This window comes from Aethalodelphis obliquidens, unplaced genomic scaffold (genome assembly GCF_003676395.1).
Source record: "Aethalodelphis obliquidens isolate GAN/ISIS:26980383/991018 unplaced genomic scaffold, ASM367639v1 scaffold25, whole genome shotgun sequence".
Taxonomy (NCBI): Eukaryota; Metazoa; Chordata; class Mammalia; order Artiodactyla; family Delphinidae; genus Aethalodelphis; species Aethalodelphis obliquidens.
In genome coordinates this window covers 23,992,458-24,064,546 of record NW_020837969.1, presented here as the reverse complement: position 1 = coordinate 24,064,546, position 72,089 = coordinate 23,992,458, and the positions used below count along the sequence as shown (strand labels likewise).

The following is a 72,089-nucleotide window of genomic DNA, read 5'->3' as shown; positions in this document are numbered from 1 at the left end:
CTGTTGCTTTGAGGAAAATGGACTGCATTTGTTCCTAATGATAAAACTGTAGCTTTCCAGCAAAAACTGGAATTGTGGAAAATGTGTCCATCATAATGACCTTGACCTTAAAGACTTTTCTGATGAGGTCAGTGTTGATATTCATGAATGTGACTTTTTCATATTTTATAATGAAACGTACATTTTGAAGATCCAAATAACTCAGTAAATCAATATTTTCAACAAATGACCAAGACATAATGTTACAAAATCATGTATGGGTAAAAGGTCTATTCAAAGTGTAATATAGACTAATGGATTTTAATATAACAGAGTATTAAAAGTCCATTGATATGGTTTTAGAGTCCATTTTGCAATTAATCTTTAAGAAATTCTCACTTGTCGAATTTTGAAACAGTGTCAAGGCAGAATATCCACAGCTGTCTGAAACGACTGTTAAAGTTCTCCTTTCTTTCTGCCTCCAGGTTGTGTACAGCTGGATTCTCTCCATATACTTCAATCAAAAGAACATATGGCAACAGATTGAATATATATGCGACAATCCAGTTGTCTCCTATTAAGTCAAACATCTAGAAGATTTGCAAAAATAAAATGATGGGGCTCTACTCGCTAGTTTATTTTCCTGGAAAGTATAGGTTTTTTTACCATAAAGTAAATGTTATTTATATTAGCAGATAGTGCACTTATTATTTTTAAATACAGTAATAAGAAAATATTTTTCAATTATCAGTTTTAATTTAATACAGTAAATATTGATAGACATAACCCATGTAAACAGAAACTCCTCAATCTTTTTTTTTAAATAAATTTATTTATTTATTTGTTTTTATTTTTTGCTGTGTTGGGTCTTTGTTGCTGCACGCAGGCTTTCTCTAGTTGCAGCGAGCAGGGGCTACTCTTTGTTGCAGTGCACGAGCTTCTCATTGCAGTGGCTTCTCTTATTGCAGAGCATGGGCTCTAGGCATGCGGGCTTCAGTAGTTGTGGCACGTGGGCTCAGTAGTTGTGGCACACAGGCTCAGTAGTTGTAGCTCGCGGGGTCTAGAGCGCAGGCTCAGTAGTTGTGGCACGTGGGCTTCGTTGCTCCACGGCATGTGGGATCTTCCCGGACCAGGGATCTAACCTGTGTCCCCTGCATTGGTGGGCGGATTCTTAACCACTGTGTCACTAGGGAAGCCCCCTCAATCATTTTTAAGAGCAAAAAGTCCTGATCAAAAATACTGAGTTCCCAGGGAAAACTCCATAAAAGAAAAAAAAAAGTGAGCAATTTCATTGACCAATGCAGAAACTAAAAGACAGAAATCAAATCAATTTTTACTATATCTCTATAATACTTAATCTAGATTAGGTTCTTTCGGTTTCAAACAACCATCTCAAGGAAAGACCACATCAGCATGACTACCAGCCATTTCAGTTCCAACAACCATCATCAACTAAAAACATCCCTGTGGATTCACTGGTTCAAATATCTGAGAGATCAAGACCATTTGTCTCAGCTGACAATTATCGTCTCTGTGAAGATTCCTCCATCTAAAATCCTGACATGGGTCACTAGTCAGCCTATGGATACCCAGAGTGGTTCAATCAGTGACCACTCTAGAAGAGCAAGCCTCCTGACACTGCTTTGGAGAGCAGAGAACTTTGAGTGAGGCCAGTTAAAGCCAGAAAGAAACAGCAAGTGTAACAGGAAAATGGAGTGACATGTCCAATAACTCTATTCCACAGCCTAACGCACCAGAGACATGACAAGTTATTGTGACATCGACCAGCCTCACAGAATTAATCCTAGGACCGAGAATAGAATCTGAGTCTCCACTTGCATTCCAGAACCCTTGCAGTTAACTCACGTTTTGGCATCTTTCTCAGTGTTTGATGCGTGAGAGGTCATCCCTCTATGACGACTTCCCACCCCAGCATCCACCAGCCCCGCCATATGCTGACCCTAAACCAATCACCTTCCTCTGCTTTGAATTACACTACTCCTCATAGTTCTGTAGAAATAAGCCAGTCATTTGCATCCTCTCTCTGCCATAACTAGGAGGAGAATAAAGAAATACAGGGAATCTCAATTCACCAAAACTGGAAGATGCTGAGGTTGTATAGAATCTTCCTTGCAGCTCCTTTCTTTCGGAAGCCTTTTGATCTGCACTCTACTTCTCCCTCCTTCTCTGCTGTCTTCTTACAAATAACCTGGACTTTCCATCAGGGATGTTGAAGAGAAGACACATGGATCTACTGATAAATCAATACTGGCTTTGTTGTACAGCAGAAACTAACACACCATTGTAAAGCAATTATACTCCAATAAAGATGTTTTAAAAAACAAAAATCAATATTGGCAAAAAAAAAATGTGTTGGTTAGCAAGACTGTTTCCCTTTTTCTGGAAAAAAAATCTTATTGTTTCCAAGAGCTTTAGAGGCACAATTGACTGTCGGCACAGAGAAAGCTACAGTCAAAGCAAAACTTTTCAACCGTTCTGTAACTGACATGTCACAGTGGTAGGGAAGAGAGTACTGGAGTCTTTGACCTTTAAGGGTCCGCTTCCCTTTCATTCACTCCTTTCTGGACATAAAATTGTTTCAATTTGATGCTAAGGCTTACCAAGGCACAAGCAGAAAAAATAAAATAAAGGTCTTTTGAGGACTTAAAAAAATGACACCAAAGCTTTCCAATTGCACTTCAGAGTAACCCGTTAACCCTGTTGCAACAAGTCCCTCGTTCTTCCTTCTCTCTCTGTAGCATACTCCTCTGTGTCAAGTGTACATCCGTCCTCAACTTTTGCAGAATTGCCCAGGTGAAGGGCATCTTGTCCCCTGATCAGCACGTAGCCCACTGCCTGGCATGTGGTAGATACAATGCCTGTGTGTAGAAGTTAAGGATTCAATGTATCACTCATTCTGATTAACCCAGATCTCACTTTCATAAAAGAAACATTGAAGCTGCAAGTGAGACAAAATTATAAAGAAGAGAAGGTGAAGGCTTACTCAGGAAGTTTTGTGTGTGTGTGTTTGTGTAAACCAGTCTCAAAAATGACATAAAACTATTGATTTTTTTTTTTTTTTTTTGGCGGTACACGGGCCTCTCACCGTTGTGGCCTCCCCCGTTGCGGAGCACAGGCTCCGGACGCACAGGCTCCGGACGCACAGGCTCAGCGGCCATGGCTCACGGGCCCAGCCGCTCCGCAGCATGTGGGATCTTCCCGGACCGGGGCACGAACCCGCGTCCCCTGCATCGGCAGGCAGACTCTCAACCACTGAGCCACCAGGGAAGCCCAAAACTATTAATTTTTAATTAAAAAAATTAATCAGCATTGCTCCTTGAGCAGGCTACATTTTTGCAGATATCCTATTTCCTCAGCTAGAACATCAACTTCTCTAAGGCAAGAACTGTTTCAAAGCACATAAAAACCATAGGTCCCAGATTCTCTAGGGTTGTCCAAATTTCATATAACCACATTTCTTTTTCTGTAAAGTCAATATACTTAATACATAACCAAGTGTTATTTAATTTTTATCTTTCCTGGACTTTTAGTTTAACCGAGAAAAAATTTTGAAGTATCCTTCAGATTGTTCATCTATCCCTTTATACCCTTTTTCTCTTCCAGAGTAACTAGCACAGAGACCTGCATAAAAAAGAAGTTCACTATGTTGTTTACTGATTACTTAATTAATCACTTAACCAATTAGTGGATGAGTTTGTAATAAAGTGACTTCCCTAAAAACCCTTTCCTGTCATGGGAAACATAGAAATTCAAATTTTCTTTCATTTTAAAATATCTTTAAGGAAGATAATACTGTGAAGACTATTCAAGATAACACAGTAAAAATTATCAGAGCCAAGAAGAAAAGCTCTAAATTGAGAACTTGAAAGAATTTATGTGCCATCCTATCCACCTGCCATAAAAAAAAAAAAACCCTTAGAACTATTTTCCTATACCTAATAAAAAGTTTATTCCCCAAGGGCCCAAAGTGGAAGGAAGTGGAACAAAAGGTGATTATAAAATTTTGGCCGAAGGATTCTTACCATTTTTTGCAAAATGATAGCAGAGAAGAAGGAAGGAGGGAGGGAGGGAAAATATGGGAGACTTATGCTCTAAAATGGTATTTAATATTCCTCCATGCAATAATTCCCAAATTTCCACCAAAATACCTATGAAGACACAGAAAATGATAAAACTTCTGAATATAAAATAATGAGGCTGACAATCAATCTACTGCCAACTACGGGAGGATTTTCACTGTCCAGGAAGGTGATGGTGTTAAAGCTGACCCTGCAGCCTCCATGGCTCCCTTCCTGGTCAGCGGAAGCCACTCTAAGAGCTGCATTGTCCAACACTGTAGCCGTTAGTTACATGTGATATTTAAATTTAAAGTTACTAAAATTAAATGAAATTTAAAATCAAATTCCTTAGTACTCGATAGCCACAGTGGCTGGTGGCTGCCATACTGAACAGCTCAGCTATAGAGCATCCCCATCATCACCTAAGGTGTATTGGCCAGGTATACTTTTAATCCATAATCTGGCTGGGCTCTGCCTCTTTAACGTGATCACTCCCTTTTATCAACTCACTAGGCAAAATTTTTTCTTGGATCTCATTCTTGGTCTCCACCGATTCCCTGGAACCAGACACGTCAGATCTTCCCCCCCACTCCTTGATCTAGCCCTTTGTAGGAAACTGGCTCCGATTTCCCTGTGTTCATGTCCTGCCCATTCCCACACAGAGCCCAGAATGTCCCTGCCACCGCCATCTGCCCATTACCTCCTGCCTGGAGGATGGTTAGACAACAGTTCATAGAGGACTTGGAGTTTGAGACTTCCACTGGATCCTGCCTCAGTGGCCTGCTCTGCCCAAGTACCTGCCCCTGTACTGTCAAGAAACACGTCCTTAAAACTTTGAGGTGGAGTTTCCCATCCACACCGGAAGAATGCAATCCTAGAGCAGAAGCTCCCAGAAACTTCCTATTAAGAGTGAAAATTAGAGGGGGACATCCTCAATGGTTAAGACTCTGTGCTTCCACTGCAGGGGGCACAGATTCGATCCCTGGTTGGGGAACTGAGATCCCACATGCTGCGTGGTGCAGCAAAAAAAAAAAAAGTGGACCTCTAGAACCCCATAAGCCAATAACGGGTATTAAAAACTCTGAGGGAAAAACATCTGAGAAAAAAAATACAAAGTATATAGATGCAAAGGGCTCATCACATATTAAGAAAAATTAATGAGAAAAAGACCCACATACAGATATTTCATAATTATTGGTTAACAGGAAGAAATAGGTCAAGGATCCAGATTTTTAGAAAAAAGGTTATCTGAAAAGAAATAAAAATCAAATTGGCCTCAGACTTTTATGAAATAAATACCAGATTTCACCAGAGCCATGTCAACATAATTTTGGCAGGAAAATGTTTTAATCTAAGAAATTTTTCCCTACATTTATTATTCATGGGTAAAGAAAAGGAAAAGACATAAAATAAACTGCCTATGTTACTGTTTTAAAATAAGTTTAAATAATTAATGGTTATAAATCTTGTTTGGAAGTGAACATTGTCAATAATGTATATATTTGTTTATATATACAGTATAAATATATACATTATATTTTATATAAACACCCTATATATTATATGTATTTATACATTTTATTTATTATATCAAAAATGTAAAGAAAATAGTGATAAAAATAAACTAGACCAAATCTTATGTTATAAAAATAAATTCTACCTTTGCCTCGAGAAAATAAAAGTAGTATAATCTTGTCTTGAGTCTCAAAAGATAAAATTTTATAGTTTATTGACAAATTTAAAAATACACAGCAGAGAATCCTTTTTAAAATTTAAATGGGTTGTTATGTAAATACGAGTCACAAATCAAAAATAAAGAAGTACTACCTTAATATTTAAAGGGGTAAAGAAAATTAAGAAAAAAAATTCAGTCTCATTCTAAACCAAGGAAACATACATTTTTAAATACTACTTTTCATTTATCAAATCGCCAATTTAAAAATAATAATTACCCTTCCATGTGAGGGTGTGGCTTGCTCATAAATTGTATCTAATAGATATGCACTGGTACAACTTTTCTGGAAAGCAATTTGGAAATTCATATTAAGAATCTTAAAATGTTCATACACTTTGACTGATAATTCAATTCTACCTCTAGGATTCTATTCCACGGAAATGATCTCAAATACTGACAAAGACTGACTCTCAGAGATGTAAATCCCAAACAAAAAAGAGAAAAAAGAAAAGAAACATTTCTAACAGAACAAGAGAATAATTAATACAATACAGCACATCCATAAATGAAATACTGTGTTTCACATCTATTAAAAATGTAGTTTTTCAATAATTTAAAAAGAAATGAGGAATTTCTCACCATACGATGTAAGTAAAAAACAAGCAGGATATAAAAAGCAGGATACATACAAAATATGTATACATTTTAAAAATATTATAATGGTTATCTCTAGAAATGAATTTTATAGTTGATTTGATTTTAAACATTTCTGTATTGCTCATATGTTCTACAATGTGTCCATATTGCTTTTAAAATCAGGAAAAATGTAAATACTTTTTACCTGATGTAAAACTAAAATTATGGATTCAGCATCCAAATGGCTGCAGCCTGACTGCACCCATGTGAAATTCATTACCCCAACGTGACAGCTAATTTTTCATCAAGCCCACTTGTGAATAAGCCTTCACGACTTCCTCCACTGTGTTCCACACAATTTAGCACTTGATTGTATGCTGTCTTTTGTGCTGTTTGGGGTTCCTTACTATTAATGCGTATGTGTTAGTGTTCTGAATTGGTAAACATTTACAAAGCACTAGTTCTGTTCCAGGCTCTGTGTTGTGCTGCTATGTTAGTTTGTTTTTTATTTAGGTAGCACAACAACGTTAAATATTCTTAATATTAGCCAATTTCTAAAGATGTCAAAACGTTAAGTGACAAACTCAGAGTGGCAGAACTGAAATTTAATCATGGGTCTCCTGTTTCCAGCACTACATGGTTGTTCCACTAAACAGCTTTTGCAGTACAAGAGAATATGTGTTACATCTTTTACTTTTCCTTCTCACCTAAGCTGACCAGAACACTTAGCGCATACTTGTGGGTTATTTAATTTCCTAACAGAGGTTACCAGATGGAAGGAGTGCCACGATCCTCAACTTTCCCATCTGTGGATAACCCTGAGCAGTGCTTATCTAATTCGGGGTCTGTGCTGGTTTGCTTACACACCTGTTCAGAGGTTGATCCTGAACATTTGCCTGTGTGCTGAATGCTATGGAAGATGCAGATGTAAGCATGGAAGGATAGAGAAAAGCACAAGTCAGGCGTGACTTTATCAGGGAACCTTAGAAGCAGGGGTGTATAAGACTAGGCATACAGTCCTCCAAATTGTCAGCATCCCGAGGAGAGGTTATGTGGAGGGCAGGACATGACATGGGTTGGGCTACAGGAGGGGTGCCCTGTCCCCCCTAAAACCCCACCATCTTTTATAAGACAAGCAAGAAGGCAGCCTTGCAAATGTAGAAGTGATCTGAGCTCACATGCCAGTCATTCGTGGAAATTGCATGTCTGTGCTCAGGTCACCTGGAGGCCTTGAGAGGAGATGAGATTTTGTGCAGCCACACCCGCATGAAGGTAGGAGGTGGGGTCGTTGGTGCCGTCTAGAGCTTTGCCAGGCTTTGCCTAACCAAGTCCCTAGCACCACCTAGAGGATAATGTTCTCGCTGCAGAAGATGTAAGACCATGTTTTAGGTGATGTGGAATAATTCACTTTACCTTTCTGCTCTTCCACTGTAAAATGAGAAGGTTACACCAGCTAAAAGCCTTCAGTGGCCCCCCAGACTAGATTAACTGGGTGCCCCTCCTATGTGCTTCTACACACAAACCCCTATCACAGCTCCATGAGTATCTGTATTTGTCTAACTCTTCTTTCAAGAACACAACTCTTCCTTCAACTTGCTCTATTTTTTTCACCAATGTATCCTCAGCACCCAATGCAGGCAAATAATAGAGAGTCAATAAATATTCATTCATTAGAAACGAACATGTAAATGAATGGATCCCTTCCAGCTCTTATATTCACATGTCAATCAAATACTACGGTATAACAAAGTTTCTGGGGGCTGCAGGCAGCCTCTGAGGCAATTTAATAAAATAACACTTGGGCAGCTATGTCCCTGATCCTGTTTACCTGCCTGCAACTTCCCTGCCCCTCCAAGTTCTCCTCAGCTGAAGGCTCATCCACCCCCAGGGTCTGGAGAAACCAAATTTGAACATGGTATCAAATATACTGGTCTACCTACTTTGCACCCTAGTCCTTATAGCTTCTGATCATATCCTGTGTCAGTAGCCCCAGGCAGGGGCTGGAGAGAGGGCTTGGTTAGGACTCAGAAGCTGTATGCTAACCAGAACCAAGGTGGGCTCATATCACAGTTGGGTGGGGCAGAGAAGGCTGTCTCTGATCATACAGAGAGTAGAGACCTCAAGTAACAACAGTCACTTCAATAGGGCATGAAATAAAGACAGATGCCAAAACCCAGAGACCAGGGATAAAGCAGATGTCAGCAGGGTCTGGCAGAGAGGCACGGCACTTGTACCAAGGAACTCTCTCCCTACAGACTGTGAGGCTTCTCTATGTGTGTGATGCCAAACTGCAACGGAAAAAAGATAAAGGGAGACTTTTTTGTAGTAAAGAAACAAACAGCCCTGATAAGAAATTTGACTATTAAACTGACTGAAGACCTTTAAGGCTAAGTTTGGTTTTTTTTTCTACTAGTAGTAAAAATAAGGGTTCTGGTGACTTTTTCCCACCATCCCCAATTGTAGACAAATGAGGGATACTAGCTTTAGTGCACATCTGAGATACAATGTAAAAAATTGAACTCTGCCATATATCCATGGCGTCCAATTCTCTCTACCTCCTGTACTATTTATTGTTCTCTGTATTAGCTCCAAATATATCCTTCACTTCCAATCAGGAGTGATTTCTATTTCACAACTGTGAATTATTGAGATTGGAAAGATGAGGCCATAAAACTAGTAACAACGAAGACCTTGAATATCAGATTCATCATAAAATTGGAAGTCTTCCCCCTCTCAAAAAGAATTTTGGCATCTTTCTTGTAACTGACATGCCTAATTCAAAGCCATGTTATTATTCCCATTTTTCTCTGCTAAAACTAGGAAAAGTTTTCCTGAAGCATCTTTTCTTACTTTCCTTCTTACTCTGTGCCCTTGTTTTACATGTTTTAGATGCAGTGGTTTAAAGACTGATTATAATTTTGGAAATCTCAAGCATTTTAATAAATTTTAGAGGAAGAAGATTTTCAACAGCTCAGCCCACATTGCTCAAAGCTTGTAACATAGAAACTTATCAACTGGCTTAACCTTAGGCCACAATGTACAACTGCCTTGGCAGGAAACTAGAATTTCCTTTTGACAAGGAATGGATTAAAGTTTCCTTTCTAGGAAGCATGCTCACAATGGCACTCTGTTCAGAGTCAGGCCAGTGCAGGTGTGACCTGGCAGGATTTGGGAGGCATAATAATAGAAGATATTGTTATAATTGGAGTCATTTCATTCAGATTGTACAGGATGAGTTTCTAATCTACTCAAGCAATAAAGATTGAATAAACTGCATAAAATATTCTCAGGAGGCCCTAATTCCTATGAAAAATATTGTACGTTTGAAGCTCATAAGTTATCCCACTGTTAATTTTCTTCATCCTGCTGTCTCAAGTTTAGTCCTACCTTGGGGCTTGCATTCCTTCTCAACTAGACCTAATTTTATGCTCTGACAATTCCCCCAGAAACGTACACATGCATTTCAAGTTGTGCTGCCTAAATACTTCCCTTGACAAAGCATCAGCTTTTATTCTAACACAAGTTTCTTCCTTTTTGTAGCATTTGCCCCTGGGAAAATTTGTGTGAAACAATCTCGGAGAAAGCAAGATAGATACTTTAGGCTGTGAAGCATCTAAACAAAAATGAGAGTGTCTTGAGAATATATGAAGGCGTTAGCAGAAAGCTAGAAACTCTGACTCAGGCTAGTCTTGGCTAAGTCTACAGAACAAGAGTCAGCAAACTACCGTCCGTGGGCTAAATTTGGTCTGCTGCCTGTTTTTGTAAATAAAGTTTTATTGGAACACAGTTACTCTCATTTGTTTTCATTTTCAGGCTGTCGATGGCTGCTTTTGCAACTACAATGGCAGCGATGAGTAAGTGACCATACTGCAAAGTGACCAGCCCTGCAAAGTCTTAAATATTTAGTATCTGGCCTTCGATAGAAAAAGTTTGCCAACCTCTGATCTAGAATCTGGATAGTGGACACACCACACACTGCCCATACCCCTCCCTCCTGACATCACTAATCAACCAAGGCCTTTTTTCCCACTGAAATTGATGTGACCTCAGAAATCCTTCTCAATATAGGCAGACACCAATATTCACCCCAAGTTGCCACCGTTGGCTTGGAATAAATAATCTCTTAGGATCATGCAGGGCAACAGAAAGGAAATCTCATTCCTCATAAACTACATAACCTGCAAATTAAATTCAGGTTGTTCTCTAACAGTCCATTCTTTCTAGATTTCTGTAAAGTTAGATATACTATCTACATATGTCTGGGTTTATAAACTAGATCACTGGGCCGGTAGAAATCACAAGGGATCATTTAGTTTTCCCCTTCTGTCTTTGAGATTCCCTAGAACTTGCTAACCATACTGAGCTATTTCCAAGAATGGCTAAGAATTTTTCCAATCATTAGGGAAGGAAAAAAGTCACCTTCCATAGCAACCTTAGATTGTCTAATGAATCTCTCTATTTATATTTGCTCTTTTTTTTTTAACTTCAAACCAATTTCATCTTTCTCTGTCATTGTAGAAAGGTCATCATGCTCAATACTCTTCCTCTTAATCAACTGCCTTGCCACAAAGCTTTTTTGTTTTTTAAGAATCAGGCTTACAAGAAAGTTTTCACACTGGTGCTTCCTAGCCATGAAAAGAGAATATAATTGCATTTTCCCTTAGCCACCCTCCCTTCCCTAAGCATATGCCCAGAGAAGCTACAGGGGAGCAATAATGTGTCACCAGGTCTTAAAATGAAGAATCTTCAGCAGCTACTTTACTCTTCTCTAACTAAATGAGAAAGCACTTAACAAAAGCACTTAAAAGTGCCATGGAATCCCATGATACAGGCAGAATTATTTATCCTCCACTTAAGGACCACATAATGAGATATTATTAATAAATGAAAATTGATCTTCCTTGGAAACTACAAAGCTCAAATCTCTTTCCTACCAATGATAAGGTCTCTTTCTCTCTCCAGCCCACAAAGAGAAAGCAATTTCACTTCAGATGGCCCCAAGACATCAATCAAAGGTTTTATGGCTCTGCTGCTGGGTTCTCTTGTGATGCACTTGGCCGGTATCAAATTATAAGCACCGAATCAGTTAAGTGTTGAAGGTTATTAAAAGGTCCTCACAGTTCCTAGCATATCTGAAGTAATCACTTGGGGATAGATGTTGCTTTGTGAAATTTATTTTCACAGAAGCAATGTTGATGATAGTTATTAGCACAAGTTATTCTTATTTTTTCATATTCTTTATGTCTTTACTCTTTAATTGGCACTTCCAAACTTCAGCTTCAGAATGCAAGATGTACTCCCAAGGTGTAGGAAACGGCTAATGCTCTGACACTTTGAGATGTTTAAGCTGAAAGCAGAATGGAAATTAGGACTTTTTTGAAAGTTCCAAAATACCTCTTTCCAAGGCATCTCCGAAACACATTGTCACCGAACAGTCACCCTTCCATTGTTAAGATCTCAACTTGAAAATATTTTTTATTTTCCTTAGGAGGAGGGAAGGGACTTCCCTGTTGGCGTGGTGGTTAAGAATCCACCTGCCAATGCAGGGGACATGGGTTTGATCCTTGGTCCGGGAAGATCTCACATGCCGCAGAGCAACTAAGCCCACGCGCCACAACTACTGAGCCTGCGCTCTAGAGCCCGAGTGCCACAACTACTGAGCCCACATGTCACAACTACTGAAGCTCATGCGCCTAGAGCCCGTGCTGCACACAAGAGAAGCCACCGCAATGAGAAGCCCATGCACCGCAACGAAGAGTAGCCCCTGCTCACTGCAACTAGAGAAAGCCCACACGCAGCAACGAAGACCCAACACAGCCAAAAATAAATAAAAATAAATAATAAAAAAAAGAGGAGGGGAACAGAAAAGACAAGAAATCCCTCCACAGCCATGCAAATATGCTCTTAAAATAGCTGTGTGCCTTGTTACATTTTAACAAATGACCCGAACACTAGACATCCTGCACCTAAAATCCTGCCATGATTACGAGACAGTGGTGTCCCAAGGAGTGCAAAGAGTCGAGCATCGTTAACTTGGGGAATCAGAGACATGAAAGCACGGACACTCAGATCTCACAGTGAACTTGACGGATTGTTCAGCATGAAGGTTAAATGACTTGCTGAAGGTCACAGAAGAGGATTCAAAGCAGCAACCTCATGAGACTATTCTAGGCACTTGTCTTCACTCTCTGGCACTTTCTATAAAGCGTCAATTCTATCTCCAGCTTCTGGTAACTAATGACCACAGCAGCCACCAGCACTGAAGGTGAATTCTACACCACAGCAAATCGCTCTTCTTCTACATTTGACCAGAGAAGGTAAACTCCTCTGGGCCCTTCTAAATGGCTCTAGATCGTCAGATGAGAAGACATCCTCATTATTTCCAAGCTTTCTTCCTAGAAGTGTAAACTACACACTCTTTAAATCTTTAAAAATTGGGCTTTCATGTTTAATCAAAGTTTATTAAAATCTGAGGTGCTTCATCCATTACTTGCTGCAGGCTGTCCACAGATTCTTCTTTTCACATTTTGAATCATTTTTGCCCTATTGTGAAGAGAGGTGCTGATTGGTAAAGTTCCAAAGATTGTGTTGGCCAGATATACAGGAAACAAATGCATTTTAAGGAAAAATGGCCTGAGGAAAGAAGACAGTGATAGTCCTGGTAGAAAAGGAAACAAGCATTGAAAACTCCTCTCTTTGTCCTGCATCATTTCTCTCTCTTATAACAATCAAATAAAAACAGAGCAAAAAAAGTCTCCCCCTGCCAACTACAGCCATATTTCTTTGCAAAAGTCTTCAAGAGTTGTCTCTCCTTGCTATTTCACTGCCTCTAATTCCTTGCTCCCATTTCTCTTCAACCTACATCTTATGGGCTTTCATCACCCATCACACCAATGGAAGTGCTCTTATTTATGAAGGTTACCAGAACCCCCCACTGTTCAATCCAAAGGCCAGTTCTCGGTCCTCTAGGTACTTGACTTCTCACCAGTTTTTAACACAACTGAGTTCTCCCACCACCTTGGCGCACTCCCTTCACTTGGCTACCAGACCCCACATTCCCTTGGGTTCTGTCCCACCACCTTGGTGCACTCCCTTCACTTGGCTACCAGACTCCACATTCCCTTGGGTTCTGTCCCACCACCTTAGCACACTCTCTTCACTTGGCTACCAGACCCCACAGTCCCCTGGGTTCTGTCCCACCACCTTGGCTCCTCCATCTCCATCTTTTGCTAGTGGCCCTTTGTCACCCTGACCTCCCAATCCTGGAGTGCCCCAGGAACTCCATCACCTATCTTCTATCCTTAATCATTCCCTGGGCCCAGACTCCCAACTTTAAATGCAACCACTATATCAAGTCTCACATGGATCTCTCCAGCCCACACTTCTCTCTTCAGTACCATGTAAATTTCCAATGGGCAGCACAAGTTTAAAATATCCAGAATCAAAGTCTTGATCTTCCCCCATCCTCCAAACTTGCTCTGCCTGCCGTCCACCGTTCCCGTCAAAGGCAACATTCTGGCGCTGGTCAGACCCAAAACCTTGAAGTCGTGCTTGACTTGGATCTTTCTCTTAAATCCTACATCCAGGCTGTCAGAAAACACTGTCCACCTTCACTCCTTCCACTGTTAGCCCCCGTCAGTAGCATCTCCTTGGCGACACAACAGCATCCTAATTGGTCTCCTTGCTCTCTTGCTCCCTAGTCTGTTCTTACCATAGGCACCCATTTAACTTAGAGCAAAAGCGCATGTTATGGTTGATGGCCAGGAAAGCTCTAATAACCTGCCTTGCACCCACTCTCAACCCTCCCTCCACTCCCTGCCCTTCACTCTCAGGATTCACCTCCTATCACTTCTGCCTGTGCTCACTCCACTCCAGACACTCTGGCCTCTTTGCTGTCCCTCAGTGCTCCAAGCACACTCTGCTCCAGGGCCTTTGCACAGACCATTCCCTCTGTCTAGAACTCTCTTTCCAGATTATCAGCCTGGCACACTTCCTTGCCGCCTTTAATTTCTGCTCAGATGTCCCCTTTCTTTTTTTCTTTTTCCTTTATTGATTAACAATGTTGTGTTACTTTCAGGTGCACAGCAAAGTGATTCGGTTATACATATGCATGTATCTGTTCTTTTTCAAATTCTTTTCCTATTTAGGTTATTACAGAATATTGAGCAGAGTTCCCCTGTGCTGTACAGTAGGTCTTTGTTGGTTAACCATTTTAAATATAGCAGTGTGTCCATGTCAATCCCAAACTCCATAACTATCCCTCTCCCCGACCCTTACCCTCCCCCCGCCCCCCAGTAAACATAAGTTAAGTCAGACATCTCCTTTCTATGGAGGCCTATCCTGAAAACCGTCTTGAAGATTACAACCACCTCCTGTCAACAATCCAGTGTCCCTTATCTTGCTCTAGTTCTTTTCTCTACAATACACATCAATGTCCAATATTCCATTAAATTCACTTATTCATTATGTTTATTGTTCATTGCCAGACTTCCCCCATCAGAATGCAAGCTCCGTGAAGACAAGGATCTTTGTTATTTTTGTTCACTCAGGTATCACAAACACCCAGAGGAGACTTGGCATATAATTGGTGCTCAATAGGTGTGTTGAAAACTGAATGAATGATGAATTGGAAGAAGAGCCAGAATATAGAATCTGTGAATGGCAGAAATCCCATAGTATAAAATAAAAAGAAAAACCAGCCTATGTCCAAATCTGACTATAAATCATGCATTATGACGTTTTTCTCCTTTTCCAAACATCACCGTGACCTCCTTGCACTGTCCCCTTCAAAATAACTAAACGTTAACAGTGTTCCTCTTGAGCAGGTAGGTGACAACATACACCTTTGCTCTCTGGAACTAATGAATCTCTCTGGGAGGGAGAGGATTTCCTCTATTCCAGACCCTTAGAGCAAAGAAGATGAGGCCCTCCAGTGAACCTGAACTCTCTGAGTAAGCAAATACAGAAAGATTATTTCTTCTCATAGCTAAGTCAGAACTGTTTTTTTGCCCTTGACAATAAGATTTAAGTGGCTGCCATGGTGTCAGATTTTGTGTCAAAACTTCAAGTGTTGGGGGAACAGTGAACTGATTATTCACATATAGAAAATGACAAATGGTAGCACAAGAAACTAGTTTCCTGGAATAATAATATAACGGGGTGCATGAAAGGCCACAGGCATGAAATCAATACACTAAGCCAAATAATCCTCTTAACCCGAGTCTCTCTCTCTATTGTTAAAAATCAGATAGTTTGAGATGTGCAATTATAAACTTGGTGACTTTTAAACAATGGGAACAGATCAATTTCCTCTTTTTGTCTCCACTGAATGGACAAGCATGACTCATTCAGTTGAGATAAGGGCAAAAATTTGGAAATTGACCCAAATCGTGTCTGAAGCAGCACTTACTCTCAGAAAGGAAGCAAACCCACTTGAGACTTCCAAAATTGCATTTTAGGGACTTCCCTGGTGGCGCAGTGTTTAAGAATCCGCCTGCCAATACAGGGGACACGAGTTCTAGCCCTATTCCGGGAAGAGCCCACATGCCGTGGAGCAACTAAGCCTGTGTGCCACAACTACTGAGCCCGCGTGCCACAACTACTGAAGCCTGTGCACCTAGAGCCCGTGCTCCACAACAAGAGAAGCCACCTCAATGAGAAGCCTGTACACGGCAACGAGGAGTAGCCCCTGCTCGCCGCAACTAGAGAAAAGCCCGCGTGCAGCAACAAAGACCCAACACACCAAAAATTAAATAAATAATAAATGAATAAATAAATAAAAACTAATTGTATTAACAAAAAATTGCATTTTACTTACCAGCCTGTCGTGCTAAGCAGTGGATGAGAAAGAGGAAGATGGCTGATGAAGAAGATGGGGAGGAGGATGGTGTGCAAGAGTGAAAAAAAATTAACTTATTTATGAAGAGAAAGCTGAAGTCTCCCATTTTTGCTTTTTCCTGAGTTCTAACTATAGGTATAAAATATCTCATGAGATTAGCATTTTTCATATGTCTGTATTTACTGTTCTGTTAAATAGGTAGGTCTTTAACAGATAGGTCTTTTGTCCATTTTTCTATCAGACCATTTATCTTTTCTTCCTGAGCCATAATGTCTATGTATTACGGATTTTAACAAATAGTTAAGTGTGCAGGAAATATCATCTTACAATTTATTACTTGTATTATAACCTCTATTAGGTATCCTGATGCACAGAGATTCTCTGTTTTAACATTGTTACTTTTATATAAGTTAGCTTTAATGTTTAGCACTTTTCTCTATTGCTTTTAAAAAATCCTTTCCGACTTTGAGATCATAGGATACTCTCCCTGTATTTTCTTCTAAACATTTTAAAGATCTGTCTTTCACATTATGTCTTTGATCTATCTAGGATTGATCTTTGTGTATGTTTGGTGGTATGTATAGAGCCACAATGATTTTCCCTCATGGGTAACTCTCCCAGCACCATTTGCTAAACAGTTCATCTTTGCTAAATGATATGCAGCGTCAGCTCTGCTATAAATCGGGTTTCCAAACACACTTAGATCTGTTTCTGGACCTTGTATTAAACTCCATCAGTCTGTTGTATACCCTGTGAAAATACCACACGATTTTAATCAGTATAGCTTTATATTAATTCCTACTCTCTGCTAGACAAATCCCACCACCACCACCTGATTTATCCTCATGAGGGGCATTTCGACTATTCTTCACTCTCTGCATCTTCATACACACTTTAGAGTGAGCTTCTGAAATTCCACAGAAATCCCTATTTTGATTTAATTGATTTGAATCCATAGATCAGTTTTGGAAGAACTGACATCTTTATGATATTGACTCTTCCTATCCATGAACATAATATATCTTTCCATTTATTCAGATCTTCTGTAAGTCTTCCAACAACTTGCGTATTTTTTGGTAGAAGTCTGATACGACACGTTCTTGCTGCTATTGTAAATGGTATCATTAACTTTGACTTTTCTAACTTTTAGTACTTTGTGTAAAAATGCAGCCCACTTTTTAAAATATTGATCTTTGACTTAGATGAGCTTATATTTCTCAGCCTTCCTTGCAGTTACTGTAGCCATATGTTTGAACTCTGGAAAATGAAATAAGGATGGAAGGGAAACAAGCCACTTTTAGGCTACCCCATATAAACTTCCCATGTGACTGTTCGTGCTTCCTTCCCCTGTCCACTGGCTAGATTTTGATACTCAGGGTGATCTTGGAAATTAGGTGCTGAGACTATCGTTGTCCTGGGTCCCTGAATGACCACACTGTAAAGAGCCCCCATGTGCCATACACACCTTCTTTACCAATTAGGAACACCTGTATTAGGCTACTGAAAGAAAAAATAAACTTATTTTGAGCCACTGAAATATCAAAGTTTGTAACAATTATGTTGTCCAAATCATCTGCTTATCTTAACACTTACAGAGAGAGGAGTGTTAAAATTTCACTATGATTGTAGACTTTTCAATTTATGTTTATAATGTGCAAATTTTTGTTTTATATATTTCAAGACTATGTTATTAGGAGCATTCAGGCTTAGAATGTTGCATTTCCCTGATGATTTGAAACTTCCATTCATTGTGATCCTCTTTGTCTCTAGAAATGCTTTATGCCCTAGAAATCTACTTTAATATAGACATTAATATAGTTATGCCAGTGCTGGGGGGTGGAGAGGGGGAAAAAAGTATTTGAGTGACTTTATCTTTTTCTATCTTTGACCTTCAACCTGACTCTCATGATTAAAAAAATCACTAAATAGAATAGGAAATAAGCCCCTTTGTCAGGAGAAGCAGAAAACCACTGAAACAGACCTGCAATGACTATAGATATTAGAATTATAAAATCACTGTGCTTAGCATGTTCACGGAAATAAAAGACTGTATGGACGTATGATATGGGGAACAATGCCATCAAACTTGCCCAGGTAGATTAGAAAAAAGCAAAACTTAGAGACATGAAAAATGTAATAATTGAAATTAGAAACTCAAATACTAGACTGTACAGTACAGAAAGAATTGGTAAACTGGAAGGTTTCCCTCTGTGGAATTTCTTGGAGGCATACGCTGGTATGGTACTCCTTCAAGAGGACTTCCGTTTACTTCTAATAAATACATGAAACGCTAACAAGCTAAGACCACGTTAAACTAGATTTCCAACCTGGAGCTCTGGGGACCACACAGATAATGTAAATGCTCGCCCCAAGCTCCCATGAGATATTTGTCTTTTGCTCACTTGCTTAGAGCCAAAGCTAAAACAGACAGACATACCCACTATCTCCTTCTGTGGGGTGAGTGTTGTTTTTCAAGCTTTACCAACTAAAGCGATCGCTTTTGGAAACTCAACTTTATTGTATGTGAGTTGCAGCAGGTGGGAGGAGAGGATATGCAATCAGACCTCATCCTCTGGTCCTAAGCTTTATCTTTTGTTTCCCACAAATATGACCATGAAATACCCATTCTAGATCCCCAAGAATGAACAGATAATCTAGGACAAATGCAGGCTTCAATGCTGGCTTAGCCCTTTGAGTCTGTCCTTCTCCCAATTTCTTGCCTCAGATTAATTCCTTTACTTTCCTGAAAGCACAAACATGAGATAATTTTTTTTCACTTTTATCTATCATAAATTTGTATCAGTAGAGTATACTATGAATGTCTGGTTTGCTCCCATAAATACTGTTAACTGATACACCAGCAAAGATTCAAATTCCCAGGAGAAAGTCTGCAACCTGGGACCTGTTTTGTGTGGCACACCCACCCCTCAGAGCAATGTGAGGTTTGTTTGTTTGTTTTTTTTTGCAGTACACAGGCCTCTCACTGTTGTGGCCTCTCCCGCTGCGGAGCACAGGCTCCGGACGCGCAGGCTCAGCGGCCATGGCTCACGGGCCCAGCCGCTCCGCGGCATGTGGGATCTTCCCGGACCGGGGCACGAACCTGTGTCCCCTGCATCGGCAGGCAGACTCTCAACCACTGCGCCACCAGGGAAGCACAATGTGAGGTTTTTTAATTAACAAATCCACCATATCCAATAAGGAAGGAGTAAATATTCAAAACGATTGTCAGCTGGAAAGAGGGAAAAGGGAACTGGAGGCTGTTTAGTCAAAAACTAGACAAAAGGCACTTTCTTGGCTACAATTTATGTTCATCAGTATTACTTAACAAAAAGAACACATTTTTGAGTCAGACAGACCTAGTATAAAATCCTGGTTCTAACACTGTCTGTGGAACTGCATTAGTTTTCTATTGCTGCCATAACAAATTGTCACAAACATAGTAGCTTAAAACAATACAAATTTGTTACCTTATAGTTCTGTAAGTCAGAGACCTAACACAGATCTCACTGGGCTAAAATCAAAGTGTCTGCAGGGCTGCATTCATTTCTGGAGGCCACAGAGGAGAATGGCTTCCTGCCATTTCCAGTCTCTAGATGCCACCACATCCATTGGCTCCTGGCCCCCTTTCTCCATTTTCAAAGCCAGCAATGTCACATCTCTGACCCTTCTTCTGTCATCACATCTCTTCCTAACCACAGCCAGAAAAGTTCTTTGCACATAAAGACCCATATGATTCGATTGGGACCACCTGGACAATCCAAGTTCATCTCTCAGTTTAAAGTCCTTAACCTTAACCACTTCTGCAAAGTGCCTTTTGCCATGTAAGGTAACATATTCACAGGTTCTGGGAATTAGAACATGGACATCTTGGCAGGGTGGGGTGGGGGGTGTGGCCTACCACAGTAACCATAGCAAAGTTAAATAAACTTTTCTGGGTCTCAATTTTCTCATCTGTAAAATGGGAGTGATTATACCAGTGTCTAATAGTCCCTGGCAAATAACAGAAATTTCATAAACTCATTAAATGGAAGAATAAATATGTACATTATGAGGTTATTGGGAGGATTAAATTAGATGATGTAAGTAAAATATCTAGTACAGTGCTTAGAACATAGACTTACCCCCAAATCAGCTACTCCTATTATCCACAGGGCACCATTCTAGATGCTTTAAAGAACTAATCCAAGCCCATGAAGCTGTAGAATCTGGATGACATAAACATCAGCTCTCCCTAGATAAAGGCTGCAGTACTGAAGACAAGATGTTCTTTTTTAAAGCACCCAACTCTGTGTTGAACTCCTCAACTAAACTACTGCTATGCATGAGTGAATATATTAGCATTGAATTCACATGGCAAAACTACTAACTGCTGGGCAGTTCTCTCTAGTTCACCATCTGCCTAATGTTAATTCCTTTGGACCTGAAGGTCCATGCTCCAGACTGCGTACTCTTTTTCTTTTTTCTTTTCCGTTTTTTGTTTTTTTTTTTTTTTTGAGTTAAGCAACTGCCACAATTAGATAAAAAGACATCCTGGTAGGTTTCACTGTGACACCCTTCCAAACCTCTTAGCTACCATTATGTTTCTCCGAACTTAAGAAATCACAGTATTAACCAGAAATGTGCTCTCTGTGGTCAAAATGAGAGCTTACTCCAAATGAGCTCCCCAAAACTAGCTATCTCCACAAATGTGGATTTATGCTATGCCTCTATTTCAGAAAGAAAAAGCATTAGTTCCTTGGCACTGTCATGTTAATACAGATGTGTGGGTCACCATTCACATAGCATGACTGTTATCACTTGCCAATTTATGTAGTTCTAAGCATCCAAATATTCAATACATTTCCGAGTACACTCTATGGGCCAGAAACTGTTTTCAGTACCAACCAAGAGAAGTCTTTGCCCTAATAAACAAAACAAAACAAAACTGACCATCTAGTTGAATACCTAAATGAAAAAATTTTAATTGATAATATAAATCAGACTGTAAAAAATCCTTAAGCAACATATTTTAAGATTAGAGAGAATTTGTTCATATTTAACTAGTTTCTAAAGATCTCCACCATAGTCATTTTGTACTCTAGCTCCAAGGGCTAACATATTCCAGTACTCTGAATATATGTAACCAAATAGCCTGGGAGTTTCAAGACTTATGAGTCAAACACATGGAGAGATATAATACTTAAAGTTTATAAGCAAATAATAAAGGTATAATTATGTTAAGCAATTACTAAATTAAACTAATATAATTATCTAGTAGAATAAATTGCAAGAAATAATTTTAGCTCTGTTTTTATTCAACTTAATCATTTAAAGGTATCATATATAAAAATCATAGCTCTAAAAAAAATCATAGCTCTGATATTTGATTACTTGTTCCCTCATACACTCTCCCCATGGCCTCATAATAAAATGGTGAAATTCCAAGAATCAAATGTACTCTGACATTCTGAATTTTTTTCAATCTAGGTAAGGTAACAATAGCCCAGTCTGTTGGTCAGGATAGGCTAGTTTATGTTATTGTAAAAAAATAACCCCCAAATCACATGGCTCAGCATGACAGATGTTTATTTTGACACAGCCCCATCGTCCTCACTGAGGGACGCAGGCTGGTGGTGCTTCCACCATCTGGGACACCGCCAGTCAGTGGAGCATGGAGAAAGGCACTTGGAAAATCCCATCTTGGTTCTAACAGGCTTCTGCCTAGAAAAGACCCTCATCACTTCTGCTCTATTTCTCTTGGCCAAATCAAATCATGTATTTATGTGTAACTTAAGTGCCTGGAATGTGCTTGGAAGGAGAGAAGAATTATTGATGAATATCCTTAATGATTAGGATACAAAAGTCATTTTCCAGTTAAAATTAGCTTCCATATAAAGTAATGTACACTACCTCTGATACTGGTTCTTTTTTACTTTCAAATATTGACATCTTTCAGAACCTTAAGTTAAGATGCTCCTCTCTAACATATGAAGGATTTACTTCCTAAACTGCTAACCTCTAGAATGACTCTGTGCCTATTCAGACACCATAATTTATATGTGCAGCATAATGTCTTACACATAAATACAGACTTGCTGTTCGAATAAAATAAAATTCCAACAGTGTTTCCATTTGGTCATAAAGCTCCTATTATATTTAAGAAAAGCATTCATTGACAGGTTGACAGATAATTATATTTTACTCCCTAATAGTATCAGCTAAAAATTCAAAGGACTTGTAGAGCAAGGGCATAGCCCTGTTGGAAACCAGAATTCAAACTGAGCCAAAATGGACTTCCTGATATCACGGGGTGAGTCTGCAACACAGCCTACCAATCACTAAGCATTAGGATGATTTTTACATTTTCTCTCCTAAAGAGAAGGTCAAAGCATTATCCTCAGGATGAAAATTAAATTCCACCTTGGAAAAGTTTGTTTTTAAAATGATACAGAAATAATTAACTTGTAGATGATAACAGCATAACTCGAATCAAACCATGGGGTCTAGGATCACATGAAGAAAGTGATCCTCCCTAGGTACTTTTATGGAAGTATTGAATGATCAAGAATATCACATGGAATGTTTGAAGGAGTCTGAAGTCTATTCTGGATTCAACCTTCCTAGTGATGCACTCTTCTATTTTCATTTCTTATTGATTCTATTTCTTTTACTATTAACGGTATTTTATGGAGGCTTCCTTCAGGTATACACTAGCAAGGCATAACCTTGCTGTGGAAAACCCAAACTGTAAATGAAGGGCAATGGACAACAGAGGAATACTGCATCCTGACCAAAACTTAGTATTGATGGAGCACATTTACAAACACTGATAAAATATTTATTACTTTGCTTATAAAGTTCAGGACTTTTTTTTTTTTTCGGGGGAGGGAGGTTGTACTTTCGGGAAATTTTAAATGAGACTCGGAAACATCTGGGAATTTTCAGCACTGCAGACAAAACAATAAATTCACTCTAAATCAGAAAGCAAGTAGGGTAAGGGCAATAGAGAAGCCTGCCAGGAAAGGTGGGAGTTGGGGTGAAGAAGAATGTCCCAACAGAGCAAATAGCACCTGCAAAGCAGCAGAGATAAAAGGATGAGTGAGCATTACATGTGCAAGCGTCTGAAAGACGTTTAGGGAGGTGAAATTCTGGAGAAGTAGGAGAGAGGCAGTGTTGAGACTAGACCTTGCACAGCTTTTTAAGCTCTTGTCAAGAATTTAGACTTAACTCAAAGGGCAAAGAAAAACCTCTGAAGGATGTTAAGCAGACACATGGCATGATTATGTTCATGGTTATGCTGTTGCTTAATATAAAGACAGCATAAATTTAACATAGTCATACCCTGCTATATCCATTTTAGTTACAAGAGACGAACTTTATCCGGAGTTCCATTTGAAATCCAACCTCAAATTAAGAGGCATTTTTTCCTCATCTCCTGGGTATCGAAGTTCACACTGTCCAACCAGGAGAGGCAAGCCATGATGCAGTTAACTTTATTTACACAACGTGCTGTGTTATTTTCAACGTTCCTTTTGGAGCATTTGGTTTTGTTTTGTTTTGTTTTAATTAATTTTTATTGGAGTACAGTTGCTTTACCTTTTGGAGTATTTTTGTTTAGCTAGTTTCAGCAGCAGTTTATGACAGTGATCATTTCATTTATTGTTCCCTCCGTGATGTCAGTTTGTTTAGTGGATGTGATATGTTTGCATTGTTTTTATTTCCTTGGTGTTTACTGTTTTACTGGGATTTTTAATTAAGTTTAATTACTAAACACTGAATATCATATATGCAGGTTCCAGTAGTGAGCATATTCTTAAATGTAAAAAAAAAAACCCATAATAGTTATAAGAGAAATTAACAAGAGCAGGTACACAGCTTCATTATAGAGCAATTAATGCAGAGAAAATTGCCTACTACTGGATGTTAAGATAACGAATGTTTTCCTAATGTTAACTATTGGAGCAATCATTAATTATTGAAATAACTGAGTTTATTTAATAGGATTTGTCATTTTAGTTTAAAACGGATGCCCATTTGGGGTTGCAGTGATGCATGGAAATGCCTTTCATTTTTAAATAATGATAATTATATCTTTATTTTGAAGAATACACAGACTGCTTTGGAGAAATTTTATCAGGGGAAAAGACAGATGGTAAGAGTAGATGTCCATTCTGGCACAACATTGTAAATCAACTATACTCCAATAAAAAATTTTTTAAATATATACAAAAGACAAAAAAAAAAAAGAGTAGATATCCCTTTGCCAACATTTGTCAACAGCAACAGAACTGACAAGTTAAACCAGATCGTTCTTTGTTGTGAGGGCTGTCCTGTGCATTGTAAGATGTTTGGATCACCCCAAGTCTCTACCTACTCAATGCCAGTAGCACCCTGTGCCCATCTGTGACAATCACAATTGTCTTCAGATTACCAAATGCCCCTGCTTCCTGAGAACACTGCCCTGAACCCATTAGGGGACCAACTGAGCAGCTGCATTAGGTGGCCTGGACTGAGAGGTGACAGCAGGAATGGAGTAGAAGAGGCTGAGCAGACGTATTTGGGAGGGAAAAGCATCCGGATTGGTGACAGACAAGTTATGGGAGATATTAGAGCAGAAAGGAAGTAAGGTTGACGTTCATGCTTGTACAGTGATCAACTGTGTGGCGCCCTCTATGGAGTTAAACTAGGACTGAGGGGGGCGCTGAGGAGGAAATCATGAATTTAATATTTTGGAGGTGCCAAAGATGCATCAAAATAAAGAATTTTGTTAAAAACAAAAAATTTAGGATGATCATTTTATTATTCTTAATTTTTTTGTTTGTCTGTTTTTGCGGTACGCGGGCCCCTCTCACTGTTGTGGCCTCTCCCATTGCGGAGCACAGGCTCCGGACGCGCAGGCTCAGCGGCCATGGCTCACGGGCCTAGCCGCTCCGCAGCATGTGGGAGCTTCCCGGACCGGGGCACGAACCCGTGTCCCCTGCATCGGCAGGCGGACTCTCAACCACTGCGCCACCAGGGAAGCCCCCTCTTCTTAGTTACTTTTATATGCTGTTCCTCATTCTAGGAATTTTAAGGGAAAGAGAAACCAGTGGAGTGTAAAAAAAGAAAGGGAAATAAAGTTTCTTATTTAGATTATTTTACTCATTTTTATTTTTAAAAATTTTTATTGAGGCATAATTGACATACTAGCTTCAGATGTACAACATAATCATTTGATATTTGTATATGTCGTGAAATGACCACCACAATATGTCTACTTAACATCTGGGATTATCATTTCAATGTTGAATTTTACTGGCATAATTCATAGAATATTTGCTCTTACTCAGATCCTACATCTAGTTCTCCTTCTCTATCAACCTCGTAACTGTGGGCGTCACTGACAGTTTTATTTTCAGCTCTTTTCTCTATGTACTATCATCCAGCTTTAGACTTCAAATATCATTTACGATGTGACGCGATTTTTTATGAATTCCCTCAAGTAACTAGTTTTACAGGCGGCATGCACACACACACACACCCTTCTCAGCACACCTAGAAACATAAAATACAGAATATTTTTCTTTAAAATTATAAAAAATTTAGTCATATTATGTGAATAGACTCCATTTAGACATCTGTTCTGCAAAACCCAATTACGTAATTTATGACAATCTTTTATTCCTTTCCCACAGCAAAACAAAAGGCTCTTGCGGGCCCTTGCTTCTACGTTCAACTTTCAAGCATTTTCTTAAACACCGGTGCGTGCAATGAATCTCATAACTGGCCAGAAACTCCTTTTCATCTCTACTTCATTCAAACTGGAATCTCTCCTCTCTATCAGTGCTGGCTCCATCCTCCTACCTGCTGTGATCTCCTCACTCAGTTTTTCAGAAAGCCCCTGAACAGGCAGAACTATGATTTTTCTAGTCTGCCTTCCACAGACAGCATCCATGCTGCAGGAGCTACTGTGAAGAGTGGGAAAACAATCTTTCTGTCTTTTTTATTCTTTTCACCATTGCTTCTATCTATGTGTTGGGTGGGCAGTTCTCATTCCCAATGACCAGTCTTCCAATTCTCTTTTACAAGACAATCCTAAATTATTGTCTCGTCACACGGGAGATGACTCTGAAATCCGTATCTCTAGGCTTCACCTCTGTCCTGCATCCCAGCCCTAAACTTTCGAATGCTGGACACGTGCCTGAGCCTCACACCACCAGACTTCTCCCCACCCCCTTAGTTTCCATCCTCGCAACAAATGGCATCACTTAACTCAGCTGCTTTGGCCCCGAACGGTCCACGGTTCACTCACCCACCCCATCTCACCCAACCCCTCCATTAGCAAGTCCAGCTAGCTCCACGTTCAAAACATTATCTAGATTTTGACCACTTTTGACCACGGTCATCACCACCTCCCGAACCCAAGCCACCATCACCACCTACAGGAGCTTCCTCGCTGGCCTCACCACTTCCACTCCCACCTCCACTGAGGCCACTCTCCTCCCAGCAATCAGAGGGATGTGTTCTAAAGGCAAATCAGAGCATATCTTTTCCTCGCTAATCGCTCCTCCTGTGTGCTCAGAATGAAAGCAAAGTCCTCATGTTACAAAACCCCTGCTACCCCAACTGGCACGCATCCTCTACCTTCCCATCCCTCAGAGACACTGACTTGAACAGGCATTGCTCATTCCTGCCCCGCAGCCTTTCCGCCCGCTTTTCCCTCTGCCTGGAGTTCTCTTACTCTGGGTGCTCTTATGACTGGCTTCTTCCCATCACTCAGGTCTGTTTTCCTGACCATTCTAACAGCTCCCTTACCCCAGTCACTCTCTTTCCATTGACTTCTTTTATTTTCCATTTGGTGCTTATTAGAATCTGAATATTTTCCTGCTTGGTTTCTGTCAGTGTTCCCCTACCAGAAAGCAGGCTCCATGAGAGCTAGGGCTTCATCTGTCTTTTTTTTAACCTCTGTATTCCCAGCACCTTGAATAAGGTAAGACACTCATTTACTCATTAAACAAATCAATATGCCACAGACAGCCAGACTCAACCATTTCAAATTCGTCTCATTTTTTTTCTTTCATCAAAATCGTTCATCCCCCTAAGGTCGGTTTTAGTTAAATGGCATAACCATCTACTTTGTGGCTAAAAATATGAGAGTCGTCTTTACTCCTTTCTCTCAATTCATACTCAATTATTTCTCAAGGCCTTTCCATTCTACCCTTAAAACATCTGAAGTCTACCCCTTCCCTTCCCTTCTCAAGGTCCAAAACATTTAAAGTGGCTTCCTAATGGGTCCTTCTCTACCTGCCACTACTGAGTCCCTAAGCTACTCAACAAAGTTACCTTTCATAAAATATGGATCTTGTTTCTTCTTTAAAAAGGTTCCACTTACCCACAGGAAAAAAACTGTTAAATTCCATAATATGGCTTCTGAAACTATTCCCAATCTGGTCCATTACCTTCTTTTGCAGCTGTGCTTCTATCTAGCTTTTCAGCTTCATTTCTATGGACTGACATGCACTGTGTGCTTCTTTAGACTGAACCTTCTGCCATCCCTTGAAAACATCATACTCTTTAAAATAGCTATGTATTTGTTCAAGCTGTTTCTATGGACTGGGATTCCCCTTCTCCTTTTCACACCGTGAAATCCATTTATCTTTTTCAAATCCAATTCAAACGCCATAGCCTCTGTGGAATTCCCTTATCCTATCTGTCAGAAGTTAATTCCTTCCCCTGTGCTCCTAGAGCCCTGACATGGGCACTTCTATCACAGGGTCTTACACCATCTGACCTAAATTAAGGCTACATTGTGTGTGTCATCCCAGTAAATTACGAGCATCTTAAGGGGTGGAGACTGACTTGTTCACTCGTTCACCTTCATAAGTGTCCCATGAAACCAAGCAAATTCTCTGGATAGACAGGCCCTCTATAGATGTTTGTCGAAGTAAACTCAACCTCTGAAGAAGCAGGGAAGCCTCTGGGACCATCTCAACCAGGGACTGACAGGCACAGTCATTTGCTGAAGAGCACTAATAGCTTCCCTGTCTTGTGCTGGGCTCCTCTGCTTCAGTCCCTTCGTCGATCTTCACATCCCACTCTGACATTCCATCATCTCCCCACCACTTCCAACCTCATTACAGTATTCTAGCATTCTAATTATATTGGTACTCTTTCATATAAGGTACCTCAAATTCTTTTTCAAAGAACACTTGGCAGTAGAGATTTATTTCATTTGAAATCGCTGGTTAACGGGGCTCACGCATCACTTCAACTGCCAAGCAGAAAGCAAATGGTGAAGGCCAGAGTTTGAGCTATTAGCTACTTACGGATACAGACTGGGTCTTTAAAGGTTCAAGCAGTAACAGCCAGACATCGTGTGTCTACTGATGTATGCACTCGGAAGCACACAGAACCACCTATGTGATATTATTGTCCCAAAAGTTGAACTAGAATCTAATCAAACCTCTAGAAAAACTCCCATTACAGAAAATACAAGGAAGAACAGAACAAGTTAAATAACATCACAAAGAGAAGAAAAAACCAAAATGGAGTAAATTCTACAATAAAACTGATCTAGATTTTGTAACAAGTCAATGGGAAAAGGTGGAAAAAAGATTTTTTTAAGAGTAAAGAAGTTAGAAACCAGTGTCAAAGAAAGAGAAAAAATAGAGCTTTTAGAAGGACCCACCTATCATGAAATAGGTCTAAGCAGCTATGGAAAACAAAGAACATTTCCATAACCCCTTGAGTCAGAGACCCTGCTTTCCTGAGCTGTGGCCTCAACGAGAGAAAAGTAATATGATCACTAAGTTTTTCCTGACTCTTCCACTCATCTTTGGTAAATCTGCCAAAGTTTCTGTACTTTGGTTTAATTTTCTGCAAAACTGAGAAAGTAGCTAGTGGAGTATGGGGGAAAGCAGGCTTTTCAGTGCACTCAACTGACTGAATGTCTTTCTTCAAAACAGGTGACACCCCGAGCATCAGACTCTGTTAGAGCAAATGAACTAGTGGCCAAATTCACTGTTAAGCAACCAAAAACAGCTTTCCTGACTTGCCTCACTGAGTTATAGTGTGTGACTGAGAAGTTTAAAAAGGAAATAAAAATAGTCAGTGCAAAAGACCCCCCAAAAGGCTCTCCATTAATTGACCTTCCTATTTAAAAATGTAGTATATCTTCCTTACCATTGCCAGCTTCTTGGGTCCTATTGATGTCACAGTCTACCTGTCCCTGACTTAATTTTCCCATGACCTACCTGGATGCCAATGCATTATGGTTATAGGAGAGCAACCAAGTTCTTAAAAGAAAAAAAAAGAGGGGGTGGCGGCATTGCTCTTGCCTCCCCTATGCCTTCATGCTTCCATCCTCAGGTAATGCTGAAAGAAGGGGAAGTTCAAATATCTGCCCTGTGCTTTCAAGTGGGAAGTAAGTGCAGAAAAAATAAATTTAAGCTAAAGTCACTGAATGACATGAGGCTATTTAAAGCTGTTACTTACTTTTAGGTGTTGCTGTGATGCATGTAACCATATAAGCTTGCGAGAAGCTGTGATGTGATAGAAAGAGTAGTAACCCCAGGGTCTTGCCACTAGAGAGAGCTGTGGTGAGCAACCTCTCTGATTCACAGCTAAAAGGGAAATCATGCAGCCTATCTCACCTGGAAATGGGGTAGTGGACATGACGGCACTTTGTGATGACTCTAAAATACTCTCTAAACGTTAAGAGCTGTAACTACAAGGTTTGTTGCACCCCTGAATATTAATGGCTATCATAAAGTTGTGTTAGAAAAACAGACTATTTTGTACTGACCATGTACTAGGTAGAAAGTCAAATCCCTACAAGTCTAGCAATCGAAATTCTTAAACGTGCAGGACATTTCTGGTGTATGGATTCAATAAATTTGTCAACTACAATTACACTTAAATAAAATAACCTATCATATTGGTAAGCAGTATGTGCTTGCTTCCCTTTTGGGGTCCCCATGGATCGTTAATTCTCTGAAAGATAAAAGATATATACCTAATTTCCTTAAGCAGATGAAAAAATATCAAACCCTGTAAGTATGCCAACACTCGCACTCAACAATAAATTAGGACCTTACTGTTTTTTATTCTAACAGCACCTGTTGCTAAATGTTATCAAAGACCAAGTCGAAGTCATGTTATCTAGTAAATAGGAAAACCCACTCTTTTCTTATTCTACCATTTGCAATTGCATTCTCCTCTGACATAATAGTAATAATATGACCTGGCATATGTTATGCACATACTATGTATCAGACATTATTCTAAGTTTTCCACACATATTAACTCATTTGTATTGTATACATTAACTATAAACAGTTTTCACTCTATTTTAATTAACTTGGAAAGATTTTCTCTTTATCACCTTATATTTTGTTTTATCCACAGTTTTGCCAATTCTGAGGTTGAGTGAAAGATGTTCTCATCTACTATCAAAAAGGGGTTCCCACCCCAGTACAATGAAATGACATATATTTAAACGGACTCCAAAAGACTATAACTTTATCTCAAGTTTTATATAAAAATAAAAAGAGTAATTTATCCTCACCACAGTATGCAAGTCAGTGGAGCTAAAATTACTATATAATTACTGAATCCAAATTTCTGAAGTAGAAATGATAAAAAGTGGGTATCTTTCTTTATATAAATGACAAAAATATATTCTACTTCTCATTAATAGAACATATTAGTTATAGTTTTCTTCCAGAAAGTTAAGAATCTGTAAGGAATTCTCTATACCTTAAATTCCAAAAAAGATAATTTCCATCAGATTTAATTTTGTAATACATATCTCTACTGAGATTAGTCAGAGATTCAGAGAAATTAAAAAGGGGTGGGCAAATACGAATGGTTTGAAATAGCCACCAAAGCCAGGAAATAAATTCTGTACCTAATGAAAAGCAAATAATTTCAAGATGCAAACTTGAAAATTGCCATCAGTGCATTTAAGAACTTGACACACCTGCATGCTTGTGACTTATCCCCTGCTCACTGCTCACCTGGCTTCTGACTATCACAGTCGATGGGGTGGGTGGGAACCTGCCTCAGCCCCCTGCCCTCCCCTCCCAGCCCAAAGGCTGCTATAAACAGAGAGCTGTATATCTTTCTCCAAAAGCTAAGTGATCACTTTAAAAAGGCACAATGCACGTGGTAAACACTGTGCTTAGCAGGTTACAGATAATTATCCCAATTCTTTCAAGGCCACCTATGAAACAGTTACTCTCTGTATCAGTGAGGAAACTGAGGCTTTGATGGGTCAAGTACCTTCCTGAAGGTCACACAGTAAAGGGCAAAGAACAAAATCAAATCTAAGTCTGTCCCATCCCAGAGCCCACTTTCTTAACCTCAACACCGAATTGCCTATATATGACAGGCTCCAATAGAGAAAATTATAAATCGGGTATTGACTGCCTGATTCAGGTAACTTATGCATCTTATTTTATAGAATAATGTATCTCACATGATAGAGAATTACCTATCTTTTGAGATAATTACTCAAAAGTATAAATCTCTGAGAATCTCTGTTGATTTTGAAGTGTGTGTCAAGGATAACGTTTATTCCAAGTATAAGCTTTGATTACTCTTATAAGCAGTAGTATCATTGCTTATGTATTAAATCATTCAGTGATCATTTAAATTCACGAACAATATCCAGTTCTAATTAACGACTCTAAGGAACTGTGTAAGAGTCTTATTTGTGCTGTTTTCCCCATGCTATTTTTAAAAAGATTATCCGAATGTAGTGATTTTAAGTATCATACTGGAATTTAGGAAACTAAAGAGGTAGACCTCTTCAGCTCCATTACTAAATTTTTCCTAAAACATTATTTCAGTTTAAGTGCTCTGCACATTGAGAAATGTAATTGGCAGAATAAATGGACCGTGTGTGTGTGTGTGTGTGTGTGTGTGTGTGTGTGTGTGTTTAAAGTGAATTGTAAATAACACCCTTTTCATTATAAATTTAAGAACCTATATGACTAATCATTTCTGACATAAAAATAAATTTGCCTAAGTAATTGTTCAATGAAAAAAAGGTACTTATTTACACACTTCACTATTTGCATAGCTATTCATCATATACTTTTAAGTTTTCCTCAAATTCTAAAATCCCTGGTCCATCCCTTGTGACAGCATGATGCAAATTCCAGGGATAGTCTGGTATCATCATCAATACATAGCATCAAATATAATAGCAAGGACATTTTGCAGGTGCAGGTAACCCTGGTCTTCATGACAGCTGCAATCTTGGGTCCATCTTTAATTCTAATTACCAACACTCTCATGAAAATGATGACACTGGTCAACCATGGCCTAGGTACTTCCATAACTAGCTGTTCACCTTAGTGATGACTTTCTCTACAAGACCTTTAGGTTTAGAACTCCAGAATTGGGATCACCTCTCTATATACCAACCTGCTCATTTTATAAATGAAAAACTGAGAATGGGGGATATAATTTGCCAAAGGTCACTCCTTTTATAAATTTGACTTTGATGCTGAGTTTTGTAGAATCACATGAGAACTAAGCTGAGTCGAAAAACAATCAGTGCACCTTCTGGAGAGGCTCAAATTTGGGAAATTCTGTATTAATTAGAGGATCAGTGGGTGGGTTTTAATTCTAGCTCCATATTTCCCTAAACTTCGGCAGTTCGAATAAATTCATGGATCTCAGTTTTCTATTCCATAAGGTAGCAATCAATTACTCTTCAAATCTCTGATACCCTTGAGCAAATGAAGAAGGCAAAAATGTTTATTTGCGATTGTTGAATACAGAAGAAAACTTAAACGCTAGATTGGAGGCATTTTAATTAGAATATAATAGCTAACATTTATTGATTATTGACTATGTTCCAGATACTGAGCTAAATGTTCTACATGTGTTTATTTTATTTAATCCTCACAACTTTGAAACAGAAATCATTGATGTTGCAGGTGAGAAACTGAGACTTAGGTTAAGTAACTCAGCCAAGGTTTCCACCTATTAAATGGAGCAGAAAAAATTTAAACCTAGATTGTCTAACTCTAAAGCAATGCCTTTCAATACTGCACTGCCCTTTGGAGAACTCATTTTGCTATCATATTTCTTAACTAGTCACTCTTCTGGACTTTTTTTTCTTCTGAGAACAAACATGCTTGTCCATGACTCCTGATAAAATCCAATTCCTATCTCTGTGGGCAACCATTCACTCCATTTCCGTTCCTGCTGGCATCTGTAAATTAGCATCTGGTAATTATCTGTGTAGGAAGCAGCAGACAGTGTACAGAACAATGTAACTGTTCCTCAGATTCCAACATGAGAATTTAGCATTCCTGAGTCATAAATCAACCTACGATGGCTCAACTTGAGGATGTATTTGCTTTAAAAATAGGCTTAATTGCATAGCTGTGGACAAATACACCTTCATACACCTGAAACAGTAAATCCTCAATCTTCTAGGAAAAAAACAGGTGTTCACACCTTATCCTCAAAGACAATTGGTTCCCACTCTGTTTGAACAGATGGTGAATTCAATGTGTGGGCATCTGTCCTCCCCCAAGAATGTACTATATTCAATTCCAGAAGTCATATGCAGATACTTGAAATGCAGCCCTAGAAATAACTTTCATTCAAAAGTTAAGATTTAGACTCAGCAGCAGAATAACTTCCTAAGAGGCCTAAAATTTCACAGTTATGTTTCATTACATTCCTACATGGTGGAACACTCATTATGTTTTATTTTAATTTATAAACATTGTTTCTCTTTAAGGGAACTGGAGGACATGGAAGAGATGAAACTGGAAAAACCCAAGAGAATAAGTAATCTTGGGCTTAAGGCAAAGGGTGGCAAACTACAGGCTATTGGCCAATCTGCCTGCCATCTGTTTTTGTAAATAAAGTTTTATTGGAACTCAGTCCCACCCATGTGTTGACATATTGTCTATGGCTGCTTTCACACTACCGCAGCAGAGCTGAGTAGTTGCAGCAGAGACTGGATGACATGTAAAGCCTAAAATATTTATTATCTGGCTTTTTATAGAAAAAGTTTGCTGACCACTGGCTTCCATGATGAACTGGAAATCTTAATGTACACACTTCTTTGGAGTTTCTTATAAGAATACATTTGTAAATGAAAAAGCAGAAGTGCTCAGGTCAGGTTACTTATTTGATCTCACTTAAGAAATGAACCTAGCAATTTAGAATCAGCTCCTCTGACATCAGTGCCATTAGCAGATGGTTACTGTGCTGTTCCTGTAACTTCGTACTCTACCATCAAAATGGTTCAATCCTCCTGGTAGAGGTATCTCATTATACTAAGTAGTACTTATTAAAATAAGATGGGAAGGGAAAGATAGGAAGGATGCCAGGCACAATGGATAACACATTTGAGGGCATGGAAGACATCATTTGTTTCACAGCTGTTCCTAGGTTTGGCCTTACTGTCCCCTAACGAAGTATGTCAAAATATAGGAGACCATGTAAACCAAGGCTAATCCAGGGCCTGAGATCAGGTCTTAAAAGTGAAGAACAGAAAACATGACTACTGATCCTTTGGTCCAAGTAGAGATGGAAGACGGATTCAAAGAAATAGCACTTAACAAAAATGAGTTAAAGAAATAGCACTTAGCATAAGCGAACCAGGTCCTGTGAGAAATGATGGTTACAATTTTCTACTGAGGCTCTCGTCTTTCTTTGGACTCCTCCAAAGTAACTATCTGTTTTATTCCTGAATGATGTTGGGATTCCACTGAGAAAGTACCAACATAAATTAAGAGTGATAGACCACTAAGGAAAAACCTAATTGATATTTTAACTTTGAAACAGTAGACTCTTGAAATTCTAAAACTTAAAAGTTTCCTGAAGCACAAACTGGTATCGCACGCTTTGTAAAGCTGCTGAACGGAATAAGTCATTGAAGTAATGAGTGAGCACAACTGACAGCCCAGCTCCCACATCTCACAATAGCTTTATAGTTCTCCATTCACCTTCCAGATAAAGCAACACTGCTGAAGTGATTATAAAGATGGTGCCCCCAAGGAAAACTACCTGCTAGTGCTCATAAAAGAAGAGAAAAAAGTAAAGAAGGCTCAGGAAATGATGGTTCTAAAGCCACAAAAATAGAAGGCCTCTATGAATACGTGCTGTATAGTGATAGTCATGAATGTGAGCTTTCTAAAGCTCTACTGGGTCTACTCCATGCTCATGCCCAGAGACGGAGCAGGACAGGATGCGTATAAAGACAGAAGAAATCTAGTTATGGTCCTGTGCATTCTGGGACTTGAAGGGTATCATGTATACACTGGTTCAACATATCAAAGAACTGGGCAGCGGGCTACAGATGCCTCCGTGGTAGAGAAGAACATATATGTGAATATGTCAGATCCCAGAGGGAAATTAACCGTAAATCAAGTGCAGGGAGTAGGGGCAAATGCAATCTCTACAAACTGTATGTTGACATACAGTGAAATGGAAAGGACTCAGCACATATGACAGTCAACAAAAAGAAAAAGTAGCATGGAGGCTATGGGGAAAAATAGAGCAAGGCAGTGAAAGAAACTGTCATGAAGGTCAAATGAAGAATAAATATCCAGAAGTTATTCACTCCAGGATCCAGCAGGAGACTTCGGATAACTACTTGGCACTCTCAATAAAATATAAACCATGAGAGTACTGCTATATGGAGAGAACAGGTTCAAATAAGAAATTTAAAAGAATGGATATATGTATAACTGGATCACTTTGCAGTACATCTGAAACTAACACAACATTGTAAATCAACTCTACTCCAATATAAAATAAAAATTAAATTAAGAAAAAACTAGAGAGGAAAAAATGTGATGAAAATGTAATGGGACGAGATGGGGAAGAGGGATCAGCGGGGGTGCAGGATCCCACTCTGAGCATTCGCTGGGATATTAATTACCTGCTCACCAGCTTTCTTAATTTTTATTGTTTATTTTTATTACTATTACTTTCCTGTCTTCTGATGAAAACATGTATGCATTCTGGGAGTATACACCAACCACTGGGTCCTAGGATATGTGCATATTCAATGTTAGTAGATACTGTCAAATAATTTCCAAAGTGGTCATGCCAGTTTACACTCGCATCAGCAGTGTGTGAGAATTCCAACTGCTGCCCTGCCCGCGCCCACCCCGCCCCGTCCACTTGACCTTTACAGCCGTTTTCAATTTAGCTATTCTGTACGTGTATATGTATGTATCGCCTTGTGATTTAAATTTGGATTTCCCTAGAAAAATAAATAAGGAAACAAATTTGGATTTCCCTGATGGCTAGTGAATTTGACTACTATTTCATATGTTTCTTACCATTTGGATATGCTTTTTTAGGTTTGCATATTTCACCTGTTTTCTACTGGTCATTCTGCCTTTTTCTTATTAATCTGAAGGCATTATTATATTTTATGGATACAAGTCTCAAGTGAGGCTTGCCCTTTCACTATCAATCATTTTTGAACACATTTTTAATTTTAATATGGTCCAATTTATATACAATGTTTCATTTACGACTGGCCCTTTTGTGTAGTATTTTGTATACCATTAAGAAACCTGTCCTCGATGGATCTAGAGACTGTCATACAGAGAGAAGTAAGTCAGAAAAACAAATATCGTATATTAACGCATATATGTGGAACCTAGAAAAATGGTACAGATGAACCAGTTTGCAAGGCAGAAATAGAGACACCGATGTAGAGAACAAACGTATGGACACCAAGGGGGGAAGCTGGCGGCGGGTGGGGTTGGTGGTATGATGAATTGGGAGATTGGGATTGACATGTACACACTAATATGTATAAAATGGATGACTAATAAGAACCTGCTGTATAAAAAAATAAATTAAATAAAATTCAAAAAAACATAACACCAAAAGCACAATCCATGAAAGAAAAAATTTTAAAAAAAGAAATCTGTCCTAGACTCCCTCTTCCCAGATTATAAAAATAGTCTGGGGAGTATATGATAAAGACAGATAAAAGAAATCACTACCATGACCCTTGAACTGGAGGGTTAGGGACACTGATGGGGCAGTCAGAAGTCCACATATAACTTACAGTCAGCCCTCCGTATCCAAGTACCCATATACAGGGATCCACAACCACGAATTCAACCAACCGTGGTCATGTAGTACTACAGTATTTACTATTGAAAAAAATATGCGTATAAGTGGACCCTCACAGTTCAAACCCATGTTATTCCAGGGTCACACACAATGTATGTCCCTTAAAGCAGACCCTCTCCATTTTAAATTCTCTGGAGTTTATCAGGCCTGGCTCTTCCGGTTGGGGAAGGGATGTGGTCAAACTGTATACCACAGAAACCTTCAGGTAACCCTCCCTCCCTGTGTTTAGCCCCTTGACTCAATCTCATCCTCGTGGTACCTGTCTCTGGCAAATCCTGAGCAGGTCTAAATTCTCATCAGCAGCATTTGGTTTCCATCTTCCTCTGTTCTGCTTTCAATCTATCAAAAATGTGTTGACATCTCTCCTGTCCATTGCTGGCTCTTCTCCCATTCTCTAAAATCCTACGGTTTCACTTATTTTACTATCAATTTAGTGGGAATCGGGAGGGGCAGACAGACAATGTCTTCAATCCATCATTCAACAGCACTTTTATCCTTACCTTTTTTTTTTGAATAATTTCTTTTTTTTATTGGGGTATAGTTGCTTTACAATGTTGTTAGTTTCTGCTGTATGATGAAGGGAATCAGCTGTCTGTATACATATATTCCCCTCCCTCTTGGATCTCCCTCCCTCCCTCCACCCCCGATCCAACCCATCTAGGTCATCACAGAGCACCAAGCTGAGCTCCCTGTGCTGTACAGCAGGTTCCCCCAAGCTATCTATTTTACATATGGTAGTGTATTTATGCCAGTCCCAATCTCCCAATTCATCCCACCCTCTTTCCCCCACTCCATGTCCACATATCCACATCTCCTTCTACAAAGGTACTTATTTTCCCAGCTGCCCATATTCCTACGTGTTCCCTTTTAGCCCATGTGGTCAACTCCCCATTCTTCCCTCATCCTGCCCATCTTGATCTCCTGTTAACCTCTTTCTGTGGAGAAAGTCCTGGACATCAGATTCAGATTAAGAATAGACTAGACAAAGAAACATTAAGCATACTTTGAATTTGGTGGGTTTTTTCTGAGAAGCCATCTGACTCAAACCTGAATTCCTGAAAGGTTCTTTGGACATGCACACTACCTAGTACCTACATATACACATACCTTCTCTAGCTACACTCTCGTCCCAGGTGCTCTCATCTAGTTTACGGCTTTAAATACCATCTCTGTGCTGCTGGCTCACACATTTAAAGTTCTGGCCTCAAGACGTGTATACAACTGTCTACTACACATAGCTACTTGGTTGTCTAATCCAGCCAAAACCAAGTCCTCAATTCCAACACACTTCCTCCAACCTGTTCCTCTCGTAATCATCCCATCTAAGCAAATGGCAACTCCATCTTTCCAGTTGCCCAAGCCAACTAAATATCTTGGAGTCAAATGGATAAAGAAAATGTTTGTGTGTATATAGATATACACATACACACACACACACACACACATTGACAGATATACACAATGGAATACTATTCAGCCATAAAAAAGAAGGAAATCCTGCCAGTTGTGACAACACAGATGGAAATTTAAGGGCATTATGCTACGTGAAATAAACCAGATAGAGAAAGACAAATACTGTATGATCTCACTTACATATGGAATTTTTAAAAACCAAACTCACAGAAACAGAGATCAGATTGGTGGTTACCAGAGGAGGGGGAATCGCACGAAGGTGGTCAAAAGGTACAAACCTCCAGTTACAAGATAAATAAGTTCTGGAGACGTAATGTACAGCATGATGACTGTGGTTAACTGCACTGCACTGTATATTTGAAAGTTGCTAAGAGAGTAGACCTTAAAAGTTCCAGCGCAAAAGGAAAAAAAAAAGTGTAATTATGTGAGGTGATGGATGTTAACTGAACTTATCATGGTAATCATTTCACAATACATAAATATATCAAATCATATGTTTTACACCTTCAACTTATACATTATATGTCAATTGTATCTCAATAAAACTGGGAAAAAATAAATTTTTAAAAATATCTTGGAGTCAATCTGGATTCCTCTCTTTCTCCCACACACCATAATTAATATCCTAGCAAATTCTGTTGCTTCTATCTCAAATATATACACTTCTGCCCCCTTCCACCCTATCATTCAATCCCACGTCACCATCATCTCTCCCCTGAAATATGTTGAAAGCCTCCTAACTGATCCCCTTGCCTTCCATTCCTCCCTTCATGTAGTCCAGTCTCAACAGAGAAGCCAGAACAATCCTTCCAAGATTGAAGTCAGATCATGTCCTTCACCCGCTCAAAACCTTCCACTGGATCCCCATCTTACTCAGAGTAAAAGCCTACAAACCACAGGTACCCCGGATCCCATATCCTACCACCCTCCTGGCTGCCTATTCCCCTCCAGCCTGCTTCTGCCATTTGCTAAGCACACCAAGTGCTTAACAAGCCTCAGGGTCTTTGCACTTGTTAAACCCTCTACCTGGAATGCTCTTCCTCCAGACAGTCACAAGGATAACTTTGTCCTTGAAATTTCTGTTCTAGTTTTTTCTTATTAGTAAGCATTATTAGTAAGCCAATTTATATAATTTAGCAAACATTCCCCAATTCTCTGCCAGGGCACAGACACACACACACACACACACACACACACCCCTTGCCTAATTTTTCTCTGTAACATCTATCACCATCTAATATGCTACATGCTTACTGTGTATCTCCCCCCATCCGAATAGAAGACCCACATGATTATTTTGTCCACTGCTCTATTCCTAGCATCCATTCTAGAACAATGCTAGGCATAGAGAAGTCATTCAACAAATACCTATGGAGCGAATGCATGAATGCATGCTAGTATATGTATAGATTCTTTCTGAGAACATACAGAAGAAAAGCCTAAGTGATAACCTTAAGAGAAGGAGAAAGAGAGAGATGGAGGGTAAAGTGGGAAGGGACGTTTTGTTCCTCTTTCATGCGTTAATATATTCTTTGAATTATCTGCATTATGTCATACAGTAAACTGTACTATATTTTATAATTATATTACATTTTGTTTTGGTGTTGTAATTCTGTACACTAAAAATAATAAATGATTTTTAACAATAAGACAGATACTTGCAATGACGCTGTTTCCCCTACTTAAGTGGCCCAGCCTTTCCACCTGCCACCACCCCACTGCCCACCAGTCTTCTCCCTCCAGGAGCCCACTCTACGGCAGCCATGACCCACTCTAAAGGATCTGCAATAATTATAAGAACACAAAGTCAGAAGAGCGCCCTTATTACCAACAAGCATCACTGCCATGAACTCTGGGATGGCCCCAGCCTAAAAACATTTGAGTCCACCTCTATTCCCCAGCATAATATTCCACCCATGAGTTATAGTACCTTCTTACTGTATGGTTCCCATATATGACAGCTTCCCTTTTATGTCCACCTCCTTCCCCTGGGATCCTTCATCTCTAAGGTGCTGAGGGCCAGCACAGCACAGGTGGGCCGAAGACCTTACCCCTCCTCCTTCCAACCCCTCCACTTCTCCCCTAGGTGTACTTCTTACTGATCTATTTTGCCTCCTTTATTAGGTATTAAATCTTATTTATATTGTTACTTTTCTGAATTATCGATTTATTCACTTATCTGCCAGTACTGTGCAGATATAAATGTTATAGCTTTATAATAAGTGATAATGAACATTTTAAATAGAATCCAGCAGCCGCATAGCACAGGGAGATCAGCTTGGTGCTTTGTGTCCACCTAGAGGGTGGGATGGGGAGGGTGGGAGGGAGACGCAAGAGAGGAGATACGGGGATATATGTATATGTATAGCTGATTCACTTTGTTATAAAGCAGAAACCAACTCACCATTGTAAAGTACTTATACTCCTATAAAGATGTTTAAAAAAAGAATAGGAAAACAGACAATCCAATTAAAAATGGGCAAAATATGTGAATAAACATCTTACCAAAGGAAAAGAAAAAAAAGAATCCAGTACGATGGGTTCTGCCACATTATATTTCTTTTTCAGCATTTTTTCAGTGCTGTTTTTAGTGCTTCATTCTCCAGTGGAGGACAGGGTTTATCTCCACTCTGGAACTCATGTGTCATCCATATATTTGCTATTTATTTCTCATTATGTTTAATTAACATGATCTCAGCATTTTTTAGTGTGTCATAGGCACCTGTTTATTCCTCTAAGTGATGTTAAAAAGTATTTTGGTCTGAAACACAAATCTCTCGATATCAACAACACTCAAAAAACAAACCATCAAGGTCTCTATATAAACCCTAAATGTTCAACAGAAGAGTCTTAATCCTGGGGGACATGTAGGTGTTTCCTAATAGCCATTCTTCTTTGGTCATAACAGGTTTGGCTGGAGCAAGCAGAACAAAGGGAAAGATGAGAGGGTGGCAGCCTGGGAAAAGGAGGCGAAGTGCTGAGGTAAGAATATGAGGTTCCTGACATTGCGTACTTTCCAATGCGATAAGATAAACCCATATCACCGGAGTCTGTGGGACTGAGGTAATCAAAATTATGCTATGGCTTATGCATAGAATGATGAACGGATGTCTTCCATCTCCTCTGAGGAGCCAGCAAGTAGGAAAGGAAACACACTGCAGCATGAAGTACGTGACAGTGTTTCTGCAACTTTAACGTGTATCAGCATCACCTACCGAATCAGGATCTCTCAAGGGGAGGGAAGAATTTGCATGCTTAGCCGGCACCACAGGTGACTCACATAGAGGAGGCCAATGGACCACATTTACATAAACCACGTGCATAAGTGAACCAGAAGGAAGAACTTCCTAGAAGTTGGAAATTAAATCTCTGGAGTAAGATGGTGGGAATTCCTAAAGAAGTAGAACAGGGATCCTGCTTTCCTAGTGACCTGTGCAATAGCTCTGGGATTTTGAGACAAAAATGTTCTTTTTTTTTTTTTTTTCAGAATAAAACCTCATTGGCTGCATCGGCAGGAGGTCAAGAAGTAAAAACCAGAGTGGAAAGAGGTCTAGACACGTCTGTATGACATAATCCTACTCCCTCACTTTACTGAAACTCTCAAGTTTAAAGACATAATGTGCACTACCTGGCCTGTAATATTCAAATTGGTGGTAAAGTCCAGCCTGAGTTTAATGCTTTTTGCAGTCAGCATGTGTAGTAAAATGTAGTTCTCTCCCTGAACCTTTCCTACCCACTCAGCATTATGTGACTATCCTGCAGTAGTTGAAGAACTGGATTAAGCCACTTCCAGGGTTGGGACCTGATTGTTTTAACCTAATCGGGGTGGTTAAGGTGAACCAGACCTTAGCCACTGTGTAAATAGCATTCCTCAGGTCAAAGCGATTGATTCAGAAACCAGCATCTGACCCAATTCAGGCCATTTAGCTTTGGGGGGAACATTACTACAAATGAAGTTCCCTCAGTCTTCTGAGAGCCCATCTTCACAAAGATTGATGCTAAGCTTTGAAACATCTCAGCATCTGATTGAACTGAGGTAATCAGTCCCTGACCTGACTGCCTTCCAGAAGCAAAAGTGTATCATCACTGGAGAAAAATAACAGTGTCCAGAGCCTCAACTTCTCATTATAATTTTTCATGCACTATGTAGAGGATACAATCTAAAAGTATCAGGACCAAAAAGGTAAGAATTGTCTGAAAATTAAGAAAAAAACATAAGACAGAAACAGACCCATAGGAAATCCAGATATTGATTGAAACAGACCCATAGGAAATCCAGATATTTGTCAGACATGAAATTTAAAATAACCTTGAGTGACATATTTAACTTAAACAAGCAAGATGGAAAACTTCAAAACTGTAAACTTTTGGGAATTCCCTGGCAGTCCAGTGGTTAGGACTTGGTGCTTTCTCTGCCAGGGCCCAGGTTCGATCCCAGGTTGGGGAACTAAGATAAGATCCCAGAAGCTGCGTGGTGCAGCCAAAAAAAAAAAAAAAAAATTGTCAATTCAAAGAAAACTCAAATGGAAATTCTGGACCTGAAAAACATAATTACTAACATGAATCACTGAAAATAGATTTAATGACAAGAGGATATAGTCGTCCCTTGGTATCCACAGAGGGACTGGTTCCAGGACCCCATGCAGATACCAAATTCCACGGATGTTCAAGTCCCTTATATAAAATGGCGTAGTATTTGCATACAACCTAGAAATATCCTCCTGTATACTTTAAATCATCTCTGGATTACTTATAATATCTAATACAATGTAAACTCTATGCAAATAGTTATAAATACAACATAAATGCTATGTAAATAGTTGCTGGTGTACAGTAAATTCAAGTTTTGCTTTCTGGAACTTTCTGAAATTTTTTTTCTGAATATTTTCAATCTGCCATTGGTTGAGTGCATACATGCAGAACCCACAGTATGGTGGACTGACTGTAATTCAGAAGAAAGTATCAAGTGGATAGGAAGACTCAATATTATTAGGATGCCTGTTCTTCCCAACTGGAACTAGAGATTCAATGTGATCCCAATCAATATCCCGGCAAGTTATTTTGTGGATACCAACAAACTCATTCTAAAGTTTACATGGAGAGGCAAAAGACCCAGAAAAGTCAACACAATATTGAAGGAGAAGAACAAAGCTGGAAGACTGATATTACCAAATGTCAAGACTTACTTTTAGCTACAGTAATCAAGGAAGTGTGGCACTGGCAAAAAAAAACAGACTAACAGATCAATGGAAGAGTACAGAGCCCAGAAGTAGACCCACATAAATATAATCAACTGATCTTTAACAAAGTAGTAGAGGCAATGCAAAAGAGAAAGGATTGTCTTTTCGACAAATGGTAAAAGAACAACTAGACATCCACATGCAAATAAATAAACCTAGATACAAACTTTATACCCTTCACAAAAAAAAACTCAAAATGGATCAGAGACCTAAATGTAAAATTCAAAACTATAAAACTCCTAGAAGATAACATAGGATAAAGCCTAGATGACCTTAAGTATGAGGATGACTTTTTACATATAACATCAAAGGTATGATCTAAGAAGAAATAACAGATGAGCTGGGAGAAAATATGTGCAAAAGACACATCTGAGAAAGGACTGTATCCAAAATAAGCAAAGAATTCTTAAAAGTCAACAATAAAAAAACAAACAACTTGATTAAAAAGTGGACCAAAAGTCTTAAAAGGTACTTCACCAAACAAGATATACAGATGGCAAATAAGCATATGTAAAGATACTCCACAACATATGACATCAGGGAAATATAAATTAAAACAATGAAATATCACTACATACCTATTAAGAATGGCCAAAATCTGGAACACCGACAACTTCAAATGCTAGTGAGGATGTAGAGAAACCAGAACAGTCATTATTGATGGTGGGAATGCAAAATGGTGCAGCCACTGTGGAAGACGGTTTGGCAGCTTCTTAAAGAACTAAACATACTCATACCGTACAATCCAGCAATTGCATTACTTGGTATTTACCCAAAGGAGCTGAAAACTTATGCCCAGATAAAAACCTACACATGGATGTTTATAGCAGCTCTCTTCATAATTGCCAAAATTTGGAAGCAACCAATGATCTCCACTATGTGAGAAAATAGGAAAACTGTGAAATATTGTTCAGTGCTAAAAAGAAATGAGTTATCAAGCCATGAAAAGACACGGAGAAAACTTAAATGTATATTACTAAGTGAATAAAGCCAATATGAAAAGGCCTACATACTGTATGATTCCAACCATATGACATTCTAGAAAAGGCAAAAGCATGGAGACAGTAAAAAAGATCAGTGGTTGCCAGAGGATGGGGTGGGGGTGAGGGGAAGGGATGAATAAATGGAACACAGAGGATATGGGGGAGCAGTGAAAATACTCTGTGTGATGGTATAATGATGGATACATGTCATCATACATTTGTCCAAACCCACAGAATGTACAACACCAAGGGTGAACCCTACCGTAAACTATGGACTTTGGATGATTAAGCTGAGTCAATGTAGGCTCGTCAATTGTAACAAATGTACCACTGTGGCAGGGGATACTGATAATGATGGAGGCTAAGCATGCATAGAGGTAAGGAGCATACAGGAAATCTCTGTACCTTCCACTCAATTTTGCTATGAGCCTAAAATTGCTCCCCAAAAGTCTTTTTAAAAAAGAAAATATCCAGAGTGAATCAGAGAGAGAAAAAATTTGAAAATATAAAAATTTGAGACCAAAGGAATATAATAAAAATATATAACACATGTAATCAGGCTCCCAGAAGAAGAGATAGAGAATGGGAATAAAGACATATCTGGAGTAATAATGCTACAAATAACGAAAGACATAAATCCACAGATTCAAAAAGCACTACAAACCCCAAGCAAGATAAATACAAAGAAAATCATACCTAAGTACATCAGAGTAAGATGTACCTAGTTTATTTACAGAGCTAAAACTGCTGAAAAACAAAGGTAAAGAGAAATTTTTTTAAAAAAAAGATTACCTTCAAAGGAGAAACAATAAGATATAGGACAACTTTTCAAAAGAAATAATGAAAGCCAGAAGATGATGAAATAATATCTTCAAAGTGTTTTAACCTAAAATTCTATACACAGTAAAAATACTTTTCAAAAGTGAAAATTCAATAAGCTCATTGTCAGACTAAAACTGGAAGCATTTATCACCAGGAGACCTAAAAAAGAGAATAAGAGAGAGACAGCAAGAGTGAAAGCGAGAGGCCTGAGCAGAAGAGAGCTACTGCAGCCTCCATCTACAGTTTCCTCCCCCAGGGCCAAATGAGGTGACCAAGCCTAATGAGTGGACAGGATCAGCTGCCGGTTATCGAGCTTCTATAAAGTAGCCCTCACTATACACAGAGCTTGAGGCATGTTGTCTTATCCTCACAAAAGGAGGTAAATATGACCTTCAGCTTGCAGATGAGGAAACTTGTAAAGCAAATTGTTCTAACAGCCTAGCTAATAAGTGGCCAAGCTGGATTTAAGCCAAAAAGTCTGACCCCCAAAGGCTACACTCTTAACTATGATGCTAACCCCTCACCAAACAATCCCAAGCACCAATGCTGTGCCACACAAGGCTAGAGGCTTTGTAGGCGTCATCTCATTTTCGCCTCCAGACAACTCCACGAGTAGGCATTAGCTCTGTTTTACAGATCAGGAAAAGGCATCAGAAAGCACCTTGCCCAAAGGCATAAATGTCAGCACTGGACTTCAGATTCTGATCTAAAGTTAAAAGTCTGGATTATTTCAATGTTTAAGTGTATGCCTTTTGTAAGTGAGCAAAAAACAACAAAATCTCGAGGCTACTGAGCAGATCTGGGCCTTGCTAATTCTGAACGAGATAGCTTGTCTTCTTATCTCCCCTGGTTCTCTATACCTTTCCTCACCTTCCCCCTTCTTTTATTACCACTTCTCTACTCTACTTCCTCGAAGCAGCTACATGTAAAGGAATCCATGTTTTACACCTTGGGATGAATATAAGACAATACTTTAACCTTCCGGTGACATGCACTTTTAAGTCTCATTACAAATTGCAGAATCAAGGGCCTTGTCCCCAGTTAAAGAATTTTTATTTTTAGCAAACGGGAAAATTGGCAGGAGAGATTCTAGAAGTTTTGCCACAGACTATCAGCTTTCTTCTGGCTCTGTGCAACTGGGTATCTGATAATTTCCTAAACAAAAAATTTATATATACTATATAAAATATACATATATGACAAGTTTTAGGGATTTTCGTTTTGTTTAAGACAGTTGGGGATAATGAAAAAAATATTCTACTGTTCTTCTGTCTTAGGGTTTCTTCAACTCCCCAGTACTTATCATTAAGATAATCCTGAAATGTAAAATCGTCTTAAGGCCACCAATCAAACAGGATTAGGAGCCCTACCCTTACGACCTCATCTAACCATAATTACCACCTAAAAGTCATATCTCCAAGTACAGTCACATGGCGGGGGGGTGGGAGGGAACAATTCAGTCCACAGGAAGGACTAAGGGGTGCATTAGAGAGGTGAGGTCTGGGAGTAAAAAGCAGCTTGTCTGGTTAAGGAACAGAATTTGATCACTATGCGATTGTGGCACCTGGCTGTCTGAACTAATCTTTATTGATTGCTTTCTCAAATTCAGCGTCCTGGGGAAACAGGGAATAAAAAAGCAATACGTTAAAAATGTTAAAAAAAAAAAAAAAAGAAAAAAGAAAAGTTTAAAAAAAAAGTTTAAAAAAAGCAATACACTTTTTAAAAATTTTTATTTATTTTATTTATTTATTTATTTTGGCTGCGTTGGGTCTTTGTTGCTGCGCGTGGGCTTTCTCTAGTTGTAGTGAGCGGGGGCTACTCTTGGTTGTGGTGTGCAGGCTTTCTCATTGAGGTGGCTTCTCTTGTTGTGGAGCACGGGCTCTAGGCACGTGGGCTTCAGTGGTTGTGGCACACGGGCTTCAGTAGTTGTGGCACATGGGCTTAGTTGCTCCGCGGCATGTGGGATCATCCCAGACCAGGGCTCGAACCCATAGTCCCCTGTCTTGGCAGGCAGATTCTTTTTTTTTTTTTTTGCGGTACGCGGGCCTCTCACTGTTGTGGCCTCTCCCATTGCGGAGCACAGTCTCCGGACCCAGCGGCCATGGCTCACGGGCCCAGCCGCTCCACGGCATGTGGGATCTTCCCAGACCGGGGCACGAACCCGTGTCCCCTGCATCGGCAGGCAGATTCTCAACCACTGCGCCACCAGGAAAGCCTGGCAGGCAGATTCTTAACCACTGTGCCACCACGGAAGCCCCTAAAAGCAACACACTTTTGTAAGGCACATAATCAAGCAGTAAATGCTCAAATGGATTATTCAATAAAAGGGTAATTTTTTTTTTTTAAGTTTATATCCTCTCCTTTCTACAAAGCAGCCAATCTTGGCTTCTATTAACGGTCCTCCTTTTGTCGACAGTGTTAGCAAAAGAAACTTCTGCGGAGCTGATTGTTTTGTTTCTGTGAACTGAGCCCGCCACCCAGTGGCTAACATGGAAATTGCAGAGACATGCGCCGCATACAGTACTTTGGGCAAAGGATGGTCTTTCATTGAACAGCGTAACGTAGTCACTGCTAATTACAGCTTCCACCTCCAAGACAAGAAACCCCTTCTGTAAACAGTTTAATCCTAAAATGGGTTTGTCTTGGCTTTTCTAGATTGAGATGAGGATAGAAAACAGGTAGATAGTGGGGTTTGTGGGTAGAATTATAGGTGGAGAGAGGGTCAGCACTCAGCTTTAACTTCCCTCCCTGCTGTACCCCTCACCCCTCTCCTGATGTCCCACCACCAAGGGTTTCAGCAGACGCCTGCCCATCCAAAGCCTCCCATCTTTGCCAACCTCCACCCACCACTGCCGCTGCCAGGCCTGCCCAGGCTTTTTTACTCCCTCCAGGCATTTCCCATTCCTTTTAAGCAGACATAACTAAAATCTCTCAGTCTCATTTTCTTTCCTCCAAAACTTGCTCCTTCACTGGTATTTGCGTTCTCAGTGATACCACCACCATCTGGTCATCCCCATGGTCCAGGCACCTGGGCTCTCCCATCCCACACGCTCACATCCCACGGTCTCTGAGTCAGGCCCAGGCTACCACTTGACTGTGTTTGCAGCCTCTCCTTTCCTCTCTGTTGTGACTATCACTATAACCCGAACTGATTTTTCTGTCCCATTCATATTCCGTCTGCATCCCTGCAACCCATTCTCCATATTGCTGCAAAAAAACTCTATACAAAATTGTACTCCTTGGACTTCCCTGGTAGCACAGTGGTTAAGAATCCGCCTGCCAATGCAGGGGACACGGGTTCGAGTCCTGGTCCGGGAAGCCCATGCGCCACAACTACTGAGCCTGCGCTCTAGAGCCCGTGAGCCACAACTACCGAGCCCACATGCCACAACTACTGAAGCCCACACGCCTAGAGCCTGTGCTCCACAACAAAAGAAACAACCACAGTGGGAAGCCCGTGCACCGCAACGAAGAGTAGCCCCTGCTCCACAGCTAGAGAAAGCCCGCATGAGGCAAAAAAGACCCAATGCAGCCAAAAAATAAATAAATTTATTAAAAAAAAAAACTGTACTCCTTGCATACTTTTTTGGAGCAGTATATTAGATAATGCAGCTAGGCATAATTTGAGAAGAATACTCCTTACAATAAATATAAGCTAAACCAAAGAACAAAATGAATGGAGATGATAAATGTGAGTATGAATGATACATATGTAGGTATATACATGTACAATGCATAAATACATACAGAGACACACATAGATACATCAAAGAGGAAAAAGCCTTTCTAAAAATAATACAAAATCCAGAAGCCATAAGGAAAAGATTAATTTGACTACAGACAAGTTTAAAATTTTGATAAAGAAAAATAATGTAATAAATGTTTGGGGGCTTTCTTGACCAAAGGTCAGGGAACATGCCCTTTCCTTTGGCATATTTTAAATAAATACAAATATAACCAGTAATGAAAAAATTCAGAATTCAAGAAGACAGCTATCAGTCAGAATCTACTGCTCAAATGATTAATATCTACTCAAATTATTAAGTAATCATCAAGAGCTGCCTTCTCAAACTACTGCTGGTAGGGGTTCTTTCTTTTCATTCAAATGTCTAAATGGTGTAGACCTCCTTTCACCCATTTTAGGAACGACCAGCTGAGAGGTCTGTCCACCATCAAGCCCCAATTATGAGAATTGCTTCCTCTTACCCAGGAGTGAAGCTGCCTGACTCCCTTTCACATCCAAGTTGATGAGAGTGATGAGATGAAATTATAACTTTTCTTATTTGAGTCACTTTCTCAAAGAGCAAAAGACATAAGGAATTTAGAGTATGTTTCATTCTTCTGTTCCTTTCTCTTCTTGCAACTTGTATTAATTCACTTTTTGTAATGAAACTCCTCAGGCCTTGCTCTGAAAACAAAAGTGGCAGCCCATCAAGCCCCTGTCTCTCCAGGTGAAAGAAAGAGTGTCAGACCTAAAAGGTAGAGCAAGAGTCTTCATCTGGACATGCAGGATTTTTCCAGAAAAGTCTGCTGACACAGGTACCAAAATATCAGCTTTAATAATCTCCTCCCCACAATGCCTGATGGCCCCAGCACGGGTCTGCCCTGATGCAGCTACCTACTGACTTAACATGGACTCCTCCCCACAATGCCTGATGGCCCCAGCACGGGTCTGACCTGACGCAGCTACCTACTGACTTAACATGGACTCCTCCCCACAATGCCTGATGGCCCCAGCACGGGTCTGACCTGACGCAGCTACTTACTGACTTAACATGGAGAAGTCAGAAAACTGGGGAAGCCCAGAGCAAGGAAACCTACTAGATGAAGGCGAGGAGCACAATGCCTGATGGGAAAATCTTACAGGAAGCAGGACAAGGAACCAGGTGGTGCAGGAGCAGTGACCTCTGGCAGATTTAACCCAGTCCTGACAGAAGCGCAGGATCCAACTGACAGATTCGCCCCTCCCTGGAAGCCGGAATCGTGGGGGAGAAAGTCCCCTCACAAGAGGCAAAAATAATAACAGAATAGCCTTTTCTTCATCACCACCACCACTAACACCTCCCCACTCTCACACACACACACACACACACACACACACACACAGCCTTTATTCTCTTAGCTCAGTGCTGGAACAACCAGGTCCACAATGAACTGGGAACATGGCTCACACTCTCTCTCTCAGGAAGAAAGTCTGCAGAGTATCAGAGCAGTTTTGCTTCTTCCACTTCCACAAGACCTCTCTGTCTACACCTATTGCCGCTCTTTATCTTCCTTGGGTTCACATGGAGAGGATTTTTGTACCTAAAGGCTCTGAAATGGCCAAAAGGGAGCATTTATTGAATTAATTTCAAGGCCAAACTGTATCCCCAAGCCTAAATTCACTTCCTACCTATTTCCCATCTCAAATGATGCCCAGCTGCACTGCAACACAGCTGCCCAAGACGTGTGCAAGAAGCAAAAGGACACGCTTTTCCAGCAGCGATACAAATATGCACCAGCTTTAGCCAGTATGAATCCCCTCAAACAGTAAGTGTCGAGAAAGAAACTGGACTCCAGAAATAAAATCCTTTCATATATTATAGCTGAGAAAAATCTGTCCCCAAATTTGTCCCCCTCCCAAATTCTATTCTGCGTTGCCTTAGAGAATCTCACCTCCATGCCTGGGTGGAGTCAGGCCCCAGCTTCAGTAGCTACAGCCTAACTTTCACAGAATCGATTCCTTCATAACCTCCAAGTTGAATTAACCAAACTCAAATCTCTCCCTTAAATCTCTTGTCCAAAGAGTCAGAGTAAATAGGAAAAATGAGACACCAAGCATCAGCACCCCAGGCGCAAAATGTAGAAGACACAAAACCAGCTCCTACCATGCGTGCTCCAAACAAAATAATCTTCTCAAAATGCAGTATTTTAAAAATCCAGACTCACGTTAGGAGAAATGTACCATCAAGAAGAAATTGGGATATTATGCATCCCCTTTCCTAGGAAAAAGAATTCCCCTAAACATACTGCACACTCCCCAGAATGGCACATAAGACATTTCTGTCTTCCAGCATCCTGGGTCACAACCTCAGGAGCTTCCTGGGTGAAATCTGAAATTGGCCCCCGAACACGGAAGGCAGGAGAGATGGAAGAAAGAGGCAGACCACTCCAGATTGGTGGGTGGCAGGTTTAATAAGCAAGAGAACTTACGTACAAGGTTTGTCTTGGCAGCCCAAAGTCGACTAGATCTCTGCACCCACTGCCAGAATGTTAAGTTTATGTAGAGGCTTAAAGGGGGTTCAGTCACGTACACCATCCAGGTGGTCTCAACAACACATTGCTCTCTCAAGGCTGCATCCTTGAAAATGGGTCCCACTGTGGGCACAGTGGGCAGAGCACACCTTCCAAGGGCAGGGGAGGGGCAAGGAGCCTCCGATTGCCTGGGTTCAGCTTGTGGGTCATCCTCTGTCACCTCTTCTCCACAATCTCCCCTCATGTAGCGAAATGGAGAAATTTGCAAGGTGGTCCCTCCAAGTCTCCAGGATTTACCTGAGATTCCCTTCTCTAGCCCCAGCATGCATTCCACATATTTTCAAGCCTTTTAATGTCCAGTTTCTCTTTGAGCCTTGTGTTCCTGGCATCTTCAGACTTAACTGGTTCAGAATCCAGACAGGAAAGAATGATATTATAAACTGATGCTCCTCAAAACACTCAACAATCTATTAACAATCGTAAGATCCCCGCTTCCCAAGCCCAATTCCAAAAGGAACACAGATCTGACATATTTCATATTTGTCTGACCTGACCTCTAAGATCTCAGTCTTTCTCCTAAGGAAATTCTTTTCTTCCTTCATCTCAATTAACAACCTTTTCTTCACTCTCCTTTTACTTCCCAAGTATTCCTATTCTGAAGTCAGGCCTAAAATCTGATTTTACCAATTCTATTCTTCCTTGAGTTTTGGGACAAACCTGATTCGTAGGGGTATTTGTATTCCAGACACAGGCTCTTGAATTTTCTTCTAAGTTTCAGAGTTTAGAGTAATTCAAATGAATTAATTCTCAACCTCAGCAAAAAAAAAAGATGAGATAACAAGCATACTTTGATGACCCTTGAATTTATAAGATTCAACACTAAATAGTGGTAAAATGCAGAGGTAACAGAAATTAATATGGTTTGTATGTTTTTCGGAGGTAGTTCTTTGCTCCACACGTCAGAACAGGTATATCCCTTAGGACTGTGATTTATCTCTTAGGCACATTTGTACTGTCTCTCCCCTAAGTCAGTATATCTTCCTCCAGCTTTGACCACAGCATCCTGCATGTGGAAAGGGCTTGATGATTTAGGAAGCTCCTATATGCCTTTGAACAACAAACACAAAAATCCCACCATTGTATACTGTGACTCTGATTCTCACCACACATGACACAGAGTCAAGAGGCCAGGGTCTAATTTCTGCCCCGACACCAGTAAGTTGTGTGACTCTGCAGGGTGGCTTCACTTCAGGGCAGCCTCTCCCGCCTCCGTTACAAAACGAGAAGACTGGACTTTAAGCCATCTCCAACATCCCTTCCAGCTCCACACTGCCATCAAGATTACTCACAAGTAGACGTAGAGAACAGACTTGAGGACGCGGCGGGGAAGGGTAAGCTGGGACGAAGTGAGAGAGTGGCATGGACATATATACACTACCAATTGTAAAATAGATAGCTAGTGGGAAGCAGCCACATAGCACAGGGAGATCAACTCGGTGCTTTGTGACCACCTAGAGGGGTGGGATAGGGAGGGTGGGACGGAGGCTCAAGAGGGAAGAAATATGGGGATATATGAATGTGTATAGCTGATTCACTCTGTTATACAGCAGAAACTAACACAACATTGTAAAGCAATTATAATCCAATAAAGATATTTAAAAAAAGGTTACTCGCAAGTCTTTTTCGGATGAAGTGTGCATTTTGACTGTGTTAAGATATTGTACTTATGGAAAGAATGTAAATAACTAGGTAATTAAAATATAAGAAAAATTAACTTACTGATTGTCCCATCACAGAGCAGTTAGCAGAACTTCAAAATACATATGTTATTAGATGGGTGAATTTTGAGTCTGAAGTAGGAAATATGGGAGCATGAGTCTTGTCCCGACACTGGTCCACATCAATGGAACCCCGGGTATCCAGCAGGCAGACTGAGGCCTTGGTGCTTGAGAAGAGCTCTCCAAAGACACGGGAGGCTCTCAGAGGACAGGGACATGGGGACCTGGCCCATCATCCTCCCCATCACAAGTCTGCCACGGGACAACCTTGGTCCTGCAGGAAGTATAGAGCTGAACTGACAGTTATGTCCAGCATGACCCAGGGAACCACCGATTGCAGATTCTTTTCCTTTTTTGTCTAGGTAGGTCAATAATTCTTTTGAAACTGTGCTTTTCTCTCTTAGGTTCCTGCACATATTGGGTCCGACTGCTGGCTTTGGTCCCATCACTACTGTCAACACGTCAGCCCACAGTTGGTGCCCTGGTGCGGCTGGATTTCTTCCACGTGGACTATGCTAAGCGCAGAACCAGGCCAAACTGGCCCCTCCTGTTTCTAGCAAGATACTGTACTGGGTCATCTTTCGAGACAAAAGAACAGAACGCAAGTCATGCAGCTGAAGCATGTGCAGAGGAAAAAACTCTGATCTCAAACAACAGCCGGAATCAAAGCTCCCCAGCCCCGCACCTCACCTCTCACAGAATGAAAGGACACAGACATGACCAGAACCTGAATGCCAGAGCCCTTTGGGGCACGAAGGGTCCGTTGTCCGTGAAGATGCAGTACGAAGCCGCTTTACCGCGTCTTAGCATAAACACCAAGCTCCAAAGCCCTCCCATAGAAACCTACCCCCCCAGCACTTCCGCATCCAATCCTCCTCCCCTAACTCATCGAAGTTTGACAGAAGCCCAGACTGGGGAGACACATCTGAGCTTTGCCTCCTGTCTCCTTTCTTGGCCATCCTGCAATAAAGGCTCTTCTCTCTGCAAAGGACCATTGCGTCCCGTGGTATCTGGTCCTCTCCTTGCGGGTAACACCATAAATGAACACACTAATTCTATGGGGCTCCTCAGACTGTACTCGGCTTCCTTTGACTTTCAAACACCCTGACCTTGGTGAGAATGCTCTGACACCCCTACCGGTCCCTGAGACCTCAAGGATCCTTGCCTTGATTTACCTCTGCGTTTGTTTCAAAAGTACCTGGTATTTGACAGAGATGTTTTGCATCTGTGCTTTGAGAGATATGCAATGGCCAACCACCCTGCACTGGTTCGGACTTGACCACAGGAACGCGCCTTTGCAGACGAGACCTGGAGGCATCCACAGTTACCTCTGCTTCCTTACCATGCTAAGTTCTCCGCCCCAGGTGAGGATTTGTACTCTGAGAGGCACAATTAGTGCCCTGTGCAAAGAAACCTGGAAGACTGCACATGTCCCAGCTGCCCACAGCCCCACCCCTGGAAATCTTCGCCCCTTTCCTAGAGGCTTGACGACATGCCTGCCTCCTAAACCTTAAAATTACCCTCCTCCCCTCCCTTCAGAGGGAAGGTGCGTTTAGAGCAGGAGCTCTCCCTTCTCCATTCATTGATCAATGAATAAAGTTTCTACTCAGCTTTATCGAACCTGGTTTCCTTTGATTGGCATTTGCAATTCCAGGGAAAGGACCCACTGAGGGGTCACTGACCCATTGGGGATAGATAACAACTCTCTGCTTCAATAACTGACCCGATATCACTACATTTCAGAATGTGAGTCCTGAACACACACAGCACACTGTGAGTTCAGGACATCAAAGGAGAGTTAGGGAGAAAAGCTGTTAGGGGCTGCTGGTGGGCCTGACTCTATAAAACAGGAGGGTTAACAGCACATTTATCCAACAGCTAAGATCAGGAATTAAACCTTAATTCTCTATAAGAATAGCAAGTAGAAACTGGATCACGTTTAAAGAAAAGTGGGTATCACCACTGAAGAGTGAAAAATAAATCAATTCTTCAATCACATCGGCAAAGTTTCCTGGGGAGAAAATCCAGTGGCGTTTTATATTTTTCTTAACCTATAGCCTCAAACTCTACCCACCCGACTCACCATGTACAATCACACACACAGACATGCATGCACACACGCACACACACTCATGTACGTGCACACTGCTGCAAAATATTTAAACCCCACCACCAGCTTCAGTTGTATCGTTACACTGTGCCTATCAACATTTTAGCTTCTGACAAATGCAAAACATTTTCGGGTGTTATTTATTCTATTTCTTCTTCCAATACTGAGTGCAATGAATATTATTTTTTACCTCACTCAATACTCATTATAGTTCTCTCTTCTTCATCAATAAATCAGACTGGTTTTTTTCCATGTAAGCAATGTCTCTTCAACTCATTGTCCTAGATAACTTATCATAACCAAAACTTCTCAAGAGAAGAGATCTGCATTAGCTTTAGACCCCTTTCAGAGTTTTTCTAGGACTCTAATGGAAACTCCAAGGCAAATATAAAAAGTCTCCCTTCATGTGGCAGATGAAGTCATTTCTAAGGGACATATATTAGAAGGGAGTCTTCTCGTGGGAGCCTGTCCTGTGAGACAGGAATAAAGATACTCTGACAGCCCCTCCGAACAACAAACCTTCTGTGCCTCAAGTCACATGACCATGTGAACATAGCCTAAATAGACACAGGAATAATCCTCTACCAACTCTTATCAACTAGCAGGTACATCCACAAACTCAACACTTTCCTTATTTCCCATTTAGTTGCAAAGAAGTATCTGTCATAAGACGATCATGATCTTTGTTCTGCTGGGTGTCTTCACATAGCTGGGTTCTTCCCACCTGTTCCATGAATGGACACACAGACATACAGTTACTTACAGGCAACCCTCTCACCTACCGCAGATCAGTGCAAATACATTCAGTATTTGGCTTCAGCTCCTTCCTAGTAAGTCAGTCATACACTGGAAATAGGACCTTTAAGCCTGCCAATGAAGAAAACACCACAGTTTGAACTATGACTGTTGAAGGAACCTAGGAAAAGTAATTTTGTTTACAACCTGTTAGCTAGTTAACATAAAACTTATGTTTTAGACATCAGAGGACTGGGCATAAAATAATGAAGTTACTGTTTCAATACTGATGCCCTTACAATCAGCGAATAGTTAGACAACGTTTTTGTTTTTTGGCTTAAAAGTATATACTTTATTCTTTTACAAGATGAGTATCAAAATCGAAATAACTCCTTGTCTGTATTCAAATAATTAAGCCATTTTAGGGGATCTCACAAGAGAAACTTTTTTTTAAAACAAAGACCTATAAATTGTGATATAGTCATGCCCCTAATTTACACCATTGGTAAATTTCCATGTTTACTTGCTAAGATATTTTATTAAAGTCAAGCCTTCTTTTATTACCTAAAAAGGTAGTGACTAATCATGAACCAGAGCTTCTGACAACAAAGGAAAATCCACCTCTATCATCCTCCAGTGCTTGCTGTCGCCTCAGAGAAAATGTTGATGGATTTGGGGTATAAGAAAATATAGGAAACTCTACTTCTTGTAACTAAAGATACAACAGGAGCTCCCCTGGAAAGCCCATCATAGTAACACTCCACTAGCAGCCTTTCTTAGCCACAGGGAAAGGCCTGAAGGATAGATCACCATCTCCTTGCTACAACAAGCTAAAATAAGGAAGGTTCTGGATTCCCCACTCCCTCATTTCTTTCTGTGGCCTCTTTGAAAGAAGCTCCTTAGATGTGGATATATGTATATGTATGGCTGATTCACTTTGCTGTAGAGCAGAAACTAACAACATTGTAAATCAACTATACTCCAATAAAACAATTAATTAAAAAAATAAAATTTTTAAAAAGGAAGCTCCTTAGGAAGTCTGTCCAACTGAAGCCTTTTTCATTGTCAATGTTATTGAAAGCTATTATCGATCACGGTCCTAAGGAACAAAGCTATTGTTTTCTCTGCTTGCTGCTCTCAAACAAGGTGACCTCAAGCCCTGTACTGTGAGAGATCACAAATTCCGGTTCTGTAAGGCGTAGAGCACATGAAACCTTAAAGCAGATGGCCTGAGCAGCATCACAGCCGGTAAAGGCTCTTCTCGGAAAGCAGCTCACAGACCGAAGCATGCATCCCAGGAGAGATAAGTCCCAAAGCCCTTCTGGTGACCCTGAGTGGAAAGTGAAATGGATGTTTGTTCTGCAGATGGATTCTCTTCTCATTCTGTTCCCGGCGAATTTAAGGTTCATTCTTCATCGCGAAAGAATGCACAGACGAAGCGACAGGTAAGAATCAGATTTATTCAGAGAGGAACACACTCCACAGACAGAGTGTGGGCCATCTCGGAAGGCAAGAGGCAAGATGCTTCAAAATACGGTGTGGTCAGTTTTTATGGGCTGGGTAATTTCATAGGCTAATGAGTGGGAGGATTATTCCAACTATTTTGAGGAAGAGGCAGGGATTTCCAGGAACTGGGCCACCACCCACTTTCTGGCCTTTTATGGTTAGCCTCAGAACTGTCATGGTGCTGGTGGGTGTGTCACTTAGATGCTAATGTATTACAATGAGCATATAATGAGGCTCAAGGTCTACTGGAAGTCAAGTCTTCCACCATCTTGGACCTAGTTGTTTCTCACTAGTCTTTGTCATGTACTATGGCTATGCCATTCTTTTAAAGGCTGTGCCCTGCCCCCTTCCCTCCTGTTTCAATTCCATTCCCTGTGGCCATTACCCTGGGAACGTTTGGAGGTTGGGTTGATATAAACAGGCTACTGAACAATTGGTGGGTTTGAAAGATGTGGATTCTGGCTACTTACCAAGATCTGAGAGAACCTTAGCTTATGCTGCCGTCAGAGCCCTAACAAATAGAAGAAATCCATGCAGGACCCCCAAAAAACAAGCATCAAATAGGCAAAGGGCTGCTTCTCCCCAGGAAATGGGAACTAGTTTGAAAGGAGTAATTCAGAAATAAAGATGAATTTCAGATGGAGCCTGAAGGGGTTCCCTTGGGAACCATTTAGGAAAGCTTGAGTTCTTTAAGAGCAGCCGGGGAAAGGGGAGTGAGCCGCCCTTTTCTCTCACAAATTAAGTACAAGCCTCCTGGATTCCAGGCACTGGCAGGCACCATTTAACATGACAAAAGGCAGAAAAGCCTCAGCTACTTACAGTCCCAGGAGGGAGGCAGGTGGCCAGCACTTTCTGGTCTCCACACCCTGTCACAGAAAATGAGTCACAGTGAACCTAGTTCGGAGCCCCGTGAAACTACATTTATTCAGGAACCACTGTGTGGGCCAGCCCAAGACAAAACCGTGAACCAGGTGAGGGTGGCCAGGTATCCTCCCAACGTACACTTTTCCAGCCCCCGTTGGCTCCTGAGCACAAGTGGAATGTTATCTCCTCTCCCCTGAGATACATGATTTTTCTGGTTTGTCATATCGCTAGGATGTTTCAAAGAGAATTAGCATCAGGACCACCTCTATCCAAGTCACAGAAACACCTCCAAGCCCAGGACGCAAATCTGCATCCCCAGGTTGGAACTCTCTCCTTAATTCCCATAGCCTGTCTCCTTTGTATTTTTACCTGCATGTCTCAGAAGTACCTCCGAACTCAGCCTAGACACAACTGAGTAGTTCCCCAATCCAATCCTACAACACCTCCAGGATTCCCTGCCTTGGTTAAAACACCACCATCCAGAGAATTCCCTGCTGGTCCAGAGGTTAGGACTTGCTTCCACTGCAGGGGGCCTGGGTTCAATCCCTGGTCAGGGAACTAGGATCTCACAAGCAGCTCGGCCAAAAAAAACCACCACCATCCAACAATTCACCGAAGGGAGAGTTCCTCCTGTAGGGAAGCAAAATTTGCCACCCCAAAATCTGTCTCTTTGGCATGAGGATTATTGTAGGCTTGTTGTTTAAAAAAGAAAAAAGGTTCAGGAATAACTTTTACCTCTTCCCTCTTAACTGCCTGAAAGAATTTAGATAGGGGACCCATCCCAGGCAGAGAGCCATCTGTAGTATAATAGGAAATAGCTGTGGTAGACACAGAAGAACCTAGCAAACTGCGCGTGTTACAATTTTTCTCTGTGTCCCATTGTTTCTACATGGCCCAGCAAACGTGTGTTTACCAAACATTTCCTCTTTTTTCATCTTCCTGTGACTTGCCTTCCTTCCTTTTGAAGTCCCATACCCCTGTCCCCTTCTCCTTAGTCCAGAATGACATACACTAAGTCCCCTACATACGAACCTTCAAGTTGTGAACTTTCAAAGATGCAAATGTGCCCCTGAATGCCAGCTGTTGTACTGTACTACTGTACTTTTCAAGGTATTGTAAGATTAAAAATGTTTTATTTTTTGTGCTTGTTTTTTATGTATTATTTGTGTGAAAAGTATTATAAACCTGTTATAGTACAATACTATATAGCCAATTATATTAGTTGGGTACCTTTGTTGGACTTACAAACAAATGGGACTTATGAACACGCTCTCAGAACGGAACTCATTCGTATGTAGGGGACTTACCATATATACCTCATTTTGCCTGTTTTTGGAATCTCCCATGTTTGTGCAGATTCTCCATACATACATAATTAAATCTGATTCTCTCCTGTTAACTTGTCTCAAGTCAATTTAATTCATACACCAGCTAGAAGAACCCAGAAAGGGTAGAGGGAAATTGTTTCCTTCCCCAACACTCCCCTCAATCCAGTCTCCAAAGCCTAACAATCTTCTTATCTTTAAAATGTGTCTCAGACTTCCCTGGTGGTGCAGTGGTTAAGAATCTGCCTTCCAATGCAGGGGACATGGGTTCAATCCCTGGTCCAGGATGATCCCATATGCCGTGGAGCAACTAAGCCCGTGCACCACAACTACTGAGCCTGTGCTCTAGAGCCCACGAGCCACAACTACTGAGCCTGCGTGCTGCAACTACTGAAGCCCACACGCCCAGAGCCCGTGCTCTGCAACAAAGAGAAGCCACCACAATGAGAAGCCCGCACACCGCAGTGAAGAGTAGCCCCGCTCGCCACAATTAGAGAAAAGTCCACACGCAGCAACGAAGACCCAGTGCAGCCAAAAATAAATGAATAAATTTATATTTTTTTAAAAAAGCATCTCTTCTCTCTAACCCCATCACCTCATTACTGAGAACCTTCCAGGTTACAAAATTGAAGTAATTCCTTTTAGTTGTGATTATTACTATTATCATTTTGGGGTTTTGCTATTTGGAAGAATCAAAGATTAATTATTTTTATTTTGGAAGTTAATTATTTCTCTAATAAAAGTGGAATAAGTGAGGCTTTATCTGGAACTCCTGAGAAATAAGACCACTACTTTCTTACAGAACTTTCTTCAAGGGACATATATCAACTGAAACAGAAAATAACTCATAAGTTTATGTACATTCACTAAACCAGACAACACAGAATGGCACATATAAATCATAAACCCAGGAGAACTCTGACAATGATTTCTGCCAGGCAGGCCAGTATTTTAGACCATGTGATGCTGGCTATCTTCTATGTGCGCTCTTATATTGACTCTCAACCTTTCTCCACCCCAATGTGGGCCCCAGGTGTTCGGCTGGAAGAGACTGCATTAGTGATTGCCTCCTGGCTTCTGGTAGGATTTAGCCAACAGAAGCATCGGGCTGAAATCAGAGGAGAGAAGAAGTGAAGTCTCTCCCCCTCAACTCCCTCCCTTCCCAGTCGCTCTGACGGGCTGCCTCATCCTCTCCCAAAGGGGGAGCTCTACCTGGCAGCCTTCTCCCCAGAGCCTCCCTCTCTGGGTTCCAGTAACCACCTCTTCCCCGTGCCTCTTCAGGCCACGATGGCATCAGCTCCCCACAATTACTAACCCGCAGCACTACATTATCCTCTCTCGGTTCCCTTAAACCTCATCTACACCTGGGCAAACAATCCATTATTAAACCCTCCTGAGAATGACTAGTTTGAGGTACCATTTGTCTTCTCACAGGATCCTGACTGATAAAGTAATTGTTGCCTGGAGCGGTCCTAGGAAAAAGACTGTAAAGTAGAATTCTGGGATGTGAAAAGTTCACAGATAGCTTGTTAAGAGAAAATGGGATTCAAGTCACGCATGGCAAGTGTTGGCATCACAGTTACTGAAATTATCACAGGGCATGGGATGCCCTACAGGTTGGCAAGTTGTTGAGAAGGAAACTGTCTGGGACTCATCACTGCTATGGTAACATGCTCATAAAATTAATGGGATTGATGATAAAGATAAAGTGGGGTCAGCTGGCTTCTGATGGCCCTAGAGAGCGCACACAGAGAAAGGAAGAAACTGGAGTTTGTGATAATCCAACTCCAAACACAAGTGGAAAAACAGAGAGATTCTATGGCAGGATTTATAGAGTGTCTTATCCTACGCAGTCACAGAGAAGATACGGCTGGGTACCGCAAGCCTGATCTTAGGAGATGTCAGTTATAAAACCTAGAAGTCTCAGCCCCACCATGTCTCTGCACCAAGATACGGTTATCAGCGGGTGGAGAAGGAGTGGGAACCTGAGGTACGGGAGGGGGTCACCTGAGCAGTCAGAAATGAGGCTGAGAATGTTGAACCTTCCTTAAGAGTGGAGTCAACCCCTTCCGAGGGAGAAAATAAATTCAGTGACTGTTCCTGTACCTGCTTTAAAAATAAATGCTTCTGGGGCTTCCCTAGTGGTGCAAGTGGCTGGGAGTCCGCCTGCCGATTCAGGGGACACGGGTTCGTGCCCCGGTCCGGGAAGATCCCACATGCCGCAGAGCGGCTGGGCCCGTGAGCCATGGCCGCTGAGCCTGCACGTCCGTAGCCTGTGCTCCGCAACGGGAGAGGCCACAACAGTGAGAGGCCCGCGTACCGCGAAAATAAATAAATAAATAAATAAATAAATGCTGCTTCTCCTCAGGACCCAGCCCTACAAACGTTTCTTGCCTTCACATTCATAACGGGAGTTCACCACTAACAGAACCCAGACAAAGCACAGGGTCTGCTCCAGGATTCTGAATAGCACAAATGCAAGTGATCTGAAGAGTGTGACACCAGGAGAACTGAAATATAAAGCTTGACTGGATTGCATTTACTGACAAGGGTACACTTCCCCAGGAATTAGAATTTCATGAATTGGCTTCAGCGCCCGGGAATAGTGTTAACAATCTACTGGACTGGTTAACTGAAGCCTGGACTCAACAGTGACAAGTAGTCAATGAGGTTAAAAATGCCAAAAATTCTCTGGTTTACCGCAGAAGGAATCCAAAGCCTCAATGAGATGGAAACGTGGGACCGGATCTATTAGGACCAACCTACTCAGCCACCCCTATCCTAATCTTAGCCTCTAAAAGGACCAGAGGACACACTCTTCACCAAGACATTAGGAAATTAAGACAGTCATTGACGAGATGGGAAGATATTTTTTGGTGGGGAAGCGGGTACCCAGCGTATCTGAGAAGCTCTGTGGTAGCTATCCTCTATACGCCACTGGAAATCGGGGGATATGCCACAATGGAACTGTGCTCGCTGGTTTCAGTGGAAATGATGGGATCCCTGAATAGTAGAAGACAGATGGTAGCCTTTGCCAGCACAGACAAGGTGAGCACAGTTACCACAATAAGCCACAAAGGCCAAGTTGTTATCAGAGGGTTTAGATTCACAGGACTCTGGAGGATCATCTAATTGATCATGAAATCCCCAGAATATAAAGGATGCTGCTCTGCATTTATAGGTAGAAAAATTCTAGGTCTGCTGGGAAGACACCTAACTCAAGTTTTTGTAATGAGGAGTTAACAGCCTCTTAAATAGTTCCCACACCTAAATAAGTTCAAAGACCCAGAATTCCTTGGCTAATAAGCAAGAACTTTGGGGAAGGATCCTGTAATGCAGTCACAGATATGCACCATAAATCATCCTTCCAGGATTCCCTAGAGGTGCCTTACAGCCATTTAAGAGAATAACTGGACATTAGGAAAGGTAAAATACCAAATCTCCTGGAGTTACTAGATATGGGCTCTGAAGTGACCCTATTCTCCAGAGATCCAAGATTCCACTGTGGTCCACCAGGCAGAGTACAGGCTTAAAGAGATCCTGGGGTAAATGGAGTCTTGGTCCAAATGGACTGTCCAATGCGACCAGAGACCCATTCTATCTATGGTTATTTCCCTAATCCCAGAATGCAGAGTGGGAATAGATATATGTAGTAACCAGCAGAATCTCCACTTGGGTTCCCTGGCCTGTGAAGTACAGGTTATTTGGATAGGAAGGGCGGAATTGAAGCTTTTCCAAGATAGTAAACCAAACACCGTATCACGTCCCTGGTGTAACTGCAGCAATTTGTTCCAAAATCAAGCATGTGAGAAATGTAAGAGATGGTATTCTTTTTTTTCTAATTGTTTAAAAAATTATGGTAAAAACCACATAACATATAATTAACCATCTTACCCACTTTTTTTAAAAGATATTTTTGTTTGTTTTTGCGGTACGCAGACCTCTCACTGCTGTGGCCTCCCCCATTGCGGAGCACAGGCTCCGGACGCGCAGGCCCAGCGGCCATGGCTCACAGGCCCAGCCACTCCGCGGCATGCGGGATCCTCCCGGACCCGGGCACGAACCCACGTGCCCTGCATTGGCAGGTAGACTCCCAACCACTGCGCCACCAGGGAAGCCCCCATCTTACCCACTTTTAAGTGTACAGTTCAGTAGTGTTAAGTATATTCACATTATTGTATAACAAATCTCCAGAGCTTTTTCATCTTGCAAAACTGAAGTGACACCCACTAAACAACTCCCCATCCCCCCCCAACCCTCGCAACCACTACTCTACTTTGTTTTTATGAATTTGACTACTTTCGAAACCAGGGATGGTATTCGTAACACAACACAATTTAACACTTGCAGTTTTTGCCCAGTGGAAAAACCAGAGAGGGCGCAAAGAGGACTCTAGACTATCACACACAGGAGCAGTTAGTGATGGCGATCACTGCTGCAATTCTGATGTGGCGTCATATCACTGGAGTAACCTAGCACAGCCCCTGGCGATGAGTGAGCACACAGAAATTGTTTTTCATTCTTATTCCAAGTATAGTCAGAGGTAGTTGCCTTCATGTAGTAGGAAGAACAGTACAGCTATCATGCTTTGCCTCAGAGCTGTACCTACAAAAACCAAAATACAACAGACAGATTGGGAAGACAAAGAAATGATATGGGAAATAAAGCTTAGTAAAAAAACTAACATCTCATATCAGGATATTTATATCAGAAAAATAGGACCTCTTTAGAAAAGAAGAAAGAGAGAGGGAATTATCTAAGAGAAAAAATGTTAATATCCCTGAAGATATTAAACTGAAGAATATGAATTTCTCAAATGAAAATGTCGATAAAGTACCCAACAGAAGTGAATGAGAAAACACACTAAAGCACATCATCATGAAATTTCAGAAGCCTGGGGATGAGATCTTGAAAGCATCCAGAAAGACAAAACACTTCAATACAAAGGTTCAGTAATGGGGACGATTTCAGACATCTCAACAGCACTGAAAACTAGAAGATACTGGAGAATTGCCTTCAAAATTCCAAGGAAAAATATTTCTAACGGAGGAAAACACATGTACATATGTTATGAGCTGAATGTTTTTGTCCCCCCAAAATTCATATGCTGAAGCTCTATTCCCTAATGTGACTATATTTAGAGACAGAGCCTCTAAGGAAGTAAGGGTAAATGTGGTCATAAGGGTCGGACCTGATCCCATAAGTTCAGTGTCCTTCTAAGAAGAGACCTAGAGAGCTCGCTGGCTCTCTTTCTGCACCAAGAAAAGTCCATATGAGGACACATCAAGGAGGCAGCTGTCTGCAAGCCAGGAAGACTTCTCGCCAGAAGCAGAAGCAACTGGAACCTTGATCTCAGACTTCTAGCCTCCAGAACCAGAGGAAATACACATCTGTTGTTTGAGCCACCCAGTCTGCGGTGTTCTGTTACCGCCTCCTGAGCAGACTAATATATAGTTGAAACCATTCAAGTAAAACGGTAGAATGAAAACATGTTCAAACACACAAAATCTAAAAAAATTAACTGACATGTATCCTTTTTCTAGAAGTTTCTGGAAGATGCACTTGACCAAGTATGGGAGTAAACTGAGAAAGAAGAAGGCATGGAATCCAACACAGGAAAGAGGCAAAAAGAACTTCGAGGATGATAACAAAAGGAAAACCAGCATTTGGAAACCATTTTGGAGAGAATCTATCCAGATTGGGGCAGGAGAACTCAGGGCTACAGAAAGTAAGTCACCAAAGGGAAAGAGAGAGAGAGAGAGAACACAAGGAGGGGAGGAGGAAGGAAGGGAGGGAGGGAGGGAGGGAGGAGAAAAGAGAAAAAAGAAAAGAGGAAAGAAAAGAAAAGACAACCCTATGTATTTGAATGTATTGTGATGAAATTTATATATCTGACAGATGCAGTTTGGGACTAAATTAAATATATCAATAGATCTGCAATATTCAGTTAAACCCAAAAATCTTCTCAATTGTCATTTTGGAGGGATCTAGGATAAGCTTGGATAGCCTTTAGTCTATGAGGAGAGAGTATTTTTCCCTCTTTAGAGAGGTTAATGCCCTAAATAATGAAATGTATTCTGACAATTGTAATTTATCTTTTGAAACTTTTTGTCCCTTTCTGCTAAGGCTGACAACAAGTAAATGGAATCCTTTTCATAGGCTTCCTTGTTCTCTGAACAAAGTAGAAAATCATCTACATATTATATCAAAACAGAATCACAAGAGAAATTAGATCTTTTACATTTTGATTGAGGGTCTGGGAAAAGTAGGAGTGAACCCTTGGGGCATGACTGTCCAGCCATATTGTCCTCTCCAGGTGAGGGCAAAAAGGAGTTGACTCTCCTGGGTAGAGGCACACTGAGAAAGGCCGAGCAAATATCCCCCACAGGGAAGCACGTGGCTTCAGGAGGAGTTGAGCACAGGATGGTGTTTGGGTTAGGTACCACCAAGAAGTTACAGAAAACAATTTTGACAGAACCGAGACCTTGTACAAATCAATATGCTTTTGGTGTCTTACAGAGCATTATGGTCAGGATTGTTACAAGGGCTAGTGCAGAGCATGAGAAGACCTTTGGATATAAAGCATTCAACTGTATGTTTGCTCTGTCCTTTGCTTCTGGTTTCAAGGGATATTGAGGAGGTTTTAGGTAATAGTTTGGTAGCATCTATCTGAACTTTTAGAGGTCCTGATCCTATTATTTTGCCAATGTCAGTGTAATATTTAGCCCATAGAGCGTCAGGTACAGCAGTGAGTTCCTTATCTGGGGCGTAGGTTAAATATAATGGAGGACGCAAAGGTATATCCAGAGCAGTCCCAACTGGATTGTGAATAGAAGAACCTCTGGAACTTCAAGAAATAGTCCCTTTGGTGTGCACTTAATATTATTTTATTTTCTGGGTAAATCTCCCCTTATTAAATTTTCAGAGGTGGTATCACAGAGCAGGAAAAGATGTTTTTCAATCAAAGGCCCAAGTGTTACAGTTGAGGGATGGGAGAGAGGGAAAATCTGTGAGGGATTTGAAATATCCACCACTGTATGCTATGTTCACTCTGAAGAAAAGGTTTAGCTAAAATGTAAAACCACAAAGAAATGGACAAACTCTTGGAAAGGTACAATTTTGCAAGATTGAACCAGAAGGAATTAGAAAATATAAACAAACCTATCACAAGTAATGAAATTGAAACTGCAATTAAAAGTCTTCCAAAAAACAAAAGTCCAGGACCAAATGGCTTCACAGGCGAATTCTATCGAACATTTACAGAAGAACGGACACCCATCCTTCTCAAACTCTTCCAAAATATAGCAGAGGGAGGAACACTTCCAAACTCATTCTACGAAGCCACCATCACCCTGACACCAAAACCAGACAAAGATATCTGAAAAAAAGAAAATTACAGACCAATATCACTGATGAACACAGATGCAAAAATCCTCAACAAAATACCAGCTAACAGAATCCAACAACACATTAAAAGGATCATACACCATGATCAAGTGGGATTTATCCCAGGGATGCAAGGATTCTTCAATATATGCAAATCAATCAATGTGATACACCACATTAACAAATTAAGGAATAAAAACCATATGATCATCTCAATAGATGCAGAAAAAGCTTTTGACAAAACTCAACATCGATTTATGATTAAAAACTCTCCAGAAAATGGGCATAGATGGAACCTATCTCAACACAATAAAGGCCATATATGACAAACCCACAGCAAACATCATACTCAATGGTAAAAAACTGAAAGCGTTTCCACTAAGATTAGGAACAAGACAAGAATGTCCACTCTCGCCACTCTTATTCAACACAGTTTTGGAAGTCCTAGCCACAACAATCAGAGAAGAAAAAGAAATAAAAGGAATACAAATTGGAAAAGAAGAAGTAAAACTGTCACTGTTTGCAGATGACATGATACTATACATAGACAATCCTAAAGATGCCACCAGAAATCTACTAGAACTAAGTAATGAATTTGGTAAGGTTGCAGGATACAAAATTAATGCACAGAAATCTCTGGCATTCCTATACACTAACAATGAAAAATCAGAAAGAGAAATTAAGGAAACACTCCCATTTACCATTGCAACAAAAAGAATAAAATACCTAGGAATAAACCTACCTAAGGAAGCAAAAGACTTGTACTCAGAAAACTATAAAACCCTGATGAAAGAAATCAAAGATGACATAAACAGATGGAGAAATATACCATGTTCTTGGATTGGAAGAATCAATATTGTGAAAATGACTATACTACCTGAAGCAATCTACAGATTCAATGCAATCCCTATCAAACTACCAATGGCATTCTTCACGGAATTAGAACAAAAAATTTTACAATTTGTATGGAAACACAAAAGACCCCAAATAGCCAAAGCAATCTTGAGAAAGAAAAACGGAGCTGGAGGAATCAGGCTCCCGGACTTCAAACTATACTACAAAGCTACAGTAATCAAGACAGTATGGTATTGGCACAAAAACAGAAATATAGATCAATGTAACAGGACAGAAAGCCCAGAGATACACCCACGCACCTATGGTCACCTAATTTATGACAAAGGAGGCAAGAACATACAATGGAGAAAAGAAAGCCTCTTCAATAAGTGTTGCTGGGAAAACTGGACAGCTAGCTACATGTAAAAGAATGAAATTAGAACACTCCCTAACACCATACACAAAAATATACTCCAAATGGATTAAAGACCTAAATGTGGGCTTCCCTGGTGGCACAGTGGTTGAGAGTCCACCTGCCGATGCAGGGGACACCAGTTCGTGCCCTGGTCCAGGAGGATCCCGCTTGCCGTGGAGCGGTTGGGCCCATGAGCCATGGCTGCTAAGCCTGCGCATCCGGAGCCTGTGCTCCGCAACGGGAGGGGCCACAGCAGTGAGAAATCCGTGTACCGCAAAAAAAAAAAAAGACCTAAATGTAAGACTGGACACTATAAAACTCTTAGAGGAAGATGTAGGAAAAACACTCTTTGACATAAACCACAGCAAGATCTTTTTTGACCCACCTCCTAAAGTAATGGAAATAAAAACAAAATAAACAAATGGGACCTAATGAAACTTAAAAGCTTTTGCACAGCAAAGGAAACCATAAACAAGACCAAAAGACAACCCTCAAAATGGGAGAAAATATTTGCAAATGAAGCAACGGACAAAGGATTAATCTCCAAAATACACAAACAGCTCATGGAGCTCAATATTAAAAAAACAAACAACCCAATTAAAAAATGGGCAGAAGACCTAAACAGACATTTCACCAAAGAAGACACCAAGAGGCACATAAAAAGATGCTCAACATCACTAATTATTAGAGACATGCAAATCAAAACTACAATGAGGTATCACCTCACACCGGTCAGAATGGCCATCATCAAAAAATCTACAAACAATAAATGCTGCAGACGGTGTGGAGAAAAGGGAACCCTTTTGCACTGTTGGTGGGAATGTAAATTGATACAGCCACTATGGAGAACAGTATGGAGGTTCCTTAAAAAACTAAAAATAGAACTACCATATGACCCAGCAATCCCACTACTGGGCATATACCCTGAGAAAACAATAATTCAAAAGGACACATGCACCCCAATGTTCACTGTAGCACTATTTACAATAGCTAGGACATGGAAACAACCTAAATGTCCAACAACAGATGAATGTATAAAGAAGATGTGGTACATATATACAATGGAATATTAGCCATAAAAAGGAACAAAATTGGGTCATTTGTACAGATGTGGATGGACCTAGAGACTGTCATACAGAGTGAAGCAAGCCAGGAAGAGAAAAACAAATATTGTATATTAATGCATATATGTGGAATCTAGAAAAATGGTACAGATGAACCTGTTTGTAGGGCAGGAATAAAGACGTAGGCATAGAGAATGGACATGTGGGCACGGAGGGGAAGGGGAGGGTGGAACAAATTGGGAGATTAGGTTTGACATAAATGCACTACCATGTGTAAAACAGATAGCTAGTGTGAACCTGCTGTATAGCACAGCAAGCTTGGTGCTCTGTGACAACCTAGATGGGTGGGATGGGGGGGTTGGGAGGGAAGTCCAAGAGGGAGGGGATATAGGTATACATATAGCTGATTCACTTCATTGTATAGCAGAAACTAACACACCATTGTAAAGCAATTTTACACCAGTAGAAATAAATTTAAAAAATAAAATTTTAAAAAAAGGGTTAGCAAAGGGTTACAGGTCTTAATCCAGAAAGAGTAGCACCCATACTACCAGGAATAGATGAGAAATCAATCTACGTCTACCAGGAATCAATAGGGTGCTTCTTCCATTCACAGAGCACCTTCATTGATGCGAATTGAGGGATTTTTCTTTGTCTTGGTTTTTCTTTCATAGGATGGAACAATTTTTTTCCCAGTGTCCTTTCTGTTCACACTATCTACAAATGTTTTTGTCAGTAGGTGATTGGCTGGGGAGTGGGACCACCAAGCTGTTTAATCTGCAGTGCCACAAGTTTGTGTCTCATTTTTGTTCTAAAGCCCTTTTGGAATATTCTGTCAGGTGGTGTTGTTCAGCTAAAGGAGGTATTTCCCATTCTGTATTAGACAGGGTTCTCCAGAGAAACAGAACCAATAGGATTTATCAATATCTTTTATCTATACATCTACATATCTATATCATATATATGAGGAGAGAGAGAGAGAGAAAGATTGTAACGAATTGGCACATGTGATTATGGAGGCTGACAAGTCCCCAGACCTGCTGTCAGTACGCTGAAGACCCAGGAGAGCTGATGACATAGTTCCAATTCAAATGCCAGCAAGCTCAAAACCCCAAAAGAAACAGTGTTTCTGTTCAACTTCAGAGACAGGAAAGAAACGGCTGTCCCACCTCGAAGGCAGTCAGGCAGGAGCCATTCCCTCTTACAGGAGGGAGTCTTTTTGTTCTATTCAGGCTCTTAACTGGATGAGGCCCACTCACACTAGGAGGACCGCCTGCTTTACTTAGTCTATTGATTCCAATGTTCGTCTCATCTGGAAACACCCTTACAGACACACCCAGAACAATGACCGACATCTGAGCACCCCACGGCCCAGTCACGCTGACACGTAAAATCAACCATCACATTTTCTAATTTCTGCTTTTAAGTTAAGTCTCCAATTCTAGGTTCATCTCCTAACAAAATGAGATGCAAGGATGCTGTTCCATCAGCACCTTCTTTAACGTTCAAATGCTGTTGGAAGGTATTTTCTAGTCTATCCCAAAACTCTTCTACAGTTTCATCTTTCTGTTTGCCTGACTGACTTGTGGTTCAATCAGTTTTTATTGGAAATGTTTCAGGTATGGGTTTAAGAGACTTTGACCTAATTTTCTAGCCCTTTTTGGACCTTGAGGTTTATTGTGAAAAGAGGGATCCTACAGATCCCAACAGGACCTGGGGTTCTGAGTTAGTCCAATCAGCTTTAGCCATTCAGAATTTAGCATCTGAGGCTCCACCTAACACGTGTACAAGCTGACGCAAGTCAGATAACCCTGGGTCCTATGCACCCAAAAGAATTCTAAATTCTTCTGTGAATATTTTCTAGTCATGTTTGGGTTTAGGGAAATCTTTCAGCATAGCTCTTAATGTAACTCAGATCCAAAGCTGACATTCTACAGTTGCTTTCATACCTGGCTCATGGGAAGGATGGATCTTCAGAAGCAACTGACATTTGGGGTTTTTAGGAGCACTGCTGGAAAAAGGCAGAGTCTGGACATGGGCAAGAGGAGAGAGATCAGAAGGTTAAGGGGCAAGAGGGCTG

General features: G+C 40.6%; 1 long non-coding RNA gene across 1 annotated transcript; it reads right to left on the bottom strand.

The window, feature by feature from the left end:
- Positions 1–43,338: 43,338 nt before the first annotated feature.
- LOC113628983 (uncharacterized) lies at positions 43,339–63,539 on the bottom strand. Its single transcript, XR_003436312.1, has 3 exons — positions 63,529–63,539; positions 59,287–59,292; positions 43,339–43,489 (listed from the first exon to the last, which is right to left on the bottom strand). It is a non-coding gene; the product is annotated as an uncharacterized LOC113628983 (long non-coding RNA).
- Between the last annotated feature and the right edge of the window lie 8,550 nt (positions 63,540–72,089).